General features: G+C 34.2%; 4 protein-coding genes across 5 annotated transcripts; 1 reads left to right on the forward strand and 3 right to left on the reverse strand.

The window, feature by feature from the left end:
• Positions 1 to 5,045: 5,045 nt before the first annotated feature.
• LOC111788547 (F-box/kelch-repeat protein SKIP11-like) lies at positions 5,046 to 19,830 on the reverse strand. Of its 2 annotated transcripts, XM_023668903.1 has the most exons (3): positions 19,746 to 19,830; positions 18,706 to 19,424; positions 5,046 to 5,713 (listed from the first exon to the last, which is right to left on the reverse strand). In XM_023668903.1, exons 2-3 carry the CDS (start codon positions 19,418 to 19,420, stop codon positions 5,259 to 5,261), a joined length of 1,170 nt encoding a protein of 389 aa, XP_023524671.1. In that variant the 5' UTR covers positions 19,421 to 19,424; positions 19,746 to 19,830; the 3' UTR covers positions 5,046 to 5,258. The 2 variants fall into 2 exon arrangements, with proteins under 2 accessions (XP_023524671.1, XP_023524670.1); XM_023668902.1 differs by lacking the exon at positions 5,046 to 5,713 and having other exon boundaries at positions 18,038 to 19,424.
• Positions 19,831 to 22,918: 3,088 nt separating this feature from the next.
• LOC111788548 lies at positions 22,919 to 26,602 on the forward strand. The gene is made up of 6 exons (XM_023668904.1): positions 22,919 to 23,130; positions 23,228 to 23,298; positions 25,430 to 25,478; positions 25,592 to 25,698; positions 25,969 to 26,051; positions 26,164 to 26,602. Exons 1-6 carry the CDS (start codon positions 23,082 to 23,084, stop codon positions 26,390 to 26,392), a joined length of 588 nt encoding a protein of 195 aa, XP_023524672.1. The 5' UTR covers positions 22,919 to 23,081; the 3' UTR covers positions 26,393 to 26,602.
• A 34,429-nt stretch (positions 26,603 to 61,031) lies between these two features.
• Positions 61,032 to 66,019, reverse strand: LOC111788438 (zingipain-2-like). Its single transcript, XM_023668773.1, has 4 exons — positions 65,828 to 66,019; positions 65,551 to 65,682; positions 65,226 to 65,415; positions 61,032 to 61,234 (listed from the first exon to the last, which is right to left on the reverse strand). The coding sequence occupies exons 1-4, from the start codon at positions 66,017 to 66,019 to the stop codon at positions 61,032 to 61,034; spliced, it is 717 nt and encodes a 238-aa protein (XP_023524541.1).
• Positions 66,020 to 68,063: 2,044 nt separating this feature from the next.
• Positions 68,064 to 68,888, reverse strand: LOC111789436. The gene is made up of 4 exons (XM_023670210.1): positions 68,831 to 68,888; positions 68,559 to 68,713; positions 68,345 to 68,476; positions 68,064 to 68,266 (listed from the first exon to the last, which is right to left on the reverse strand). Exons 2-4 carry the CDS (start codon positions 68,679 to 68,681, stop codon positions 68,075 to 68,077), a joined length of 447 nt encoding a protein of 148 aa, XP_023525978.1. The 5' UTR covers positions 68,682 to 68,713; positions 68,831 to 68,888; the 3' UTR covers positions 68,064 to 68,074.
• Positions 68,889 to 69,741: the final 853 nt, after the last annotated feature.

The raw sequence follows: 69,741 nt of genomic DNA on the forward strand, positions 1-69,741 counted from the left end.
GATTTGCCATGGATACGAGAGGTTCATACTTAGTAATGTTTAATGTTCGAATGGATGTTGGAGGTATCCACCTATTTCTTAAACTTTATTGCTCAAATGCTTACATCTGCAACTTATTCTTTGCATTTGGGCTTTTTGTGGCAACTCAGCCCAACACAAGTATGGACATTAGAGCAAATGTCCAAACCAAACTCCAAAAATCCCCAACCAGGAATCTCTCTCGCTCACCGCCGCCATCTCCGCCGTCGTCCTCACCACTCTCATCATTGGCGGCGGAAAATCATCTCATGCAACGTCACTCGTTACCCTAATTCCTGCTTCACCTCAATAATTTCTCTCAACTCCTCTCCCGAACTAATTTCCCTCAACGAACTCTCGAATCTGCCCCGATCGCTAAAATCCCAAATCGCCAACGGCGACGGTGGAGCGGCTTTGAAGGACTGCGTGAGACAAATCGTAGAGCGATATTCAAACATGGATGAGTAGTGAGATGACGGAGCGGAAAGTTGTTTGGACGGACTTGAGGAGATGGATTCGACGTTGTTTCGAGAGGTCAAGACTGTTGGATGAAAGTCCACGTAAACTAATTTAGGGAATGATCATGAATTTATAAGGAAGGAATACTCTCTCCAATGGGATGAGGTCTTATGGAAAACCAAAAGAAAATCATGAGAGCTTATGTTCAAAGTGTACAATATCATATCATTGTGGAAAGTCGTGTTCATCTAACAAAGATTAGGATGACAAGGTCTATTAGATACGCAAGCAAAAGTTCGGCCATAATAACTAATATCCACGTCATTGTTGCAAAATTTGATATTGCCACTTCACTAAATCAATTTTAAATTTGATTTAGAAGGTTTTTTTCTTTTTTTTTTCAATAAAAAATTTGTTTTTTCCTGTTCTTACTCAGAAATACCATTAGAGATTAAGCCATTTATTGGTAGTACATAAAGTTGATGTTAATAATTAATTTAAGTATAATTAGCTAATCGATTTAAAATTAGATTACAAAAACAAATATAAAAGATCACGGACAAACCTAATAGATCACGTAAGTCAAAGACTAAATAAAGTAAAAAGTCTAATACAGGAAGAAATCCGAGCCACCAAATAGGTGAGAAAAGAGAAACTTCAGATGAAGCACGAGTTCTCTATCGCCCATAGCTAGAAGACAAGATCGACCTTACGGGTGTGTCTCCGATTCGTGAGATCTTAGTTTAGCTCAATTCAGTCCTCTTTTGACCTAATTCAAATAGAAGTCAACAAAAAATCAATATATATCCTATAAATACTATTTTTTAATGTCTACTCTCCTAATAAAAAAAAAAAAAAAAAACACGTAGTAACAATTCAACACCTGTCGTTTATCACCTATATGCTCACTTTCGTTGGGGACAAATCAACGCACCTTCTTCCCTCATGTCGTTTCACTCCCAATCCAAATCAACAACTATTATTGGGCTCCTCACAATACGATCGCGGGTTAATAATTGTATTGTATACACTAAACGGTTCGACCCACCAAACAATCTAGCCATTGCATTCTTTCCATCTTCGTTAATGCATACTCAATTCATAAGAGCTCATGTCATCTGAAAAAGATAGAGTGTTATAAATATGTTTAGTATAGTTTATGTATAAACATAGTTTGTTCACTAGCTTTGACAACCTCGTTTGGATGTTGCATATCATCTCGTGTTTTTTGAAACTATCTTCAAGAGTACAAGGTTTAACATTTTCAGCTTCGTTCTTCTTTTTTAATTGTAGGCTTTCGCCCACGTTCATTAGGGTTCTTGTCAAGATTCGAAATGATCTATTATTAGTTTTTATTATTATCATTGACCTTTGTATTTCATGATGTTGATTTTGTTTTCATATGTTATATGACGACACTAAAATTAAATTGTCAATGCCTATTTAGTACTATATATTTGTACGTAATGGTCCATTGCCTATTGTAATTAGACATGTGGGAGTATTAGTGTTGGATCGGTATGGTAACCATAGAGAGGGGTGAATAGGGTTTTAACTATTTATACGTGATTAATTTTTTTAATTATGAAACTTTTTACAAACGAGTAGAATTACTATAACAAAATAATAATAATCAACTAGAACAAGTCACAATAATAATTTTGAAATTAAATAGGAAAGAACTAGAAAATATAACACCGGAGTTTTACCGTGGTTCGGTCAAACTTGACCTACTCCCCTCCTCAAGCGCCTCTTGGGAATTTGAATAAATAACTTTTTCGACTCTTTCCACAGATCAGAGCCAAGTCACTACACCACTCTTCTTACGAGTTCAAGAGTAAACTCAATATTTTCCATGACGCAGAATCAAACTGGTATTTGAATTTGGTACTAACATACCACAACTCTCTCAAAGAGAAGATTTACAATTTAGATCACTCAACTATTTCCTCACATTACAATAAAAAATCAATAAGATGACTAAAAATAAAATTGGAAGCTCGAAGAGAGGAACCATGGAGGTTTTAGAAAATTGAAAATGAAGAATTATGAAAGTTGTGTGTGAAAAAATGTGGAGGAAGTAATGAGTTTAAATAGGGAAGAAAAGTGGCAAAAGGTAAGAATTAATATTGACCCTCGAATTGTGTTGGAAGAAAAATGGAAGGAGGAGATTAAGAGTAAATAATAAAAAAGTTTTGTAAATTTATTATTATTATTTTTTAAATATAATAATACAATAATAATTAAAATTATACGAGTAACCACCCAAATTTTAAAATATAATAATGTAATATAGTAATAATAAAAATCGATGTGAGCATATTAGATTCAAATTTATATTAAGTATAAATAATTTTATTTAAGAATATAATAATAAAAAAAACTCCATCATTTGTTACCCTCCCAAAATTATAAATGTCATACTTTAATTTATCCATCGTTTTGATTTAGCTGCTACATCATCATATTGGATATGTTCTCTCGACTGTAATTTTTTCGTTTTAGCTCTGATTTGAGTGATTGAAAAGTCGTTGAAATCGTTATTCCCAACTTTATACTGTGTACAGTTCAAATACTGAAAATGGTTAATAATTAAGAATAGATTTGTTATCATCACAACATCAATTAATTAATTAATTAATATGAGATTGAGAGCCAAAAAGCCAACCATTAGAAGTCATGAAATCGAAACACACACTTATAAAAAAAAAATATTTTCATTCATATAAGATATTAATTTCTAAGTAAAAAAAAAAAAAAAAAATTAAAAAAAGTATATATTTTTTTTCCTGTAATAATTGAAAATTGGAAAATATGTGAAGAAAAAAAGATAATGAAAAGAAATAACAGAAACGCACCCTGTGGTTGGGGCACCATCTTAACGGGGGAGAGAGGGCCCACTCATTGTATGCAAAGCCAATAATTGTGCTTCCCTCCCATTTGCGTAATTTTAAGGCTACCCTACCCACAAACTGAACTCAACGGACTGCCCACGTGTCACCTTACTATTTTAATAAAAATATATTATATTATTTTGAGTTAAATATTTAAGCCTTAGCCTTATATTTTACTCTACTTTGGTCCATGAGCCCTATCTAGGGTCGTTTCGGCTATATGGGTTCACTAATACTACATACAGACGATTAGTATGCAATTCTTGATCGTGAACTGACCTGGACTATTGATGGTTTACTTAGTATAAAGGAATGTGATGTCACCCAGTTAAGAGGTCTGTCGCACATTAGAGGATACTACTGAGGGAGATTAGATTGTGCTTAATAGAGAACGCTTAGTAGTAAACAGTATGGAATCTATTAAGAACTTAGATGGATGAAGGAGGTTAGTAACCAACTTGACTAAACTATTCATCGACCACCACCTAAAATGCACGATCTCCGATGAGAGGTTGAGATTTGTGTGATTCAAGTGCTCACCATGGATCGAAGGTCATCTCCTCATCTAATCTTCCTCATCATATCATTGCACTATTATTTTTATATTAGGGTGCTTCATGCATATGTGTGATCGTTACAATTATGAACTATTATTACGAGTATAATCATGATTTATCTTTACACATATGTTAGGATGTCACAGTTCACACACTTGATCTAGATGAAAAACAAAAGATGTAAGATGTAAGAAAAATATATATGGAGACACTGCGATGAAAAACTCCAGGTCGACTAGGGTTTATTTATAGTTATAGACAAGATACTTCATCTTAAAAAGCTAAATAGATGAATAGACAAGATTCTATCTTAGAAACTAGATAAGATTCTATCAGAATATAGTTGTGCTACACATAATCAAATTAAACTGTTAAGTTCCTTATGCATTTAAACTTAATCAAATTAAACTATTGTTCTCTTTAGAGTTTCCCTTGACGGAAAAGAACGCTTTGATCTCCTCCCCAACTGTTGTTAGATCTCACAATTCATCCTCCTTTAGGGCCCAACGTCCTTGCTAATTCTCGTTCCCTTCTCCAATCGATGTGAGACCCTCCAATCTATCCTCCATCGGAGTCCAGCGTCCTTGGTCCACCCCCTTCGAGGCTCAATCTTCTTGCTGACACATCATCCGGTGTCTGGCTAATAGCCCAAGTCCACCGCTAGCAGATATTGTTATTTTTAGGCTTTCCCTTTCGAGCTTCCGCTCAAGGTTTTCAAAATGCAGCTGTTACAGAGAGGTTTCTACACCCTTATAAAGAATGTTTCGTTCTCCGACATGGGATTGAATTTGTAAGTTAATATGTGAGGTAAGGTGGTAGGATAATGTATAACAATTCATTGGAAGGCCATTTAACAAATGGGTGTATAATAAAACCTGTAGCCAATATTCGTACTTGAATTTTCTCTCTCCTATTCTTTGGGTTCATTTGATCGAGTGTGTGGGTTGTTGAGCGATCCTAACAATAGGTATGAGAGGGAAATAGGTATGAGAGGGAACAAGTAACTTGTTGGAATCCTTTTCCATTTTAAGGAGTAGTTTGGTTGCATGATTGAGGGAGCAGGAAGTGGTAGCATTTTAGCGTTTTGAAAGAGAAGAGGCAGGTATACAAACTTAGAGATTTGAACTTGCACCAGCACTTAATTTTATTGATTTGACTATGAGGTAAAGCATGTGTACATTTGAGAACATCCCAAACTGTGATGGAAAAAGGGTAGAGAAAATGGTATGAGATTAGAGAAAGATTATACCTTCTCTAATTCAACCCCTATTCAATCTGTGTATACATCAGCGCAAGTTCCCAAACCATGAGGAGGCAGGAGGCAGGAGGCTCAGCATCCCATGACTGCACAGTTGTACACAAAATGGCCTAATTGTCTTGTGGCAAGCACTTTCCATTTCAGCTCACCTCCTTCACCTGGGGTCCAAGAGTATATCTCAACGTAACGTCCACCATAAGCCCTCGCCCCACCCAGAACCAGTATTCGATCACCGCAAGCTCTAAACGCCACCCCCCAACCATCTGTTGAGACCACACGCTCCGGCAATTGGCCTAATACCACCCACGAGTTTGTTGCCTTATCATATCTCCTAACCTCGCAACGTGTATAATCTGCAGAATACAAAACATTGTTTACAACTGCAATCAAAGGAGGTGCTTCAACTGCAGCATTTCGCACCTCTTCCTCCTTTCGTCTCGGGTACATGTTCGGTATCTCACGCCATGTCTGAGTCTTCATATCGTATTCTTCGCCACAAGTAAGAGCGGTGTAACCTGGCCCCATTCCTCCAATCACATAGAACTTTCCATCAACAAACACTAATTATAAAGCTCAGCTGATCTCAGCAGTTTTCCATCAGCGTTGCAACCACCAGCTAGTATTGCAATTCCTCCAACACTGGCTGAACCAAACAAAAACCTGGGTGTGTTCAGCTGCATCCCAGATGACCATTTGTTATCCAAAAGACTATATCTATATATAATTTGGGAAAGTGTTTCCATTCCAAAAACAAGAAGTTCAGTACCAACACCTAACGATTCCTTATCCGACGACATAAAACATTCGTTCGACGTCATTACAGGCAGACGCATCCAATGGTTAGACCTCGGATCAAATGCATCCCATTCAACAAGGCTGCAAGAGAAGTAAACCCAATGTTCAATGATTCCCATCTGCCTCCTTATTTTATAAATTTCTCCACTCGAAATTACAGACCGAAACCCCCGATTTATCGACGCAATTCTTCCATATTCTGATCTCGAGCACCGGAGAAGACATGTTATTGACATATCCCGACCAAGTTTGTAGATCAACAAGCTTGTATCCTCCCTGTCCTGCTGCTCCTCCTCCACTAACCTCTCTTCCTTCTTTCCATCATCCACCAACACCTTGCATTAGGATGGGATCTAATTTTGAAAAAAGAATAATTAATTATTTTAATGGGATGTTCATATGATTCCGTGATCCATCCTGAAATTTTGGTGTAAATGTTGTTATTATTTTGTCTTTAAATGTTGAATTTTGTGAAGTGAGTAGCAAATGTTGTGTGCCCAAATGGAATGGAGAGCCTAAATAAATAGCTAATAGCCAAATGGGTGTGGTGTGTGATTGGAAACCCATTTAATTTTTTTCTTTTTCTTTTTCTTCCTTTTTTTTTTTTTTTCTCTCTATGGACAGCATTTAATATACTTTTTAAAATTTTAAACTGTAATAAATTTGATCGTATTTACCATTTTCATAAGAAATTAAAGAATGTTTTATACATTCAAAATGGATATAGGTAAAATTATCAATTCTGCCCTCCAAGTGTAAAAGTCCAAAGGCCAAAGGCCGAAAAGGGTCGTGATAATTGAAACATAATTTTGTTAGGTTATAGAGTCGGTCTATTACTCAATAATTGTACGTAGTTATATATGACAAATGTAAATGGTTATATAGTTTATATCTAGTAAAATTATATATGATAAATAGTTGTATATGGTAGATGATTACATAGTAAACTGAACTATATATATATATATACTTTAGGTTGTGTTATGAAAATGTACTTTTCTACCTTCTTTGTATTCTCTTGTATATATTTGAAGTCATTAATATAAACCTTCTATTGCATTTTCTCTTTACAGTTCTTTGTGTTCATTTAGATTGTCTGTGTGGTGATGTTGTGCGGTCCTAACAACTAGTATCAGAGCTAGGCGAGAATTGCTACAATCTGAGGATGGAAAACAAAAAAATTGGAATTAGGAAGTTTGATAGATTAGATTTTGGTTTCTGGAAGAGGCAGATTGAAGATTACCTATACCATAAAGATCTTAATGTACCCATGTCTAGGGTGAAATCGAATATTATGACCATGAAACAGTGGAAGCTTAAAGGATTGGCAAACTCTAAGGGTGATCCAGTTGTTGACGTTGTTTAGAAACATGACGTTCAATATTATCAAGAAGAAAATAAAGTCGANAAAAAAAAAAAAAAAAAAAAAAAAAAAAAAAAATTCAAACATACCAAACATAGGGTGTTGCTATTGTAGAGAAAAAAAAAATATATTTTTGGATAGATTGTAGAAGAGGGAGCAAAATCACAAATGGAGGATGATAATAATTCTATAAACTCAAGCAGAACACATTAGGGATACTTTAATCCTCAGGGTCGACAGCCCGGTTGAATCCTAGATTTGAATTTATATGCCTCTTTTTCGTTCGTCTCCAAATAAGATGTTTCAAAATTTCAAATCTGAAAATTTGGAGAGGGCGTCTCTTGCTGACAACAAAGTCTTGGAGATTGAAGGAAAGAGGATGTGATAAGATAAGGAATCACTACAAGGGGAGTAATATTCGGATTACCTTGTTGATCGAATATCTCAAGACATGAACATTGTTTGAGATTCGAATCACTCCACAAGCAAGATCGATCATGTCTAGCTTAAATGATTCTTGTTGATCAAATATCTCAAGACAAGAACACTTAATTGAGATTCGAATCACTCCACAAGCAAGATTGATCATGTCGAGCTTGAATGATTCTACATGCAACCTAAACTACATAGAATTGCAAAGAAACTTAGCCGTTGGCTAAAGAAGAGCACAAATGCTCCTTTTACTCCATTTTCCAAGTCTACTTACAAATACATTCTAAGAGTTGTAACATTCATCCTTTAGGGCCATAATGAGCCATTATGTAAATATAATAAGTAAATAAAAAGTCTTACAATACAATAACTCTAAATTACTCAAATTGTAACCCACCCAAAATTTATAACAATCAAACTTCATTCTTCTTCGATGTGGCATGAATTGAAACATCTTTTGATAATTATGACAACATTTTCTTCGGATCTTCATTGAAATATATTGTATGATTGATGTCTTTTGGTTCATATCATGATGGCTCCATAAAAACTTCTACATGAAATTAGTGGATATTAAAGGATGTCAGATATATTCTTGATCTCGAGAAGAACCTAATTTTTATTGGTGAGTTGGATAGCATACGATATGCAACAAATTTTGGGAAGAGTTTGTGGAAGATTGTGAAAAGTGTTATGATGATAGCACGTGGCACAAAATCTTGAACCTTTTACACGGTATATAAACAAGGTTATTGTTCTGAGAGTTCCAATTCAAGTCTATGATACAATAGAGTTGGACATATAAGCGTCAAAAGGAACGAAGATTTTGGTTGTGAAAGGAGTTTTAGAAGGCCTAAAATAAGTTGATATGGGTTTTTGTGAGAGTTGATTTATGGGCAAACAGAAATGCCTTAGTTTCACAAAGGCTGCCAGAGAACCGAAGAAAATGTGGTTGAAAATGGTTCCTACAAACGTTTGAGGACCATCTCAAGCTCCAAACTTGGTGGATCAAAGTTTTACATCCCCTTCATCGATGATTTCAGCAGGTAGGTATGGATTTATTTCCGGAAACACAAGTCAGATGTGTTTGGTGTTACTAAAAAGATAAACAAAACATTGAATGAGCGGGCAAGGAGTATGAGTATTCATTATGGATTGCTAAATAATTATGGGCTGATGTTGTAAATACACCCACAATAGAGGACCGTCAGTATCTTTGAAGTTCAAGTTGCGAGAAGAAGTATGAACTGAAAAATAATTCAAGTACTCTGACTTGAGGTATAAAAAGAGAAGTATTTAATATATTAAATTTTGTGTATGGAATAAAATATTATCTTTACATTACTATGTCACTCTAAATGTGTCTAACTTGTACAGTGTCACAATCGTATTAAGAAGAGAGTTGATTGTGACCCATATATATAGTGAGTCACAAGACAACATGCAAGTGGTGTCTATTTAGCCACGTGAAGACTAATACAAGTAGTATCATAATGAGACCGAGGACGACGATACGTCATTCAAGGCACCAAGAAGAGTATGCATGAAAGTCAAGTTAATACATAAACAAGATTAAAGGCAAAAGTGATATCAAGAGTGTCAAAGACATGCTCAAAGAGGACAGGGTAGAGCTCCTGGTCATAACTTCAAAAGTTGGAGCTCTAACTTGAGTTTTAACACGTAGTTCTCAAGTTAAGCTCTATAGCATTCATGGGTCATATGACCTAAGTGAACTACCCATGTCATATGCATGTGTCACAGTGTGAGCAACTCTTGTAAGATGAACGTGTTGGGACTCTTCATTTCGGAATGTGCCAATATTACACCTCGTACCTTGAGTTAGAGGTTGGTATATGAGGTTGCTCTCCAATATGGTATGTAAAAATAATTTGACATGGATACGAGAGGGTTCATACGATGTTCGAATGGATGTCCGAGGTATCCAGCTATTTCTTAAACTTTATTGCTCGAATGCTTACATCTGCAACTTATTCTTTGCATTTGGGCTTTTTGTGGCAACTCAGCCCAACACAAGTATGGACATTAGAGCAAATGTCCAAACCAAACTCCAAAAATCCCCAACCAGAAATCTCTCTCGCTCACCGCCGCCATCTCCGCCGTCGTTCTCACCACTCTCATCATTGGCGGCGGAAAATCATCTAATGCAGCCGACATAATCAAGAGTGTCTGCAATGTTAGAAAACACTCATACAACTAAGAGAGGCAATAAACCAACTTTTTTTATTCAATTGGTTACAGAATACATATATAGACATAATAGCCACCTTAACCGCTAGTAACCACCCTTAACCGCTAGTAACCACCCATAACCGCTAGTAACCACCCTTAACCGCTAGTAACCACCTTTAACCGCTAGTAACCACCCTACTAACTACCCTTAACTGACATACATTGAAATACAAACAGTAAATAAGATTAATTACGGTTAATACAAGATTAAATAAACTAACAAATCATCCCCTTAATCTTCGTATTTCGATCTTCACATTCTTACATTCTTCAAACCAATTCTTTCAGTAAACGTCCTAACCATATTCCTTGACAAGCAGCTGATGTCGCCACAATATACTCCGCTTCATAGGATGAAAGCTGCCGCCATTATCTCCGCCTTCCTTCTTCTCTGTCTTCTTTTCAATGGGCAACTGCTTTTCATCGACAGTTTTAATTACCTGTTCTACTTGTCCGGCCAATGGCTTTTCCTCAACAGGTTTAATTACCTGTGCCACTTCAATTGCACTGCCGGAAACAATGGCCTCCTTCTCCTTCTCCTTCTCCGCTTTCGTTTCTCCGGTGACCTGTTTTTCAATAGCACCGCCATTGTTTCCGTCCTCCTTCTCCTTCTTCTCGCCGTCACAGTCCTTCTCTTTTATCTCCTTTACTTTCGCTACCTCCGTTGCCACATTCTGGACCTCCGTCACAACGCCATCGCTCTTCTCCTCGGATTCAAACTTCACACCGCCAACGATTTTCTCGCCATCGCTCTTCTTCTCTTCTCGCTTCTCTGTTTTTTCCTCCGATTCAATCTTCACAGAGCCATCGATTTTCTCCTCATCGATCATCTTCTCTGTTTTTTTTACAGACGCAGACTTCACATCTCCACGTCCTTTTATCTCTACAAGTGATCCATCTCCGAACTTCACCGTGTCGGTCACTGACTCGTTCAATTCCGAGAACCAACTTCGACAACCAGTCATGTGATTGCTGGCTCCCGTATCTAGGAACCAAATGTTGTTTACCTTCTCAATTTCTTCCGGGACAACCTTCTCTTCATAAAGAGCCATCTCCGTCAACTCTGGTGAACCGAGAGTTCGGACTTCACAAACTTGTGCTGTAAGTAAGGCTGGCTCATCCTCATCACTTTGCGTCTCAGCCAAGTGCGCCTGATCCTCCCATTTCTTCGATCTACAGTCGGATGCATAATGGCCAATCTTTTGGCAATTATAACACTTCACCTTCCGACATTCTGAGGCATAGTGGCCTAGGCCTTGACAATTGTAGCATCTTACCTTGCTCTTGTCAACCTTCTTCTCTTGATGAAACGAGTCGTTTCCACGACCATGGCCTCTCCCTTTCCAGCGACCACTGCGACCTCGCCCTCGGCTATGGCCTCCATTGTCGCTACGTTCTTTTGCTTTCCATTCTCCTTGAGTCAATAAGACGTGCTCAGCATTCTCTTTGTTGCCACCGATCCGTTCCTCGTATGCTTTAAGACGACCGATGACTTCCTCCATGGTCATCACCTTTAAATCGGCAAATTGCTCTATTGCCGATGCGATATGAAGAAACTTAGGAGGTACTGAGCGGAGGAATTTTTTCACCAAGTATGCCTCTTCAAACTTGTCTCCAAAAGTACGTATTTTATTAACAACTTCTGTCAATCTTGCTGCATAATCATCAATAGTCTCGGACTCCTTCATATTCATAATTTCAAACTCAATCTTCAGAGTTTGGATCTTTGCCTCCTTTACACGTTCAGCACCGAGATGAATAGTTTTTAGTGTCTGCCATGCTTCCTTTGCTGTCTCTTTCTCTGCTAACAAAAACAACATCTCCTCAGGGATTGCTTGATAGATAGCTGCTAAGGCCATTTGATCCTTCCTTTCATCAAGACTATCCAGAGGCTCAGTTGATTCGATTGCGTCCCACACCCCTTGAGCACGCAAATAGACCTTCATCTTCATAGCCCATGCTGCGTAGTTGGTTCTCGATAACGTCGGGTATTGGAGTGTTACCAGACCTTCCCTTGTTGCAGACTTCGACGACTCTCCTCTCTCTCCAGTGTTGTTATTATTTCTCGGCATGATCTTTGGCATGTAACCAAGCTCTGATACCAAATGTTAGAAAACACTCATACAACTAAGAGAGGCAATAAACCAACTTTTTTTTTTTCAATTGGTTACAGAATACATATATATAGACAGAATAGCCACCTTAACCGCTAGTAACCACCCTTAACCGCTAGTAACCACCCATAACCGCTAGTAACCACCCTTAACCGCTAGTAACCACCTTTAACCGCTAGTAACCACCCTACTAACTACCCTTAACTGACATACATTGAAATACAAACAGTAAATAAGATTAATTACGGTTAATACAAGATTAAATAAACTAACATGCAACGTCACTCGTTACCCTAATTCCTGCTTCACCTCAATAATTTCTCTCAACTCCTCTCCCCAACTAATATCCCTCAACGAACTCTCGAATCTGCCCCGATCGCTAAAATCCCAAACCGCCAACGGCGACGGTGGAGCGGCTTTGAAGGACTGCGTGAGACAAATCGTTGAGCGATATTCAGACATGGATGTTTAGTGAGATGACGGAGCAGGAAAGTTGTTTGGATGGACTTGAGGAGATGGATTCGACGTTGTTTCCAGAGGTCAAGACTGTTGGATGAAAGTACACGTAAACTAATTTAGGGAATGATCATGAGTTTATAACGAAAGAATACTGAGAATGTTTGATTAATCCACCACACCTTTAGGTGTGAAAGTTATCTTATTTATAATTAAATAAATTACAAAGATATGAAAATAGTAATAAATGGGAAGATACTCCGGATAATAAGGCAAATATTAGATATCAAATATAATATCTTTACCTTATAATAAAATATCAAATATAATATATATGGTAAACTCTAATTTATTACTAAATATCTTTAACAAATACTCTCTCCAATGGGATGAGGTCGTATGGAAAACCAAAAGAAAATCATGAGAGCTTATGTTCAAAGTGTACAATATCATATCATTGTGGAGAGTCGTGTTCATCTAACAAAGATTAGGATGACAAGATCTATTGGATACGCGAGCAAAAGTTCGGCCATAGTAAATAAAATCCACATCATTGTTGCGAAATTTGATATTGCCACTTCACTAAATCAATTTTAAATTTGATTTAGAAGGTTTTTTTTTTTTTTTTTTTTTCAATAAAAAATTTGTTTTTTCTTGTTCTTACTTAGAAATTTGGGTCTGGTTCAAAAAGATAAGTATAATTAGCTAATCGATTTAAAATTAGATTACAAGAACAAATATAAAAGATCACGGACAAACCTAATAGATCACGTAAGTCAAAGACTAAATAAAGTAAAAAGTCTAATACAGGAAGAAATCCGAGCCACCAAATAGGTGAGAAAAGAGAAACTTCAGATGAAGCACGAGTTCTCTATCGCCCATAGCTTGAAGACAAGATCGACCTTAGGGGTGTGTCTCTGACCCTGAGATCTTAGTTTAGCTCAATTCAGTCCTCTTTTGACCTAATTCAAATAGAAGTCAACAAAAAATCAATATATATCCTATAAATACTATTTTTTAATTTCTACTCTCCTAACAAATTGACTCTATTTTATGCATAAAGTAAGCTAAAATAATTTATGTTGTTTGCTATTTTATAATGCATTTAAATTCTATTTCTAACAAAAACACGTAGTAAAAAAACTTTATTTTAAAAAAAGACAATTTCGTGTTTAAAATTTTATCCAAATTTCAAATATTAAATTACGAGCTAGAAATTTTAGGTGAGAAGAAATCTTTAACCATTTCTAAGTCAACTCCCATTGACTCGAGCTGCTCCCATAGCCTCTCACTTAGATCGTCTATTTCCCTCTCTAATTTTTTTATACAATCACACGTCTCCTCCAAAATCTCTGCTATTGGTACCTGCATACATCATAAATTGATAGATTAACAACTCTGTAAAATAAGAAAGTATTTGTACATACAAAATTTATATACCTTGGAGTCGTCGAACTTATGGTTGAGCTGAGGGAGCAAAGTTCGCAATTTCAAGACAAGATTTTTAATCTGGTGGTCGCGAAATTTGGAGGAAGCCATAAATGAATGAAGGAAGGAAGTTGAAACAATGATGATGAATGGTTTTTTTTTGGTGAAGAGGGCGGCAAGAGGAGTGAGCTTAAAAAGGCAAGAGTTGCAATCAGGGCTGGCCCACTTACTTACACATAAACAGTGTAAAGGCCCACAAATAAAGCCCATCTACATACGACAATTCAACACCTGTCGTTTATCACCTATATGCTCACTTACGTTGGGGACAAATCAACGCACCTTCTTCCCTCATGTCGTTTCACTCCCAATCCAAATCAACAACTATTATTGGGCTCCTCACAATACGATCGCGGGTTAATAATTGTATTGTATACACTAAACGGTTCGACCCACCAAACAATTTAGCCATTACATTCTTTCCATCTTCGTTAATGCATACTCAATTCATAAGAGCTCATGTCATCTGAAAAAGATAGAGTGTTATAAATATGTTTAGTATAGTTTATGTACAAACATAGTTTGTTCACTAGCTTTGACAACCTCGTTTGGATGTTACATATCATCTCGTGTTTTTTGAAACTATCTTCAAGAGTACAAGGTTTAACATTTTCAGCTTCGTTCTTCTTTTTTAATTGTAGGCTTTTGCCGACGTTCATTAGGGTTCTTGTCAAGATTCGAAACCATCTATTATTAGTTTTTATTATTATCATTGACCTTTGTATTTCATGATGTTGATTTTGTTTTCCTGTGTTATATGACGACACGAAAATTAAATTGTCAATGCCAATTTAGTGCTATATAATTGTACGTAATGGTCCATTGCCTATTGTCATTAGACATGTGGGAGTATTAGTGTTGGATCGGAATGGCAACCATAGAGAGCGGTGAATAAGGTTTTAACTATTTATATGTGATTAATTTTTCTAATTATGAAACTTTTTACAAATAAGTAGTATTACTGTGAACAAAACAATTCAAGTCAAAACAATAATCAACTCGAAGAAGTCACAATAAAATTTTTGTAATTAAATAGGAAAGGGTTAGAAAATATAACACCGTAGTTTTAGTCAAACTCGACTTACTCCACTCCTCAAGCGCCTCTTGGGAATTTGAATAAAAGTTCTCAAGCGCCTCTTGGGAATTTGAATAAAGAACTTTCTCGACTCTTTCCACGAATCAAAGCCAAGCCGCTACACCACTCTTCTTACGAAACTCAATCTTTTCCATGACGCAGGATCAAACTGGTATTTGAATTTGGTAGTAACATACCACAACTCTCTCAAAGAGAAGATTTACCATTTGGATCACTCACAACTATTTCCTCACAATACAATAAAAAATCAATAAGATGAATAAAAATAAAATTAGAAGCTTGAAAATGAAGGATTATGAAAGTTGTGTGTGAAAAAATGTGGAGGAAGTAATGAGTTTAAATAGGGAAGAAGAGTGGCCAAACGTAAGAATTAATATTGACCATCGAATTGTATTGAAAGAAAAATGGAAGGGGAGAATAAGAGTAAATAATAAAAAAGTTTTGCAAATTTATTATTATTATTTTTTAAATATAATAATACAATAATAATTAAAATTATACGAGTAACCACCTAAATTTTAAAATATAATAATATAATAATGTAATATAGTAATAATAAAAATCGATGTGAGCATACCGTTAGATTCAAATTTATATTACATATAAATAATTTTATTTAGGAATATAATAATAAAAAAAAACTCACTCTCCTAAAATTATAAATTTCATACTTTAATTTGTCCATCGTTTTGATTTAGCTGCCACATCATCATATCGGATATGTTCTCTCGACTGTAATTTTTTCGTTTTAGCTATGATTTGAGTGATTGAAAAGTTGTTGAAATCGTTATTCCCAACTTTAACTGTGTACGATTCAAATACTGAAAATGGTTAATAACTAAGAATAGATTTGTTATCATCACACCATTAATTAATTAATTAATTAATATGAGATTGAGAACCAAAAAGCCAACAATTAAAAGTCAAGCGACTATACTCCTTCCTCTTGAAATCGAAACACACACTTATAAAAAAAAATATTTTCATTCATATAAGATATTAATTTCTAAGTAAAAAAAANAAAAAAAAAAAAAAAAAATTTGATAAAAGTATATATTTTTTTTCCTGTAATAATTGAAAATTGGAAAATATGAAAATATGTGAAGAAAAAAGATAATGAAAAGAAATAACAGAAACGCACCCTGTGGTTGGGGCACCATCTTAACGGGGGAGAGAGGGCCCACTCATTGTATGCAAAGCCAATAATTGTGCTTCCCTCCCATTTGCGTAATTTTAAGGCTACCCTACCCACAAACTGAACTCAACGGACTGCCCACGTGTCACCTTACTATTTTAATAAAAATATATTATATTATTTTGAGTTAAATATTTAAGCCTTAGCCTTATATTTTACTCTACTTTGGTCCATGAGCCCTATCTAGGGTCGTTTCGGCTATATGGGTTCACTAATACTACATACAGACGATTAGTATGCAATTCTTGATCGTGAACTGACCTGGACTATTGATGGTTTACTTAGTATAAAGGAATGTGATGTCACCCAGTTAAGAGGTCTGTCGCACATTAGAGGATACTACTGAGGGAGATTAGATTGTGCTTAATAGAGAACGCTTAGTAGTAAACAGTATGGAATCTATTAAGAACTTAGATGGATGAAGGAGGTTAGTAACCAACTTGACTAAACTATTCATCGACCACCACCTAAAATGCACGATCTCCGATGAGAGGTTGAGATTTGTGTGATTCAAGTGCTCACCATGGATCGAAGGTCATCTCCTCATCTAATCTTCCTCATCATATCATTGCACTATTATTTTTATATTAGGGTGCTTCATGCATATGTGTGATCGTTACAATTATGAACTATTATTACGAGTATAATCATGATTTATCTTTACACATATGTTAGGATGTCACAGTTCACACACTTGATCTAGATGAAAAACAAAAGATGTAAGATGTAAGAAAAATATATATGGAGACACTGCGATGAAAAACTCCAGGTCGACTAGGGTTTATTTATAGTTATAGACAAGATAATTCATCTTAAAAAGCTAAATAGATGAATAGACAAGATTCTATCTTAGAAACTGAATAAAATTATATCGTAGAAACTAGATAAGATTCTATCAGAATATAGTTGTGCTACACAATCAAATTAAACTGTTAAGTTCCTTAAGCGTTTAAACTTAATCAAATTAAACTATTGTTCTCTTTAGAGTTTCCCTTGACGGAAAAGAACGCTTTGATCTCCTCCCCAATTGTTGTTAGATCTCACAATTCATCCTCCTTTAGGGCCCAACGTCCTTGCTAATTCTCGTTCCCTTCTCCAATCGATGTGGGACCCTCCAATCTATCCTCCATCGGAGTCCAGCGTCCTTGTTGGCACACCGCCTCATGTCCACCCCCTTCGAGGCTCAATCTTCTCGCTGACACATCATCCGGTGTCTGGCTAATAGCCCAATCCACCGCTAGCAGATATTGTTATTTTTAGGCTTTCCCTTCCGCTCAAGGTTTTCAAAATGCAGCTGTTACAGAGAGGTTTCTACACCCTTATAAAGAATGTTTCGTTCTCCGACATGGGATTGAATTTGTAAGTTAATATGTGAGGTAAGGTGGTAGGATAATGTATAACAATTCATTGGAAGGCCATTTAACAAATGGGTGTATTGTAGCCAATATTCGTACTTGAATTTTCTCTCTCCTATTCTTTGTATTCATTTGATCGAGTGTGTGTGGGTTGTTGAGCGATCCTAACAATAGGTATGAGAGGGAACAAGTAACTTGTTGGAATCCTTTTCCATTTTAAGGAGTAGTTTGGTTGCATGTTTGAGGGAGCAGGAAGTGGTAGCATTTTAGCGTTTTGAAAGAGAAGAGGCAGGTATACAAACTTAGAGATTTGAACTTGCACCAGCACTTAATTTTATTGATTTGACTATGAGGTAAAGCATGTGTACATTTGAGAACATCCCAAACTGTGATGGAAAAAGGGTAGAGAAAATGGTATGAGATTAGAGAAAGATTATACCTTCTCTAATTCAACCCCTATTCAATCTGTGTATACATCAGCGCAAGTTCCCAAACCATGAGGAGGCAGGAGGCAGGAGGCTCAGCATCCCATGACTGCACAGTTGTACACAAAATGGCCTAATTGTCTTGTGGCAAGCACTTTCCATTTCAGCTCACCTCCTTCACCTGGGGTCCAAGAGTATATCTCAACGTAACGTCCACCATAAGCCCTCGCCCCACCCAGAACCAGTATTCGATCACCGCAAGCTCTAAACGCCACCCCCCAACCATCTGTTGAGACCACACGCTCCGGCAATTGGCCTAATACCACCCACGAGTTTGTTGCCTTATCATATCTCCTAACCTCGCAACGTGTATAATCTGCAGAATACAAAACATTGTTTACAACTGCAATCAAAGGAGGTGCTTCAACTGCAGCATTTCGCACCTCTTCCTCCTTTCGTCTCGGGTACATGTTCGGTATCTCACGCCATGTCTGAGTCTTCATATCGTATTCTTCGCCACAAGTAAGAGCGGTGTAACCTGGCCCCATTCCTCCAATCACATAGAACTTTCCATCAACAAACACTGCTGAGCACAATTTCCTTGCTTTATTCATTCTAGGAAGATTCACCCACTTTCCTGTATCACAATTATAAAGCTCAGCTGATCTCAGCAGTTTTCCATCAGCGTTGCAACCACCAGCTAGTATTGCAATTCCTCCAACACTGGCTGAACCAAACAAAAACCTGGGTGTGTTCAGCTGCATCCCAGATGACCATTTGTTATCCAAAAGACTATATCTATATATAATTTGGGAAAGTGTTTCCATTCCAAAAACAAGAAGTTCAGTACCAACACCTAACGATTCCTTATCCGACGACATAAAACATTCGTTCGACGTCATTACAGGCAGACGCATCCAATGGTTAGACCTCGGATCAAATGCATCCCATTCAACAAGGCTGCAAGAGAAGTAAACCCAATGTTCAATGATTCCCATCTGCCTCCTTATTTTATAAATTTCTCCACTCGAAATTACAGACCGAAACCCCCGATTTATCGACGCAATTCTTCCATATTCTGATCTCGAGCACCGGAGAAGACATGTTATTGACATATCCCGACCAAGTTTGTAGATCAACAAGCTTGTATCCTCCCTGTCCTGCTGCTCCTCCTCCACTAACCTCTCTTCCTTCTTTCCATCATCCACCAACACCTTGCATGCCCTTTTTGCTGAACGTTCCCAGTAATGCCTCCTGTATGCCATCTCCCTAACATGGAAACTATATTATAAACCCTTTTCCTCCCTCAAACATGTTAACAATTAAAACAGATTCTCCTCCCCTGAATGGTTTCACATGCCAATCACAGTGCCATCTAAATCAAACCTAAGTGCATGCAGGGGACGGGAACAAATCGGGATTGAAATTATATGCATGCCGATCAAAAACAGGACAATGAACAATCAATATACGCATGGACACAGCTTAATTTATCAAAAACAAGAAAAGGGTTCCACACACAACTCCATTTACAAAGCCCCATTACAGCTATAACTAAAGAAGAAGCAATGAAACAGAGGAAGCGCTTACAAATTGAACAAGCTCAGAGGTACCCCACAGAGAACACTACGGCTGCTGCTGCTGCTGCTGCTGCTTGGCTTGTGAAAGTATTGTGTGTGCATTATGGCATTTAAATAGTTAAAGCAAAATTGGATGAGTCTTGAGAAGAAGAGCAAAAAAAAGGGGGGAAATGGGGCCTACAATGCGGTGTATCCGTGTAAGAAAATGGGCGTTTTAAAAACTTGAAGGGCTGTTCTCGCGGCCTCTTCACGCTTTCAACATTTGGGGTCTCTCCCATTATTTACTTTTCAACCTCTTCAAATGGCGGTATTCATTTTTCTCTTCATCTTCTTCCAATTTGCAGCCTCATTTGCTTCCCATACAGACAAAATATAACTGAATTCATTACACTATTTTAACTTCTTCTTTTTTCTTTTTTTTTTTTTACATTTCTATATTATTTTTATTTCATTCTTTCTTCATACGTTTCCTAACTCAGATTCCATCTTCTAAAAAGCTTATTAACTCATTCAATGAACTTTACATTTTTCATTACTTCTTCTTTTTCTTCTTCTCTCTTCAAAAGTCCCTCCGCCATTCTTGACACGTATATATATACATATATATTATCCCTCTTACTTAAATATCAAAATTCATTTTATTTTAACCTAAAATGTATACAACAAAACTAAATATCCTTACTTCATTCTATATTCACCAATTCTATCTATGTTGTTGTTGCCCTTTAATATTCTACCAAACCCGACATGCAAAATCTTAGATACATTTTGTTTGTTTTCGGTAACGCTTTTATTTATTACTTGCTTTGATAATGTCGTTAATTGATTACATAATGATGAGTTACTAGTGTATTTTGTCGTCGTTCATATTATGACTCTTTACGTACTTTGTTGTCCTTTAGCACGAGAAAATTACCATTCTACCCTTTATTTATACACGTATTCGGTTTTTTCTCGTTGCTAATTTGTAACTAATGAATAATAAAAGCTATGGTGATGCTTTATTTATTACTTGGTTTGATGACGTTCGATAATGTCGTTAATTGATTACATAATGATGAGTTACATATGATTCACCTTGCATATTATGACACGTAATGCATTTTGTCGTCGTTCATATTATGACTCTTTACGTACTTTGTCGTCCTTTAACGCGAGAAAATTACCATTCTACCCTTTATTTATACACGTATTCGGTTTTTTCTCGTTGCTAATTTGTAAGTAATGAATAATAAAAGCTATGGTGATGCTTTATTTATTACTTGGTTTGATGACGTTCGATAATGTCGTTAATTGATTACATAATGATGAGTTACATATGATTCACCTTGCATATTATGACACGTAATGCATTTTGTCGTCGTTCATATTATGACTCTTTACGTACTTTGTCGTCCTTTAACGCGAGAAAATTACCATTCTACCCTTTATTTATACACGTATTCGGTTTTTTCTCGTTGCTAATTTGTAAGTAATGAATAATAAAAGCTATGGTGATGCTTTATTTATTACTTGGTTTGATGACGTTCGATAATGTCGCTAATTGATTACGTAATGATGAGTTACGTATGATTCACTTGGTATATTATGACACGTAATGCATTTTGTCGTCGTTTATATTATGAGTCGTTACGTACTTTTTCGTCATTTAATACAAGAAAATTACGATTATACCCTTGATTTATATATGTATTTGGTTCTTTGTCGTTGATAATTTGTAAGTAATGAATAATAAAAGCTATGGTGATGCTTTATTTATTACTTGGTTTGATGATATTGGATAATGTTGCTAATTGATTACATAATGATGAGTTACGTATGATTCACCTTGTATATTATGACACGTAATGTATTTTGTCGTTGTTCATATTATGACTCGTTACATACTTTGTCGTCCTTTAACACAAGACAATTACTATTCTACCCTTGATTTATATATGTATTCGGTTTGACTAGTTGCTAATTTGTAAGTAATGAATAATAAAAGTATGGCGATACTTTATTTATTACTTGTTTTGATAACGTTCGACAATGTCGTTAATTGATTATAGAATGATGAGCTACGTATGATTCACTTGACACGTAATGTATTTTGTCGTTGTTCGTTACGTACTTTGTCGTCCTTTAACAAGAGTCAATTACCATTCTACCCTTGATTTATATATCTATTCGGTTTTTTCTAGTTGATAATTTGTAACCAATGAATAAAGTATAATAAAGTATAATTGATTCGAATATAATGTTAATAATAAGTATTTTAATTTATTTAAAAAATGCAGAGTGTTTGTTACATTATTTAAATATTTTTTACATTAATGTAAAAAATATCATCAAATATTGATATTTTAAATCTTCAATTAAAAGGTAAGGTGGCAAGTAATTGCTGATTGGTGAATGATTGGATGGCAAAAGAACGTGAAGTTTATTGTGTTTTCTTCTTCTTTATGATTATAATATTTTTGTATGAATGCCCTAAAAAAAAAAAGTAAAAAAAGTAAAAAAGTAAAAAAGTAACTTTTTTTTTTCTAATTTACCTGATTTTTCAATTGAATGATTTCTAACATTTTGCTGGCGTCATCATTCAGCATTTTGCTGGCGTCAATAAATATTTTTAAAAAATATTTTACTCTCATGCTCCGTTATTCCGACTTTTATTCCTACTCTCTATTTTCTCGCCTTATTAAACATTTTTTTTAAAAATATTTTCACATTATATATAAAAAAAAAAATTAAATGGAAAGGGAAATTTCTTTTATCTAAAAAAAAAATCCTAATCTATACAAAATTTAAAATTCAAAGCGGTCATTGTAGCTCGGGTTCCTCTATAAACTAAGTTTTTCTCGAGTCAACAAGAGGATAGAGTTATCTACTTACCCTGGTATGAGAATAAGTGAATTTCATCTCGTGAAATAAATTAATTATTATTATTTTTTTTGTCAAATCTAAAAAATTATAGACGAATTTAATCAAATATAAAGGTCATTCTCATTTATGCAAATTAAAAAATAAGTAATCATACGCGGGATATTAATTTTCTTAATTAATAAATTAATAAGAATGAAAGGGTAAGAGTAAATTCATGGGCTATGGCCCATACCTAAAAAGCCCAATAATTTTGGGGCACAGAGCGTTGAGCCCAAATTCTAATTACCCTTCTCGAAGATTCATAGCTTAATTGCTTCTCCCACACGAACGCAAGAAAATTTTGCCTTCTGCTTCTTGGTTTCGCTGCTCAATCTCTCTCAGAATCAGAGAGGCGTAGAGGGAGGGAGCCTGCTAAAGGGTTTTCCTCTGGATTTTCTAGTTCCAAGGAAAGAGATTGAGATTGAGATTGAGATTCATAGCAATGGCTGGAAAGGAAGTTCGGGAATACACCAATCTCTCCGACCCAAAAGGTACCCACATGAAATTATTATACTTGACTTATGATCCTTGTTCTTATTTTTGTTTTTCTGTGTGTCTGCCTTTTCCCATTGCGGTTTGCAATTACAGACAAGAAGTGGGGTAAAGGGAAGGATAAGATAGACGATGAAGATATCACGTTTCAACGAATGGTTGCGAAGGTTAGCGCAATTTTGCCTCAACCACCCTCTTTCGCTTAGTTCTTGAATAATTAAGTTCTCTTTTCTGTCTTTCTATTTTCATCGTATAATCTTTAATCAGTTTCTTCGAGTCATCATTTTGCCGAATTGGACTGATCAATATTAAGGTAAAACTGGAGAATTTCGTCAGAGTTTGTTCTGTTAATCTGACTCTCACTAGTTATAATTGGACATTGAATCGATTACATACTATTTTAACCCTTCTGTTATACGAAAAAAAACTAAGGTATTTTGTTGTTTTAAATAGAAAAAGGGAGGAAATTGACTCTTCAACTTGAAGATAGTCATTAGTGTAGGTGCCATTCTCATTCTTCCGAATATTCTTAAAATCAATCAAAAGGAGACACAGCACAATGAACTGTTCTATTGAATAAATTATGATATGCAAATGAGAGCATCAGGAACTTCAGTTGAGACTAAGAGCATGTCACAGAACATGATGACAAGTTCCTCGTTTCTTTTTCTTCCAAACCAAAACTTGTTAATGCTATTTGATTTTTGAAAATTAAGCTTATAAACATTACTTTCTCTTATGAGTTTCTTTGTATTCTTATCTACCCTTTATAGATGTTTTCAAAATCCAAGCCAATATTTGAAAATGGTAAAAGGGTAGTTTTTACATGTTTGTTTTTGCTTTTGAAATTTGGCTAAAAGTTCAAATCTTTTCATAGGAAAGAAGCACAATTTTCCAAAACCAAAAGCTAAATGGTTATCAAATGGGGTTGTAGTACTTTACTTGTGACTTACACATGTATTGACTAAATGTCACTCTCCTTTCTTCTGTAAGTTTGTTAGTTAATTACTGGTAGATGGGATACAGCATGCGGATTATGATGCCTAGTTTCGTACATCTTCTTTGGATGCTTTGGACCCTTGATTACTTATAATTTTATAAATCTTATAGAACTCTCTGCTTTCAAGTTTTTAACTTAGGTCTTCAAGAAAAAAAATGTCATGTTGTCTTGGAGCTAGCCTTTGGTCAACTAAGCCTCTCCGAGGATTAATAGGGTGGGTCATGAACATAATGCTAGAAGGCTCCAACCCTCCAGTTGTTGAAAAGAAAAATGAAAGAAAAAAAAGAGAAAAAGAAGAGGAAGAACAACACCATGTTTGTAGTGTAGCAATACTGTTATCAATTTCAACTGACAAGGGTTCTATTACTTAAGATACGAGCAACCTGTGGGATCATAAGTGATGGTGGCTCATTCCTTTCCTGAGTTCGCTGGCTTAAGATTTTTTTTTATTTAATTTTTGTTGCCACATTCTGTTGTCATATTCTACTTCATAACTTCCTTAGAAAGAGATGGATTTTGATCGGGAGATAGGCTCTTTTGGATAGAGTTTTCATGCTTCTCTGAGTAGCCAATGTTTCTTAATCTTGGAATGTATTAAGACTAAATTCTCACAAATAGAACATTTAACGGTTGACATTGTGTTGTAGAATAAATATATCCTTGTGTTGTAGAATAAAAACATAATTTCATGGAGCTGGATTTTGATCGGCAGATGTTGCTCGGTTGACATTGTGTTGTAGAGCCAGCTTGACATGTAATGAAGCTTTAAGTTTTCATTTGCTCGATCCAGCATGTTTGTCCTACTGTATTGATTATCCTTTTTGCATCTAAAAAGGCCAAATTCCAAATCTGTCATATATGTATGGACATGTGTAATACTGGTTATCTCAAGAGTGATCTCAAGGTTGGTTTACTGATGTAGTTCCCCAGGTGATTGCTTCCCTTATCATTACAGAGATGTATCTGCAAGATTGATATTTTTGTTAATACACCTAGCTTTTAAGACCAAAAGGTGTCGTATATGAATTATATGTTTTGGAGTTCGGCTTGTAGCGCCCTTATTTGGTATAGATTTTATTCCAAGCTACCCATTTGTTAATCCTGTAGGCTGAAACTGTGAAATTATATTGGCTTATTGTGCTCTTTATCCATTTCTTGCGTTTAATCTTTTCTTTTGATGAATTTGAGTGCGTAATTGGTTGGTTTTGATTTCTGTTAGGACTGGGGATTCTCGGGGATTTGCGTTTGTTCGANGGCAGGGATCTTGGCTTTTGTTACCGGGTGGATGATACAAGCAGATGCAAGAGGTTGCAGGAGAACGTGGTGGTTACCTTCATGGACGTGGCGGTAACCTTCTCTTCCTCTTTCAATCTGTGTGTGTTTTTTTGTAAGCGTATCCCCTAACAATTTTTAATATTAGTTTTGGATTCTTGATATTGACTTGAGTTTGGAGTTTGCAGCCTTGGACAGTGATGATTTGCTCTATCTCAAGGAGCAGATGGAAGCTGAGGAGGATGCAGAGCGCCTCCTCAGACGCACGGAGAAACGAGCCTTTGCAGCATTTAAGATATCCTTTTCATAATAAAACTCAGTAGTTATTCAAATTAAAAGATAAAGTAAATGCCGCATGAACCCTTTGATGCTTGTTTATAGTTATATCTCAAAGGTGCCAATCTGCGGAAGGTTGTACCGTCAGTGAATTCAGAACACTGCTGTTTAGGCCATAAAGGAGGAGAGGTCTTTCTCTCCACTTTCTCTCTTACCAAATAGTTAAATGCGTGGTTTCAAGCATATGGTAGTAGTAAAGAGTGTCATTTTTCCCTTAACAAATAATTACAAAGCTGCTAGTTTAGCTGATTCTGCACCTGCATCTGTTCCCTTGGCTCTTCGTGTGGAGCCAAAGCCAAAGAGTGGAATTAGGTCTCTCTGTCTCTATGCCACTTAACTCATTGCGCTTGAATTTTTCCAAGGTAGCTGGCTGGTTACCTGTGTACATCACCCATATGTGTGATCAATAGTTTGTTAAATGCAGGCAGCAGGATCTCCTGAAAAGGGTAGTTGAAGTGAAACCGAAAAGGCCCAGAGTTTCAAGTCCAGCAGAGTTAGCAAATCCGAAGCATGAGAGTGAGAATGAAAAGGTGAAAGAGAAGAAGGCCTTATCATCAAAAACAGACAAAAGTGAAGGCGAGAAAGAAGCTGAAAATCCAGTGAAGAGTTTACTAGGTTTGGCATATGCTAGTTCTGATGAAGAGGACGAATGAATGACTGACTGACTGAATGAATGAATGTATGCTTAGTAGGGTTCCATGTAAGATATAGTTGAGAGTGTTTTGTCATGATATGTATAACTTTAGAAGTTTTGAGAGGATCATCGCCCGTTCTAAATTTTTGAAGACTGTAATTAACTGTCTGAGTTGAGCTGGCTGGGTTGAGTCAATCAAATTAGTTATATGCTCCATTGAAGAAGTTCAGATGGGTTTCACTTGCTAACCGTTACTCCCTTTCATATCCTAGTTCTACAATTTCAATCCTAGTTGTACAACCATCTAACTTAGTTTAAAATACTTGAATTGGCCAAACCATGGCCATATTGACCTTAAGTGCTTCTTGTAACGTCAAAAATGGTTATGGGAGGGTCCAAAGTGGTAGGAAAGCATCTGAAATAATAGAACAGGGTCCAAATTGGACAGACCGAGTCAACTCTGGCAGGGGTCATGGGTCGGATCGAGGCGTAGGTTGTGGTTCAGTTACTGGTCCGGCTGAAGGACGCGTGGACCAGTGACCTTATATTTGCAAAGAGATGAACTGATACTATCAAGCGAGAGACCGATGTACTCTTTTCAGTTTCCTTTCTTTTTAGCAGGTTTTGATGTGCCCACCTTTCCCAACATCCTTTCCCAACATCTATGTTATTGCTCTGATTGTACTTGTTTTTGAGTAATATCTATAGACTTCGAAAGTGTGGGGAGAAATATCAGTAATTACAGCATAAAAAATGTAGATATATTTTTACTTACTCTCATAAGCTTTTTAACCCCTTATTAAAGGTTTTTATTATGACTAGGATACAAACTTTTGAGTAAAATTTAGGATACAAATTTTGAGTAAAATGGTGAAAACTAACCAGCAAGCTGCCATTTTTAATTAAAAATAATTTGTTTACATTCACGTAAAATATGTAAGAACCCTTGATTCAATATTCTAATGAAGACAAAAACGATCATTATATTTATTATATGTTGTGACGGTCGCTATTTCTAATGGGTGTCCGGCATCAACAGCTCCCAGATAATGCTCGCTTGACAAGAAAGGGGCTCCAAGAACTGTGTGAACCTACGGGTGAGTCCATATTCGCACATGTGCATCGTGGGTAGAATAGTAAATACACACTAAAGGAATATAATCGTCTAAGGAATATAACCATCTAAGGAATATAGACTTATATAATAGGTCTCACCCATAATTGTAAGTGTGGTATCTTATCCAAGATTAATGAGTATTTTTTAAAATATTCCATCCATACATTTGAAAGCAACCCCCCACAAGATTACAACAAATTCACGCAGTGAGTAGAGCCGCAATAAAAAAATCCCACAAACAAACCACAACACAAGCCAAGATTCAAAGACCACTTCTCACCATCCCATCCCTCTAGAAAAACCCAAGTGAGAAAACATTCAGAAGAAGAAAACGAAACAAAAAAGCATGTCGGTCAAACATTTCATTTCAAAGAATCAAGAAAACGAATGAAAAAAAGTTAATCAACGGCCCATGGAGGCAGAGAATCAAAAGGGTAATCAGAGTTGGTGTGTTTATGGATAATATCTTATTCATTTATTTAAAAATAATTAACTATTAATTCATATTTTTAAACACATCAGGGCTAGATTTAGACGAGTCCTACAAGTTGTACACGGTCGGACAAAGGAGACAGAACGTCGGATTTTCGAACCCTCTTAGATCCTGGAGTGTGAGGCCTTTACGAACCAAACGAAATACCGAAAACGGAATTAGGGGGAGAAGGAGACTCAGAAACGGAGAAAAAAAGAGGGAAAAAGGACGTAGAAACGACGTTACCGAGGTGAGAGAGAAGTCGCCGGAAAAACGCGTGCAACCGGGTGAAGAAGACGAAGTCCGACCCGAGGTCCGGACTCCCGCGACCCTAACCGAGTCCAACCACCGCAAGCCCAGTCCAACACCCGACCAGAAAGCCCAGTTACCGCCTAACCCATCAGCCACGACCCGAGAGCAAAAACCCAACTGACCCGAGACCTGCAAGCCCAGTCCAACACCCGACGCTTACAGCCCAACCCACCTACACGTTTTCCTTCAGTCCAGGCCGGCCCATCAATCGCGGTCAACCCAGACCCGCGATTGCAACCGAAAACCCGCGTGCGACCCGACAACCCGCGCCTCGACCTGAGACCGCTGCACACGCGTCCCCCTCTGGTTGTGCCACGTGGCATGTCTGCAGCGTGACACCCCTCGGCTCCGGCGGCTTAATCGGCTCGGCGACGGCTTATTCGGCTCGGAAAACCTGTTTCCGACTCGTTTGTCACCATTCCGACCCTCCCGGACTTAGTTTCGACCCATTTTGAGGTAAAATAGATCATTTTAAGGTCGTATTTCACATATTCAANCCTTTTGAGGTAAAATAGATCATTTTAAGGTCGTATTTCACAAATTCAAGTTAGAAATTAATTATGTTTGTGAAATACTAACGAAGGTGTCGAATGATCCAATAGGAACCAACCACCAACGGAAACGTAGGACGTTTACGAGGAGTTAGGAGCTTACGTTTATATTTTAGGGAGTATTTTGGCTAAGGCCTACCAAGTAAGTGGCTCGCCCGTTGTAGGTTACGCGTTATTTGTTGTATGTTGGCAGGGCCCGTAGATTCGCACGTGTCATTAAATTGTATACTAGACTGCTGTGCTTAAGTACGTAATCTTGTGAACGTGAAGGTATGTTGTTTAGTCTGATGTGATATGTAGTACTTATGACGTCTATGATGTTCTAGAATGATTATGGCATGATTGTGTAACGACCCTACATTTCCACATACTCAGAGTCGCTACTAACGTCTCATGCTCATCTATAATGCGGAAATATAACTCTTACATGAACATAATTTATAACGTAAACTTCAAAAAAAAAACTTTTAAAACAACTTATTCTCTTGAAAACACAGCCATGGTCTTACGTGTTTAAATATGAAATACTGAAACAAAACAAAAACAAATATAAAATAATTTAAAACAATGAGATGCAAAACAATCTATTCTAACTTAACACTAGAAATTTAAATATGAATCTACCTTATGCACGTGCCACAGTTTCTGCTCGCGATGCCGCCGTCCTCCGTACAAGTGTGCCTTGCCTTTATCTGAAAAAATGATGTGGCACACGGCCTGAGTATTTCAAAGAATATGGTGCGCCCTATGCTTATGAACATACAATATGCATGAGGTCCCTCTAAATCCATCATAATGTCTCTTCTGACACAACCCTCTAGTCTCATCTCTTTGTTACTCTAGGTAACACATACTCGTGGATATTTATATTAATATCATTTTCACGCTCTTAGGGTTGTGTCCTATGTCGATCTAACGACATGATGCAATATGGCACTCATCATCATATAGCATGCTCAATATGGAAAACATCATCATATTAAGATAAACGTCACGCAATCATCATACTCATCATATTGCCACAAAGTGCATCAAACATATCAAGTACGTCATTCATCAAAATATATATATATATACTGCGCACATCATCAAGTATCGTAACCCACACATCATCATAACTCATACATCATCATAACTCATAAGCCGCATCGTACGACATAGTTCATACATCATCATAACTCATACAATTTTTAGTCAGTCCTATAGTAAGACCACTTAGCTTATACGGTTGTCACCAATTTATCTCTAATGAAAGTTCGATTTTTCCCCTTTGTATCCAAGCCAACCTATAAGAATCCATGGTCCTATAGTAAGACCACTTAGCTTATACGGTTGTCACCAATTTATCTCTAATGAAAGTTCGATTTTTCCCCTTTGTATCCAAGCCAACCTATAAGAATCCATAGTCCTATAGTAAGACCACTTAGCTTATACGGTTGTCACCAATTTATCTCTAATGAAAGTTCGATTTTTCCCCTTTGTATCCAAGCCAACCTATAAGAATCCATGGTCCTATAGTAAGACCACTTAGCTTATACAGTTGTCACCAATTTATCTCTAATGAAAGTTCGATTTTTCCCCTTTGTATCCAAGCCAACCTATAAGAATCCATGGCATCAATTTCTCGTTCAATTCTCTGACTCTTACAATTGTTCATGTGCTAAATTTTATGCCAGCATTCAAGACTTTGCATGGATTAAGTCTTGGAACGTTATAACATACATCTAAATATATATACACATGTTATATATATATTCTATTTATATTAAGATTTCATTTTCTATTTTTTATTTCGAGTGATTCCTCTCTTGTCTTTCGATATTTTTTTCTGTACTCTGCTTTTTCTCTCCATTTTTGTTCAAGACATATTGTTTAATCGATTCTTACTTAATCAGGTCAATTACCATAGATTCTTGCTCCCAACTCTTCTCTTTTATTTTTATTTTTCTCTTCCTCAGTATTTTTTCTCTCTTTGTTTATTTATTTTTTTCTTTTCCCTCCATTTCTATTTTTCTCTCTTACTTCTTTCTTTACTGGTATATGTATTTTCTCCTTTACTTTCGGGCTCTCTTTATTTATTTTTTTTTCTTTTACCTGCATTTCTACTCTTTCTCTCTTACTTTTTTTTATTTTGTTTATGGTATTTGACCTCCTATCTATATATATATAGATATATTTGTCTTTTCTTTTGATTTTGTTAACCGTATTTATCGTATTNTTGTTTAATCGATTCTTACTTAATCAGGTCAATTACCATAGATTCTTGCTCCCAACTCTTCTCTTTTATTTTTATTTTTCTCTTCCTCAGTATTTTTTCTCTCTTTGTTTATTTATTTTTTTCTTTTCCCTCCATTTCTATTTTTCTCTCTTACTTCTTTACTGCTGTATGTATTTTTTTTCTCTTTATTTATTTATTTTTTTCTTTTCCCTCCATTTCTATTTTTCTCTCTTACTTCTTTCTTTACTGGTATATGTATTTTCTCCTTTACTTTCGGGCTCTCTTTATTTATTTTTTTTTCTTTTACCTGCATTTCTACTCTTTCTCTCTTACTTTTTTTTATTTTGTTTATGGTATTTGACCTCCTATCTATATATATATAGATATATTTGTCTTTTCTTTTGATTTTGTTAACCGTATTTATCGTATTTGGCCTTATATATATATATTTTGTCTTTTCTTTTGATTTTGTTAACAATATTCTGCCTCTCTACGGTCTTTTGATTTTTTTTTGTGTATTCTAATTAATTTTTTCTTTCCAGATCTTTCTTGTATGTATATTTTTACTCTATCTTCCCTTCATAAACTGTATGTATATTTTTACTCTATCTTCCCTTAATAAGTTGTAGGTATATTTTTACTCTATCTTCCCTTCATAAGCAGTATGTATATTTTTACTCTATCTATTTTAGGTATATTTTTACTCTATCTTCCCTTCATAAGCTGTATGTATATTTTTACTCTATCTATTTTTACTCTATCTTCCCTTCATAAGCTGTATGTATATTTTTACTCTATCTTCCCTTCATAAGTTGTATGTATATTTTTACTCTACCTTCACTTCATAAGCTGTATGTTTATTTTTACTCTACCTTTATAAGCTTTCTAATCCTCTTGAATGTATGTATATTTTTACTCTACCTTCTAATCCTTAAGTTTGTTAGTCCTCTTGAATCTGCTTATTCTAACCTCCCTTATCATCACATCAAACCTGGCTAGAGTACAAACTTTGAGTTAGTAAAAATCTTGAAAGCTAATCAAGAAGCTGTCACGGGTATCTTGTATTACATCACTTTTGATGCCAAACAAATTGGAACAGAGTTTCCAATCACAACTTTCGAAGCTAAGGTTTTACTCGGGATTGGTTATATTATAGAGGTATATTTATGCAGACTAAAACGCTCTAGTTGAGCTTGAGCGTGTTGTTACACTTATTTTAGTACATGTTCTTATAGACACTTCTCACTTCTCGTTCTGTTCTTTAGACACTTCTCACTTCTTCTCGTTCTGTTCTTATAGACACTTCTCACTTCTTCTTGTTCTGTGTGCGTCGATGTTTCTTGATATAAGAAACAAAGAGAAAATTTGGGTTTGGAATCTTAAACACACATATGAACCATCTAAATAATTATATAGTGAACTAGAATTAAATTTATAATAATTTATTTATTTCAAATCAGTTTATGTTACTTGATTTCTTTTTCAGTGAAGAAAAAACTAAAAACTTAGAAACTTGTATAATTGTATAATTAACTAAAAATTTGAAGAGGAGAGAAACTTGTATAATTTTATAATTGAAGAGTTAGATAAAAATATTTATTTAATTAATTTCGTTTGTTCCATTTTTCTTCTAATTTTTATATATTTTATGCTTAAGTTAATAAAGCTTGAAACATGAGAGTAGAAATAATGTAATGAATATTTGAACATCTTGTTGAAATATGGAGATAATCAAATAAAGCAAAGGAGAAAGCCTAAATGCTAAATGCAACCAGCAAATCGTTAGATGAACATGACTCTCCATAACCGTATGATATTATCCATTTTGAGTATAAGCTCTCATTACACTTCACGCTAATGGAGAGAATATTCCCATGATCATTCCCTAAATTAGCCGACTTTCATCATCCAACACAGATCATATACAAACAAAAACACAGAACTCCAATTAACAAATTCATTCATCCACCCACGATCTCTTCTCACCCTTTGCTTTTGATTGTAAAATAGCCAAACAAATTCTCTTCCCATCCTTTGCTTTTGATGGTAAAATAGTCAAACAAATTGAACTAATCAAGATATGAGTAGGCAAACTTAACCCTAACCCCTCAAACTAAAATTTATTTTAAGGAAATAATGAGTTAAATTATTATAAATAGATTTTTTAATTTTAAAATGTTTCCTTTTTCTTCTCTCTTTGTTATTAAAAAAAATGTTAGAATTTATACAAACATTTAAAGATACAAACCTTAGATTTTTTAATTTTAAAATGTTTCCTTTTTCTTCTCTCTTTGTTCTTAAAAAAAATGTTGAATTTATACAAACATTTAAAGGTACAAACCTTGGTTGCCTTAGCGGGTGTTCTTCCTTTTGTTAATATTATAAGTATACCAGGCCGACAAGCTGCCAAGCCAAGCCGCGCGATTTGACGGAGCTGAGCCGATGAAGCCGAGAAGTCGAGCCAACAAAGCGAAGGACGTGTGAGCTGACAAGCTAAAGATACAATTGAAGGTCTTCTGGGCGCGAATTCTGTATCCACTAGTCTTGGGCCGAAACGTAAACACGGTCCGCGATCTTCTTCTAGAATGTGGGATAGAACCGTGGCCAAAACAGAGGGCTGTTGGGTTGGTTGTGCGTGTTCGCAGGTATACAAAGAAACCCGACCCGAAATTAGTCACTTTATCTTCCTTACCCGAGAAACTACGAAAAGCCCTAATCGCGAACTCCCTTTTATGTTTACCAACGAAACCAAACGCCCTCACGTCGGAATCCATTGCGATTTGTCGCCCCACGTCAATACAACACCTACACGATACTTCTCTGTTCCTATGACTTGAAGTTCCTCACGGTAATCTCCAAACTCTGCGAACTCAAACCCACACAATCTTCCCAAAACGCCTCTCGGTTTGGGATTTTACAGAGCACACAAGCACAAAACGCCTCTCGTGGGTGCTGGCCGCTCATCTCTACTTCTCCGCGCCTACGCTTTCAATTAATTTCTTCCCCAATACCGTTTACAATCGATAGCAATTTCTTATGCATCTTTCATTCATCAGGTTACTTAAACTGTGCACAAACACTTGATATTTTTGTCGATATCTGTACTCGCATATTTTTGTCGATATCTGTAATTGTAATTGTAATTGCTAGCTGACATTTTTGTCTAGACTTTGACCTTTTTTTTTCATGTGCTCCCCCTATTCGTTCATGATAGTACANGCTAGCTGACATTTTTGTCTATTGACTTTGACATTTTTTTTTTTCATGTGCTCCCCCTATTCGTTCATGATAGTACAGACCCATACACTAACTACTAGACAGAGAAACGATTATTATGTTTGACATAGTGCTGCCGTGATGGTCGGTACTCCTAATGGGTGTCCGGCATCAACAACTCCCAGAGTATGCTCGCCCGACCAGAAAGGGGTTCAAGAAGTGTGCGAACCGACTGGTGGGTCCATACTCGCACGTATGGACCGTGTGTAGTAAATTAATTACACATCCAAGTTGCCCATTAGGATAGTCACGGTAGTAAAACAAACTGTTATGATAGGTCTCATGCATGCATTTTTATGTTCTTACATCCGATAGGGGTCGCTTACTAAGTATTTTTAAAATACTCAAGTCATGTGCTTAGGATAGATTCCCGTTTAATTTTTGTAGACTATAAGTTAGAGTATAGGTTGCTTGCATTTCCATTTAGTAGCAGATAGGTTAGTATAGGGCATTTCATTTTATATTGTTTTTAATCTTATTTCTTTGTATTAGTTTTATTCAAAAAACATTATATAAAGTATGCAAGTTTAAGATCGATGTTATTATAAAGAATAAATAGAGTTACTTCTACATTAAATGTTCATGATATGTGTACCGTGACTTTAAGTTAAATATAAAATTGAGGATCGTTATAGTTGTAATCTTGGGAAGGACCCTAAAAGTGATGTTGGTGGTCATGGACATGAGTGACTTTGATGTCGTCCTAGGAATGAATTGGCTACTAACAACCATGTCTACATAGATTGTCAGACAAGAAAAGTTACCTTGAAATACAACAAAAAATGGAATAATACAAGGTCCTCCCTAGCACCTTAGCTTCGAAAGTTATTGTTGGAAATTCTGTTCCAATTTATTTGACATCAAAAGTGATGTAATACAAAAGACCCTGAACCCCGTTCTAAAATTGCAAATTGAGATGATTGGATTTGCACTAATAGAAACCATAAATTTGATAGACAATAAAAGGATATTATAAATCTTTTTTATTTATTTTTAGGTAGTGAACCGAGTTCTTCCATTCATTCTATTTATTTTTAGGTAGTGAACAGAGTTTTTCCATTCATTCTATCCTATTCACTAGTATTTATCACTGATATGAAAAAAAATTTGTACTTTCTTTTGTCCCGGTCCATGGTCTGAACGAGTCGCACATACACCCTAGTACATGTTCCTCGATGCTGAGGGCATCCTCAAAGGGCGGGCGATTTGGTGATATTTCTGATTGGCTGTCTTGTGTTTCTAATAAGTTGTTTAATAGTTGGCATGTTGAATTGTATACATAATGAGTTGGTTTAGATCAATCCTAACCGGATGATTATGAATTACTTCTATATTCGATATTAATAATTAATAGGATTAATAGTAATAGAAAATATTATACTATCCCTCGTTTCCACGTTTGGTAGCCTTTACAACTTTCACAAACTCATAGTTTGTACTGAAGGTTTAATAAGGGGTTAGAAAGGTTATTGATGGAAAAAAGAATACGTGTAGAGAAGAAAATGTGAAGTAAAACATACATACATTTTTGATGTTGTACTCACTAATAGCTTTCTGCGCGCAGTCTCGAAAATATGGTTCCGGATAGAAATTTCTCCCATACAGGTACAATGAAACCAATTTCAAAATTGTCCTAAAAGGAAGGTACATCAAAACCCTGTGGGGCATATGATCTATATTACAAAATAATATTAGGGGAATATAAGTAAAGGAAAATTAGGGAAGAGAATTGAAAAGAATAGTACGTCGTAAGCTACGGCTTGATTGTATCGGTTCTCTTCAAGAGTCAAGTCGTCATCTGAGTCATAAGGATCAATTGGTTGGTTTGCTTGAACAGGAGGTGACATTTGAAGATTAACGAACTAATTGAATCGAGTTCAAAATCTAATACAAAAATCCAATGAAATAATGAATCAAAATTAACCTGAGAATCAAAAGAAAATCAAAGAAGGGAAAGAGTCGAAGATTACGGCCGCACAAGGAGGATCTTTCGCTCCATTACAATGGCATTCGTATGACAAGTTAGGACACAAACTAAACTCTTAACACTAAAATTTATTTATAAACCTTTCATTTGAATATCTACCATTTTTTATTTTATTTTATTATATTTTCTTTTTTGATTGGTTTTATTTAATTTAATTATGATTTGGAATTATTAGTCAATAATTTCTTAATCTAAATTAATTCCTAATTCTAAATCTATTATATTTTATTAAAAGATTCCATTATTTAGAATATTTAGAAAAAGAAATTGAATACAGATTGAACATAAATTACATACCTTAATAAATTACATACCTTAATAAAATTAATAAAGTTATTTACATTTACATAAATTGGATAGAAGAATTCAAAATTTCAAAATTAATATTAATATGGTTTAATTTATTTTAAAAATGATACTTTTATATTAATCAATCAAAAATTATTTATAGAAAAAATTTCTTAATTCTCTATTTTTCTTGAAAAAATAAAAAATAAAAAATTATTAAAAATTAAAATCATTAAAAAAAATGGCATGTCCTACTATCATAAATTAAATATCATTCCTAAGATTCCTAAGATTTCTTTGTTGTATAAAAATTCAATCCCTCCTACAACTATAGCCCACCAACAACCTAAATAAAAATAATAGGATTATAATACAGTAACAAAATATTAACCCTTTATACTTACAAGCTCTTTAACGTCGGAGTACTTCATAAATTAGGATTATAATATTATATTATATTAAAAAATATTAACTCTACAACCTCTTTGATATCGAACAGAAGTACTCCATGATCTCTCCCATCAAAATGTATTCTAAATATAAACATAAATGATATTTTTATTAATTTAGAAAAAAAAAATTTATAAAAGATTTAATAAGATTTCTCCCTTTAGAAAAAAAAAAGAATGTTTAATACTTTTGTTGGTTTAGGGTTGGACCGCCCCTTCTCCGTCACATGTTTNAATTTATAAAAGATTTAATAAGATTTCTCCCTTTAGAAAAAAAAAGAATGTTTAATACTTTTGTTGGTTTAGGGTTGGACCGCCCCTTCTCCGTCACATGTTTTAACCGACTAAAAAATGAAAACAAAAACAAATAAATATATAGCACAATAAAAGATAAAAATCCAATAAATTGTAATATCTATAATAAATACCGATAGAATAAAATATAAAAATCTAATAAATTGTAAAATTGGTAAAATGTCTTGTACGATATTAATTAATTAACTGAATGAGTGAAAGTGGAACTGAAATTGTTCTATGTATACAAGAATGGTCGTATAAAGAGGGATCGGGAAGATTACCCGATAGAAGTTGTGCGTTCACAAGAATGGCAGTCGTAGAAGGAAGGATCCGAAAGATTACTAATAATCAAGTTTTGCGTTAACAAGAAGAATGGCAAGAATAGTGGTACAAGAAGAGATCCGGAAGATTACTTGATAAATTAAATATCATTTTACAACATATAATAAATTAATAAATAACAAAAAAAAAAAAAAAAAATTTGCATTCTCCCTGGCCCATATATGGATAATGTATGGATAATCATCTCCTCCTACCATCTTCTTTGGTTCATTTGATTGTATTCTCTGGTTGATGAGTTTTTTTTCTTTCTTTTCTATATAACTCATTCAAAAGTTTTGTTGATATTGGTAACATCTGCAAAAATCTTGTTTACTTAAGCATAACGCAATCAATCAATTAGTTGTTGTGAAGTGAAACATCCTCTAGTAAAACTGTATCAACCATTTGCAAAGTTTATGAGATAAAAAAAAAATGACAATCACGCATATATTTGGAAGAAAAAATAATCACGATTACGAACTTACTTCATGGGAAGATAATCTCTCTATCTCATTCTTCTTACTTTTTTATTTCTTGTATCGACAATTTTGGACTAATTTTTGCAAAAGCTAGCCTTCTCCACATGAGTTTTTTATTATCCAATATTTTTATCAATTAGTCCTCCTCTCCCAATTCAACCACTAACACATTTTCTACCACATTTAAACAACCTAAAAGTTAGTTAAGATTACAAGACACAATTAAATAAATTAGTTTAATATAATAAAAAGTATTCCTAATTTAAAATTTTCATCTCGTGATCATTTTCAGAATTTATAAATTGGTTTGTATCTCTCCTGCTATGAGATTCAATCACTAAATTCAAAGTCATCTTGGTCTAAAAGAATTATTTTTATTTTCGACATGTCCTACCATTATAAATTAAATATCATTTTAATAAATAAAATAAAAAATGTAATAAAAAAAACACATAAACTAAAATATTTTACCTTTGTTATTTCTTTCGGTTCTAGCTTCTGCTATGAATAATGAGCTTCACATACTATTCTCCCATTATTTATAATCGAACCCTTTACTGCTATAACATCTTGTACATTTCAGTCCAGTTTAACCCAATCAGCTAGTTGTTGGGTGAACCTGAAATAAACCTTTATCCTCATTCCTAAATCTTTTGTTATATAAAAATTCAATCGCTCCTACAACTATGGTCCACCAACAACCTAAATAAAAATAATAGGATTATAATATTATAATTCAGTAACAAAATATTAACCCTTTATACTTACAAGCCTTGGATGTCGGAGTACTCCTTAAATTAGGTTTATAATATTATATTATATTAAAAAAATATTAACTCTACAACCTCTTTGATGAACAGTAGTACATGACCACTCCTGTCAAAATGTATTCTAAATATAAACATAAATGATATTTTTATTAATTTAGAAAAAAAATGAAAGGTTTTTTTGTGAGAGATTTAATGTGTTTTTTTATAAAAGATTTAATACGATTTCTCCGATTTAGAAAAAAAGAAAAAAAAAATGTTTTTATTAAAAATTTAGTACATTAGATTCATTTTCAAGACTTCAACCGGCTAAAAGAACTAAAGCAAAAACAAATAAATAGAAAGCAGAATAAAAGATAAAAATCCAATAAATTGTAATATCTATAATAAATAAAAAATCTAATAAATTGTAAAATTGGTAAAATCTCATATTGTCTTGTACGATATTAATTAATTAACAGAGTGAAAGTAGAATTGAAACTGTTCTATGTATACTAGAATGGTCGTATAAAGAGGGATCGGGAAAATTACCCGATATAAGTTGTGCGTTCATAAGAATGACAATCGTAGAAGAGTCGTAGAAAGAGGGATCCGGAAGATTACCTAATAAATTAACAAAAAGAATGGCAAGAATATGCAAGAATGGTCGTAAAAATGGCAATAGACTTGTATCAGGACAGGACTGGCCCTAAACTCATTTAAACAACAGTAAAACATTTTTTAAGATCATAAAAACAACTAAATAAATTAATTTAACTATTATTTGAAAATTTTAGTTTAAAATTATAAAATAGAATATTTTTGTAATATGTGATAGGTATTAAAAGTATTAAACTCAAAGTATCACTTATATCCTTCCAAAATTAATTTTCATTTACAAAATATAATAAATTAATAAATAACAAAAAAAAATATATATATATTTTGCATTCTCTTCCCGCGCAGGTATGGATTATCAGCTCCTCTTATCATCTTCTTTTCGTTCATTTGATTGCATTCTCTCCTTGATGAGTTTTTTCTTCTTTTCTATAATTCATTCAAAAGTTTTTGTTGATATTGCAGAGGTAACATCCTCAAAAATCTTGTTTACTTAAACTTAATGCAATCAATCAATTAGTTGTTATGATGAGTGAAACATCCTCTAGTAAACTGTGCCAACCATTTGCAAAGTTTATGAGATTAAAAAAAAAAAAAAAAAATTGACAATCNTCTAATAAATTGTAAAATTGGTAAAATCTCATATTGTCTTGTACGATATTAATTAATTAACAGAGTGAAAGTAGAATTGAAACTGTTCTATGTATACTAGAATGGTCGTATAAAGAGGGATCGGGAAAATTACCCGATATAAGTTGTGCGTTCATAAGAATGACAATCGTAGAAGAGTCGTAGAAAGAGGGATCCGGAAGATTACCTAATAAATTAACAAAAAGAATGGCAAGAATATGCAAGAATGGTCGTAAAAATGGCAATAGACTTGTATCAGGACAGGACTGGCCCTAAACTCATTTAAACAACAGTAAAACATTTTTTAAGATCATAAAAACAACTAAATAAATTAATTTAACTATTATTTGAAAATTTTAGTTTAAAATTATAAAATAGAATATTTTTGTAATATGTGATAGGTATTAAAAGTATTAAACTCAAAGTATCACTTATATCCTTCCAAAATTAATTTTCATTTACAAAATATAATAAATTAATAAATAACAAAAAAAAATATATATATATTTTGCATTCTCTTCCCGCGCAGGTATGGATTATCAGCTCCTCTTATCATCTTCTTTTCGTTCATTTGATTGCATTCTCTCCTTGATGAGTTTTTTCTTCTTTTCTATAATTCATTCAAAAGTTTTTGTTGATATTGCAGAGGTAACATCCTCAAAAATCTTGTTTACTTAAACTTAATGCAATCAATCAATTAGTTGTTATGATGAGTGAAACATCCTCTAGTAAACTGTGCCAACCATTTGCAAAGTTTATGAGATTAAAAAAAAAAAAAAAAAATTGACAATCACGCATAGATTTGGAAGAAAAAAATAATCAGATTATGAACTTACTTCATGCGGTAAGATAATCTCTCTATCGGAAGTACACTTGTTTTCGTATCTAAATGTTTGGACTAATTTTTGCAAAAGTTAGCCTTCCACATGAGTTTTTTATTATCCAATATTTTTATCAGTTAGTCCTCCTCTCCAAATCTAACCACTAACATTTCATGTGAACGAGAAGAGCCTTAATACATTTTCTACAACATTTAAACAACATAAAAGAATAAATTAGTTTAATATAATAAAAAATATTCCTAATTTAAAATTTAAAATTTTCATAATTTTAGTGATAATTTTCATAATTTATAAATTGGTTTATATCTTTTGTAGCTCCTGCTATCATATGGTTTCAATCACTAAATTCATGTCATCACTACCGTAGTCTAAAAAAATTTATTTTCATTTTCGGTCTGTCCTACCCTCATAAATTAAATATCATTTTAATAAATAAAATAAAAAATGTAAAAAAAAAAAAAAAACACATAAACTAAAATAGTTGCTATGAGCTTCACAGACTATTCTCCCATTATTTATAATCGAACCGTTTGGTGCTATAACATCTTGTACATTTTAGTCCAGTTTAACCCAATCAACTAGTTGTTGGGTGAACCTCAAATAAACCTTCATCCTCATTCCTAAATCTTCTGTTATATAAAAATTCAATCGCTCCTACAACTATGGCCCACCAACAACCTAAATAAAAATAATAGGATTATAATATTATAATACAGTAACAAAATATTAACCCTTTATGCTTCCAAGCTTTTCGAAGTCGGAGTACTCCATAAATTACTATTATAATATTATATTATATCAAAAAAATATAAACTCTACAACTTCTTTTAGGTCGAACAGAGTAAGTACTCCATGATCCCTCCAGTCAAACTGTATTCTAAATATAAACATAAATGATATTTTTATTAATTTATAAAAAAAATGAAAGGTTTTTATGGGAGATTTAATGTGTTTCCCAACCTTCCGAAAGAAAAAAAAAGTTTTTATAAAAAGATTTAATACAATTTCTCCAATTTAGAAAAAAAGGAATGCTTTTATTAAAAATTTAATATTTTGTGTTTGTCTGTCCATTAGACTTAATTTTCAAGACTTCCAAACTTTATAATCAACTAAAAGAACGAAAACAAAAACAAATAAATATAAAGCAGAATAAAATATAAAAATCTGATAAATTGTAAAATCGGTAAAAGAGACCTCATATTGTCTTGTACGATATTAATTAATTAACAAAACGAGTGAAAGTGGAATTGAAACTGTTCTATGTATACAAGAATGGTCGTATAAAGAGGGATCGAGAAGATTACCCGATAGAAGTGGTGCGTCACAAGAATGGCAGTGGTAGAAGAGTCATAGAATGAGTGATTATGAAGATTACCTAATAATCAAGTTTTGGGTTAACAAGAAGAATGACAAAAATAGCAGTAGAACAAGGGATCCGGAAGATTACCTAATAAGTTCTACGTTAACATGCAAGAATGGTCGTAAAAATGGCAATAGACTTCTATCGGGCCAGAACTGGCACTAAACACATTTAAACAACATTAAAACATTTTTGAAGATCATAAAAACAACCAAATAAATTAATTTAACTATTATTTGAAAATTTTCGTTTAAAATTATAAAATAGAAAATTTTTATAATATGTGATACTTACTCGAACTTATGGTATTAGAAGTATTAAACTCAAAGTATTTATACTTATATCCTTTCAAAATTAATTTTGATCTTGTGCACCGTAATAAATTAAATATCATTTTACAACATATAATAAATTAATAAATAACAACCACAAATGAAATATTTTTCATTCTCCCCAACCAGCCTATGTATGGATAATCAACTCCTCCTACCATTTCTTTTTAGTTCATTGTATTGCATTCTTCTGTAAGTTTTTCTTTTTCTTTTTTATAACTCATCAAAAGTTTTGTTGATATTGCAAAGGAAACGTCCTCGAAAATCTTATTTACTTAAACTTAACGCAATCAATTAATTGTTGTTGTGATGAGTGAAACAAATTTTCATTTTGATTTCTAAATTTTATGTTATATAACAATTCAACCGGCTACTGCAGTAGAAATTGACCATAACAATCTAATTGAACAAAAAAAACAGTTAAAATAATATTATAATACAACAAAATTAGCAATTATTTGAAAATTTTTGTTTAAATTATAAAATAGAATATTTAGCAATTATGGTATTAGAAGTATTGAATTCAAAGTATCTATATTGTCTATCTTTTAAAATTAATTTTCATCTGTGCACCAACTACACTAATAAATTAAATGAAATTTTACAAAATATAATAAATTAATAAATAGCATACACAGCATAAAATCACACACAAACAAATTAAAACATTTTGCATTTAGGGGAATAGTCATAGGTTTAAAATCTAAGAATACACTCTCCATTGACATGAGGCCTTTTGGGAAGCCCAAAGCAAAGTCATAGAGCAAAAAAAGGATGGGTTTATAATCTAAGAATACACTCTCCATTTGCATGAGCTCTTCTGGGGAAGCCCAACTCAAAGTCATGAGAGCAAAAAAAGGAGTCAAGCCTCCTCGAAGCTAGTAAAAAATGACTAAGACTTTAGAGGAGTCGAGCCTCGATTAAGGGCCACTAAAACTTGATTAAGGGGAGGCGTACTTTGTTCGAGGGGAGGTGTTGGATGAAAGTGTCCCACGTTGGTTAATTTAGGGGATAGGGGAGGTGTTGGTGTTGGATGATTCTACATTCCAGATTAAAGTGTCCCACATTGGTTAATTTAGGGGATAGGGGAGGTGTTAGATAATTCTACATTCCAGAATACATGACTAAATCCGATGAGATAGAATTGAAATGTGTAAGTTCGGTCCTTAACAAGAAGGAAAAAAAAAAGGAAAGAATTGCCATGGCCATATAACAATTCCAAATGGAAAGAATTGCCATATAGGGGCAGAAGACCAAAGAATGAAGAAAGGCCGGAAGATTACCTTAATACTTTTATTTCTAATATAGGCACAAGAATGAAGCACAAGAATGGGGCAGCAGACCAAAGAATAGCTGTCAAGAAATAAAAAGAAGAATGGGGCAGCAGACCAAAGAATAGCTGTCAAGAAATAAAAAAGTCCTTAACAAGAAGTAAAAAATGTAAAGAATGGACATATAACAGTCAATAATCATCACAAGAATGGGGCAGCAATTACTTTTATTTCTGATATAGGCACAAGAAAAAATGTAAAGAATGGCCATATAACAGTCAAGAATCATCAAAAGCACAAGAATGGGGCAGCAATTACTTTTATTTCTGATATAGGCACAAGAATGGCTGTCAAGAATGGCTCAAGCGGCAAAAATGGCCGAAAGATTAGTGAATTCTGCATTAACAAACTGTGAAGTGGCTGTAGAAATTAATAGGAGACCAACTTTTATTTCTGAGTTCTGTTTCGTTCTTATTTTTCTTCCTTGATATTTGAGTTGACTCTAATATAGAGCCTTCACAATCATCCTTTTTATATATATATAATAATAATAATTATTATTATTATTAACTTTGTATTAATATGCTTAAATTTTAAAAATAAAAAAAAAAACTTCTCACTCTTAATATCCAATCAAAAACATTTGGATCTCTTCCATCATCACTAACTTTCTTATATGTTTAGTTCTTTTCCCTTGAGGGTCCTTTCCTTCTTTTTTTTGTTAAATTGTTTTTGTTTTGAAAAAATGAGAGATTTTTTAGGTTTTGGATTTAGTAAAATTTTGAGTCCAAATCTGTGAAGGAAAAATAGGCCTAAGACCATGTGCCAACCCTCCAAGTTAGTCAGCCTGAGACAATTTGATAAAGATATCTGTACCTCCTTTAGATTTTCATTTAGTTGATCGCCTTAGAAATAAGTTATAATAGTCTAAAAAATTGCCTAAATAATATAGGTTGAAAAAACAGTCTAATGGGTTGGATATGGTTCTTTTGAGTTATTTTCTATTATTTATTTTAGTTTGGTAACATTTTGTTCTTTATAGATTTTCTTTAGTATTTTGGAGTTATAGATATTCTATTTTACTATGCATCAGCAACTTGTCTATTTTATTCTTCACACTAAGACAAGGGTGGAGTAATGGAAGTTTGTCCCTCTCCGCTTGTCTTAGATTAAGAAAATTATATAACACTAAATTTTTCATGTTATCCACTTGATTATACTATAACATGTTAAAATTGAAAGTTTTCTTTTTCTTAACCTAAACGTAATAGGTTACCTTCAATTTGGTTCTATTACAAGAAAATATTATGCATTATCAATTTATTTTCTACTCTTTAAAATAATAATGTTAACTTTCTACTTATTCAAGTGAAAATATGTACCTTTCCAATACTTCCACGACACAGAAAACCAGTCTCTACTTATTCAGATGAAAACATACATTCTAGCCGACTTAGTTATTTATTTTTTTTCTATTACCATACCTTATGCTTCTACTATACTCTTAGATGTAACTTTGATTTGCAGACTGAATATGCTGCCTAGTTTTTGAATGTCATGAGGCGATATATGGATTTTCTTTTTATATAAGTGTTCGGTAGATTAGATCTAATAGACCTTTTATGCCTGAATCTTTATATCTTTTTGTATCCATTATTTGTTGGAGTGGATGTTGTTGTAAGTTTCTAAAAATTTAATTTGGAAGGGTTTAAATGTATCATGGAGGGACTTGAAGGGGGAAATGTCAAAATAAGGAGACTTTAAATTAAAGTAATTTTTGGAGTAGTTATAACAGTGAAGATACTTGAATTCTTATGGTTGTTGTTGATAACCTTTGTTTTTACTTTTTATTTTCTATGCATCTTAGAAAGGGTTAAAAGGGGTAGAAAGAAGTAGTAGATTGTATTGGTTTGTGAATTGTTGATCTCATTTATGAATTTTTTGATATTTTCAACTATGTGTATTGGAAATATATTTTAGATTTATTTCGTTATCTAGTTATCTCGTTATTATTGATTTTTTACTTAGTTATTTAACTAATAATGTACGTTTGATGTAGGTGTGTGACTAAAGATGAGGTCATGATAGAGAACTTTCACTACAAAGTTTGGATGGGATAGCAGCTCCGAGACGTTTAACATCATTGCAAATAGTAGATAATAATTTATCTTGTATGGTTGGAATAACTTCTTTATTTCAAGAAATCATTGAATAGTACTATTGTAATGAAATTTCAATTACGAAGGAAAGTCAAGACATTTAATGTATTACTAGTATTTCTTCTGTATTTATTTAGTTAATATCATTCTTAAAATACAATAAAAAAATAAATGCTATTAAAAGGTTATTACACTAATTATAATGATTATAAATGAATAAATACTATATTATAGTATTATAAAAATGTTACTATAAACTAACGATAACACAATATTTTAGTTATATTAAATATATTATAGCTTCAATAAAACGTTATAATATATTTTCATAGCAACGTATATAAGCTATAATTTAAATTATATTATAGCATTTATTATAGCTATTAAAAAGCGCTATAAAAAGTCCCAGACTTTTAACAACATGGGCTGTCACAACGTACGAAAAACGCTATAAAAAGTCTACGATAGCGTTTTTCGTAAGCTATCGTATCCATTATTCTTGTAGTGAGATTTAGATTTGCGTACATAGAGAGTAAATCACTCGTCCAACAGGTGACCGTGGCATCGCCACTTTTTCACTGACAACCGCCTAAATGAATTGAGAATTTTCGGATCTTGATTCCTATAACCGCCGTTGCCCAACAACAATCTCAATGAAAAAAAAATTATAATATTATAATATATTGAAAAGTATTAAATTGATCTCAAACAGGAGTGCTCCAGGATCTCTCTAATAAACTAGGCACGGCCCAACACGTGACTTAGTTGCACGAGAAGGAGATCCAAGGTCCGCGCCTTAACCCGTAACGCTACTCGCGATGCGTCACCTCTCGAAAGTTACATGTGTCGTGCATGCTGCTGACTCCTTCGACTCAAACGACGTTAACAATTTGGCTCGACTTCTACGACAACTCGATGGCTCAGCGACTCAATGGACTCGACTTATGTAGCTTAAGAGAGCACGAACTCTACCTTTTAGAAACCCTAGCTTGCAAGACCAACCATGCAAAAGTTCTTCCTATTCTACAAGTTCTTGGTTGTTATGACTCGAACACAAGACCAAAGCTTTTGGGATCCTCTTGAAACAGAATTCCAAAGAGATTAGAGTAGAAAAATTTCAAAGAGATTAGGGTAGAAGAGTTTGGAGAATTCTCTCCGGATGTAATTTCATTTTAGAGACATTCATATCTATCTTTTGACTCAACTTGGAGGTCCTATTTACAGACATTATCAGAGAATTTTTTACAAATAATATATTTGCATACCTAATATATTAGGATATAATATCTTATACAAATCATTTTTAAATATTATAACATAATCTAATTCAAATTTTAAATATATTTTTATTTAATATATCCAATACATTAATTAATTTAATATTTAACTAATTTGAATCTCATTCAAATACTATAAACATATATTTTTTTTCTTTTTAATATACATAATATATTAAATATTAATTTAAACCCTTCAAATTAATATATTTTTCTCTATTTATATTTAACATATCTAATATATTAAATATTAATTTAAACCCTCAAAATTAATATATTTTTCTCTATTTATACGCAACATATCTAATATATTAAATATTAATTTGAACATTTCAACTTAAATATATTTTATCTATTTATTTAATATATAATATATTAAATATTAATTTGAAACTTTCACATTTTTCTTTCAATTAAATTCAACATTTTATGAGTTACCAATAGACCTTATGAATCTATATAAGCTTCCATGATATAAATTAATTAATTAAACTTTTTAATTAATCATTTTTTATTCATTAACTATGAGCCACTCCACTATAGACTTAGAGTTGCACTCTTATGCCGACAAGCTATGTCCATTGATATAATCATTACAAGCAAGTCGATTCTTTACAAGTTGTTCATAATTTCAGCTGGGTCAAAAGTTCGCTTTACCTCTATAATTACATCTTTCACCTTAAGTACCACTGATTTTCTAATGAACAATTTGTTTATCATCCAATCATAAACCAAGTCTCTCTCAGGCTAATGAGAGAGTGGACCCCATTGTTCAAGTCCCGAAGTCAGTATTTAAGAGAACAACTCATCTACTCTCCTTATATGGAAATGAGTGAATTTCATCTCATGATATTATGTTCACAACTCCCTATTTGGTCAAATCCCAAAAATGGTAAGCATATTTAATAGGCTAAAAGAGGTATTCTCACTTGTGTAAATTAAAGGACAAGCTCTCACAGGCATGAGTTCATAACTCACTCAGGATTAAGATCGAGTCGCATATGATTATCATGTGAAATATTAATCTTCTCAATTAACGGATTTATAGAGAGTGATTAAATATTTCTTGGTCTAGTCTTATACAGACTCGTTGTATAGGATATACATCCACTTACATGTCTCCACATAAACGATTTAGATCAAATCATTTGTAACGATTACAAAATAGGCCGTATCAACAGTGTTACCAGGATAAGACACCCAACCTTATCCATATACCATAGACTCTTTATGTTATTACTCGAACATGATTCTCTTGTATGTTAACCACATACTGATCAAGATTACATTAATAATAATGTAATCTTGGATTTTCATACAATGGATAATGTAATTAAATTATAAATAAAATAATAAGAATTATTGTTAGAAACTAAATAATTAATTAGGAGGCTTTAGGGCATAAATCCCAACAATTCCATATCAAGATGATGTGCATGTATTGAATGTCATGATACATTATAACGATGATTTGTTTTTCTAATGACACAACCCTAATTAAGTTAATGATGATGAGCGTATGAAGACCAACACCTATATGTTGCTTAGATTAATATATGAACAGTGTATAGGGTTGTGTCACAAAGATGATTTAAAGATGAAAATAATAAGAACCTCATGCATTTTGAGTGTATATATACATGGGATACTTCCCCATTTATGATTATGAGTACGGACGCGTACGCTATGATGATTATCATCATGCCTCGCATGACACTCAGGGGTCTGCAGACCTCCCGTCGTTACGGGCAACTAGCTCGACTATGTGGGTCCAGGGGGGTGTGAACCACCTGGGGATCCACAGTCACACATGTGGGTCGTGTGTAAGGAAGTACTACACATCCAATTTTGTCCGGACTAGAGGCCACCCCTATGATGGTAGATCATGAGTTGCATGTGCTTGCATTCCCTGACCCCAGGTCACTTACTAGGTATTTTTTTTTTTAAATACTCAAGCCGTGTGCTACTTCTATATTAGGTAAAGGCAAGACATTTATGTACGGCAGACGATGACATCACAATTCGAGACCATGGTACATGCATAGGGAGTTGTACTTATTTTCTTAAAATTAGGGTGTTTAATTTTAACTTTATTTATTCATTTACTATTTCGATGTGTCATTTAAAATATGTTTTCGAACATGTAAGTCCATGTCAGTATTTTAAGACGAAATTCATGTTTTACGATAAAGTTTTAAATGTTTAATTCCGCATACGAGTGTAGATGATATTGACGGTAGAAGTTCTAGATAAGTAGAAATCCAAGTTGTTACATTAAATGTTTTTCAATAATTATCTATAAATTTTAGATACATTATTTTTTAATAATTATTTATAAATTTATCCTATTATAAAATAAATGAATATTTTATTAGCATAAAATAAAATAAAAAAAAGGAGACATACCCACATTCTGCACATATTTCATTGAACAAATAAACGAGAATAAAATAGAAAAACTAGAAGTAAATGGTTTAACATCCATACTTACAATTTTTTTTTTTCTAAAATAAATTTTAGGGTTTACTTTTCTCTTCTATTTAATTGGAGATGCATATTGTCAAGATCGGGAGTGAGTTTGTTTATTGTCGCTCTCTCCTTCGCTTTAATTGATTTTATTCATATTTCATTAGGATCTACAAATATTCAACTTTTATTTTTACATTTTATTCGAATTGATAGGGATTGGTCGAAGAATGCAAATTTGTGCCTTTATCAACTCTCGTTTCTACATTTTCTTTTCGTTCTTTTAACTCTTTGCATTATTCATCCATTTTCAAATGACACCTCCAACTGATCCCAATAATTAAGTTTATCTCGATGATTCAAATGGATACTACGAAGATGGTGTGCTTGAGATGAATTGTGAAGAGATGAGCCGATATTATCAAGCCTTACGAGAGACCGACGTACTCTTTTCAGCTTCCTTTCCTTTTATTCTCGTTGCAATGAATTCTATCATCATTTTTAATATCATATGCCACACAAGGTTTTGATGTGCCCACTTTCCGAACACCTATGCTATTTCTCTCATTATACCTATTTCTGAGCAATATCTACTCGAACCAAGACTTCGAGAGTGTGTGGAGAAAGCTATTAATCAGTACAACATTGAAAATGTAGTATATTTTTATTCTACCTTCATAAGCTTTCTAAGCCCTATTAAACGTCTTCTTATTATGACTAGGTACAAACTTTGAGTTTGTGAAAAATTCCTTCATAAGCTTCCTAACCTCTTATTAAAGATTTCTTATTATGACTAGGGTACAAATTTTGAGTTTGTGAAAATTGTGAAGGCTAACCTGTAAGCCTGTATCTTGTTTTACATCACTTTCGAAGTGGGGATTAGTTATATTATAGAAGTATATTTATGCAGATCAAAACTCTCTAATTGAGCATGTTACACTTATTTTAGTACATGTTCTTACATTTATGGACACTTATTTTAGATCAAAACGCTCTAACCCATAAGTTGTATCTTGTTTTTCATGAACATTCAATTTGTTTAAATCTAACTTCAAAAAGGCATTGATCAAGTCGAAAGGACTTTCAGTAAACTCACCTTCCTCATGTGAAAGCAGTCATCGATATGTCCCTCTCTTTGATCCTCGTAGGAGGTATCCTAACCTTGTCGAATTTCCATCTCATTTGGCCAACACAGAACTTTCTTCATAGTGAGACACCCTGTCACGTAGCTCGCTTGAGTACTAATACTCATCTTGGCTAAGTAACGGCTCTTCTAGAAGTAAAAGATCCTTGCACAAGTCCTCTGCATTCACCTAGGCCGAATTCTGTAGCATCTTATGGTTGATCTAATCACGTTTCCTCTCTTTCGAACACGTGAACCTCTCAGGTTCCTGTACAGGATCCTAGGGAACTTTAAGACATATCATGTCTCTACTGGCCTTACCTGTTTCGAAGTCGTCACCATCTCACTACTCCTCAGGTGGTTTCAGAATCACATTGTCTGGAAGTTCTACTTCTGTCTGAGCATGCTTCACAAGTATGACGTCACATTCATATATGAAACTAGAGCTCTACTCTTTGTTATTCCAAATAACCTAAAAAAGAGTTGGTTCTCACTATCACCCATATGGACTTTCTCCCTCAAGACCGCGAAGGCATGGCCATAACTTGACCTCTTTTTCCTGCTATTCTCAACCCCGAGGTTCACTGGACTACCTTGACAGTTCCACGTCCTTCACTTTGTGAGCATGCATGTCCTTACTATAGGATAGATTAGAACGTCTATGATCCTGATAACCACATGTTGCTATTGGACTTGGTCCTCTCCACCAAAGTCCAAAGCGACTTGTCATCTATTAGATGATCCATCAAAAGGAATATCTTACCCCCCATATCTTATTAGTGGCATAGAGCGCACATCATGCTTTTGAAAGTCCATAACTGGAACTTAGCTCGTGAAGACTCCAACCAAACCTCAAGGTTAGTAAATCGTATCTCTCAACATTCAACTTAACCAAACTCACTTGTGATAATGGTTGACTTGAGGGGTGCTTAATTCCTATAGTGGCCGCCCTTGTAACAATATTGTCTAAGTCTACTATGTGGTTTGCACCAAGGGGTGGTCTATACTGTCTAGGCCTACTACGTGGTCTTCACGGAGTCATGCTTGACATCTAGAATTATAGTCGCAGGAGGCTGGGTTATAAGTATATCATCTCGTACTGGACCTTAGAAAGTCTTATGTACATCTCTATGGGTTGGACATCACGCACTTTGCAAAGTAACCTCTCTATCTTCGTAAGGACAGCAAGCTATAATGTGACCCCAATTTTTTTTATTTAAAATTGGATATTTTTTAGAAAATAATAAAATATAAGGTTGGGTTGTGAAATTTTTTGGGTTGGTCCAAAAAATTCCATCAACCCAACCTAACCCATGTACACCCCTACCTCTTGTGAATTTGCATGTGAGTGACGATAAACCATGCTGGAAGGACTCATGTTGGTCTGTGGCGATAAATTTTCACTCTTAATGTAATAGCCCAAAAATAAATAAACAAATAAACAAATAAAAAGTTAAAATAATAATAATTAATTAAAATTAAAATTTAAAAAAAAATTTAAAAAAAAAATTCCCCCACCTCTCTCCACTAACCTCTCATCCCTTCCCACAATTATCTCTCCTCTATCCTTCTTACCCCAACTGCGAAAAAAGAGAAACAGAAAACCTGCACAAGAAAAAGAAAAAAACAGAAAGCAACAATGGTCAGATCTGAGAAGAAGTACAATTACTATTGCAGATTTAGAGATTTTTGTTAGTTATTACTGTAAAATCCTATCTCAGATTTCCTTTTTCCTTTATATTTTATAGTTATGGTGATAAAAAATTAATTTAGGATCAAATCTTCTTTCCTATCTTTGACAGTATGTAATAATCAGATCCATATACAATTATTAGATTTTTGTTAGCATTTTAATGATACAAAATAAGGTTACAAGTTAGATTCAATAAAATTCTAGGTGGCAAATCTATAAACTAAAAGATCCTAGTCTGTACTTAAAATTGGTCAGTAATATCAGTTTACACAATTGAAAAACCTATTTACAGAATGAAAAAGATTAGAGAGAGAGGGAGGGAGATTGAGGAAAGATTTGTTAAATAGTATTTAACAATAAAAGGAAATATCCTACGGGAGTGAGCTCCTTTCAATTTTAAAACCTATTTGCCGAATGAAAAAGATTAGGGAGAGAGGAAGGGAGAGTAAGGAAAGATTTGTTAAACAGTATTTAACAATAATAGGAAATATCAAACGTCAGTGAACTCCTCTCAATTTTGTGTAACAGAAAACATTCAAAATTTTCATCAGAGGGCAGTGAGCTTCTTTAAATTTTGTCCAACAGAAAAGATCAGAATTTTAAGATGACCAATGTAAATTAGAGTAATAATTTTATAGAGATAAAACTTGAAACTGATGTCATGAGCTCATATAGGTTGACTCGGATGTCAAAGGACGGAATCGAACTTTCATTAAAGATATATTTGTGACAACGACTTAAGCTATCCAAGTAAGTGACCTTACTATCGGCATGGTTATATTTGATGTTGACACGTGCCCTGTGGTTCTGCACGTGTCATATATATTGATATGTGTGAATTGTCTGTGGATCGATATGCTTCCTATACGTTATGTTAATATATGTGGTTTGTATGATAATAATTATGGTACGATGTGTTCAAGGATATGTTTGAGATAGGATACGAGAAGGATGCACAAAACAAAATGTAACGATAGAAGTAAGTTACGTTCATGAAACGTTAAGGTCAGGTTACATACCGGAGTGCTGTGGATAGGATAGATTGATGAAAGAATACGATTAGGCTATGGGTAGAAAGGGATAGGTTTGTGATAGATTGATAGAACGATAGTGTTATGGTAAGTTAGAGAACGATAGAAGGGTTTATGTTACGACCTGTTGATGATATGGTACATTGTNAAACGTCAGTGAACTCCTCTCAATTTTGTGTAACAGAAAACATTCAAAATTTTCATCAGAGGGCAGTGAGCTTCTTTAAATTTTGTCCAACAGAAAAGATCAGAATTTTAAGATGACCAATGTAAATTAGAGTAATAATTTTATAGAGATAAAACTTGAAACTGATGTCATGAGCTCATATAGGTTGACTCGGATGTCAAAGGACGGAATCGAACTTTCATTAAAGATATATTTGTGACAACGACTTAAGCTATCCAAGTAAGTGACCTTACTATCGGCATGGTTATATTTGATGTTGACACGTGCCCTGTGGTTCTGCACGTGTCATATATATTGATATGTGTGAATTGTCTGTGGATCGATATGCTTCCTATACGTTATGTTAATATATGTGGTTTGTATGATAATAATTATGGTACGATGTGTTCAAGGATATGTTTGAGATAGGATACGAGAAGGATGCACAAAACAAAATGTAACGATAGAAGTAAGTTACGTTCATGAAACGTTAAGGTCAGGTTACATACCGGAGTGCTGTGGATAGGATAGATTGATGAAAGAATACGATTAGGCTATGGGTAGAAAGGGATAGGTTTGTGATAGATTGATAGAACGATAGTGTTATGGTAAGTTAGAGAACGATAGAAGGGTTTATGTTACGACCTGTTGATGATATGGTACATTGTATGCTAGATTATTGTGCTTAAGTACGAAATCATGTGAACGTGAATGTATGTTATGCATGCTGCTTAGTTGATGTGATATGAATGCATGTGACAATGTGTTGCCCTTGTACGATTATGACTTGTTATATGAGTATTGGAATGTAACTGAATGAATTGTATGACATGAAATACGGTAAATTGCATGATACATAACCCCGCTAGGAATATGTATGATATGTAACGAAATGAGAATGAGAATGACATGTAAGCATGAAAACGTGACAAGGGGTATGTTCATTAAATGATGATTGTAGGACTAGTGGGACCTCATGCATATTGTGTGATCATGCATTTGGGGGATACCCCTATCCCATCACGAGGGTACGGACACGTACATCCAAATGGCAGGACAACGATCATTATGCTCCGCATAGCGCTGCCATGACGGTTTTAGTTTTAACGGGTCCTGGTGGGCCCCCAGAGCATGCCCACCGGCTAGGGACAGTGGCCCAGCGGTGTGCGAACTAGCTGGTGAGTCCATACTCGCACGTATGGGCTGCGTGTAGAGTATATGGTACACGTCCACGATTACCTGTTAGGATTACACCGTTGGGAAAACGAAACGAAACGAAAGATAGGTCCCATCATTTCATTGCATGTGATTGTTGCATTTAACCCCAATAGTGGGGTCATTTACTGAGTATTTCTTTAAATACTCAAGCCATGTGCTACTACATTTTTCAGGTTAAGGCAAGGCATTCCTGTACGGCTGACGACGGCATCGCAACTCGAGATCATGGCACATGCATAGGATAGTGACATTTATTTCTTAGACTTAGGATAGAATAGGACGTTTTAAACTTAAACGCTTGTTTATTTTATTTCGAGTCTTTTGTTGTGTCGTTTTAAAAATGTTTTCGAAACACGTAAGTCCATGGCTGTGTTTTTAGTTAAAGGTTATGTCTTATGGAATTTAAATGAAGTCTTCCGCATTCAATGTTTATGGTATGTATACAGTAGCGACCTTAAATTAAGTAGAAAATTTCGGGTCGTTACACTTAAAAAGTGAGAAGTAATGTGACCATGTTGTAAGGGATGCTAGAAAACGTCGGGGCCACCAGATACCAAATTCGGATTTTGAATCCTGGACATGGGTCATTACAAATTGTATTAGAGCAATACCTCTCCCTGTAAGATGTAGTTTGGGGAAGAACCAAGGCGAAAGCGGTATGTGACACTCGAGTAAAAAAAGGTACATGAATGAATCGAGATCATATCTAAGTGAGAGCGATCCTAAGAATAGGATGACTAAGAGAAGCTTAAAGGAAATGAAAATTACTACTTATACCAACAAGGTGCACATTTTTTTCGGTGGCTTAATCATAGGTACTCCATAGTTGAGCATTATTTATTTGGAACACTTGGACAAAATATGTTGGTACCAGTCTTATTTTTTAAGAGTGTTATTGAAACTTTTATAAATTTAAGATTCTTTCTTGGTACGAAATTAAAATTTTATTAGTTTAGGCATAAAAGATATAAAAATTAGAGAAAGATGGAACAAACGAAATTAATTAAATAAATATTTATATCTAACTGTCGTCAAAAGGAAGTGAGTGTTTCTCCAATCTTTTTAAGTTTTCAAATGGGAGTGAGTGTTTCTCCAATCTTTAAGTTTTTAGTATTTTATTCATTAATAAGAAAGGAGATAAGTAACATTAATTTTGAAACCACATTCTCAATTTATTATATATAAATTAACTATTTATGAATAAATAAAAGATTCATTTAATATAAATAAATTATTATATCAACCTCTAAAAATTTATATAAATAATAAAATATCATTTATTTAAGTCACTATATATAAATAATAAAATATCATTTTTTTTAAGTCACTATATAATGATTTAGAGTGTTCATATGCGGTCTGCAACTTTGCTAAAGATTCCAAACCCAAATTTTCTCTTTGCTCCTTACCTTTGAAAAAGGTCGACACACACAAAAGCAGAGAAAAAGGACAAAAAAAAAAAATAAATAAATAATAGTGACGGCCAATGACCAACATAGATATTGAACAACATTAAAGAGCAAAAATGTGTCTATAAAGATGAGAACATGTACTAAAATAAGTGTAACAACAGGCTCAACTAGAGTTTTAGTCTGCATAAATATACCTCTATAATATAACCAATCACAAGTAAAACCTTAGCTTTGAAAGTTTGTTGGAAACTCTGTTCCCAAGTAACCTTCGACTACCCTAATAAATTAAATGTCATTTTACAAAATATAATAAAGAAATAAATAGTCAGTCGGAACAAACAAAAAACACACAAACAAACTAAAATATTTTGTCTCCTATTCTGTCATGTATGGATATTGAGTTTCTCCTACTATTTCTTCTCGGTCGTCATTTGATTGCATTCTCTTATTCTAATTATGTATGGATAATGAGCTTCTCCTATTATTCCTTCATAGGATCCAGTTAAAAGTTTTATTATATTACAAAGGTAACATCTTGACAATCTGCCGCTTCTATTAAAAGTATTTTCATCGGCCGCTTCTATTAAAAGTATTTTCATCGGTCGCTTCTATATCATAGAGTCTGTAAGCTTTTGACTCTTCACTAGCTCCCAGCAAAACATAACTCAAACTCTTATCATCTAGCTTAGTTCTTCGAGCTGCCTCCTCTTTTTGTCTCTGAATCAACTCGAGCTCACAATATTATTCTTCTTCCTTCCGCTGCAGCTCCAGAACTAATCGTCGCTAAGCTTTTTCTACCCTTCTCCTATTCTCTTCTAGCATCTTATGTAGCTCTTCACTCTCTTTCCGTGCTTGTTACCTTCCTCTATTCGCCTCTGTATTTCTAATTTAGTCTCTTCAGAGTTTACCTTTTTCAACATTCTTCTGAATTAGTTCTTCCATCCTCCTAGCTGCATCTTCTTCTAACGTCTTCAACTCTGCTTCACACCTTTTCTTCTCTTCTTCCTCTTTCTTAAGTTTCTTTCTGCGTTGGCGGCTGAGGAAACTTGAACGGCTGCTTCTCCTAGAACGAGTAGTGGAATGATAGGGGGAAGGACTTGAGTCCCTTTTGCTTCTCCGATTATGGCGATAGGAATTGGAGCGATGAGGGTACGACAAAGATCTTGAACCACTTCTCCCCGTAAGTTTCAATTGAGTTTGAACGGCTGCTACAGACTGAGATATAGCATGCAATACGAACATTCGATTCAAAGACATCTTTGTCTCCATGATTAAGCGTCTCTCAGGATGAAACACCTTGCATGTTCCATTTTGAGATAAAATGCTAAGCCCCTTTGCTTGCAATTTCCCATTACTCAGCATATTGTTCTTCAGCTCTAGTACATAGAACACTCCTATATTATCAGTATGATTCCATTCACTTGCAGCCGTACATTACCTTTTCTCGTTACCTCCATGTTTGAGTTGTTGCCCAGCTTCACTGAATCTCTAAAACTTCTATCAAAATCTAAAAAATATTTCTTCTTCCCATACATATGATTGCTACATCCCGAGTCAAGGAACCACATATCTTCTCTGTTGGCCTTATTCATATTCATGTAAGCCATCAACAACATCTTCTCTGTTGGCCTTATTCATATTCACGTAAGCCATCAGCAACATCTTCTCTGTTGGCCTTATTCATATTCACGTAAGCCATCAACATCTTCTCTGTTGGCCTTATTCATATTCATGTAAGCCATCAACAACATCTTCTCTGTTGGCCTTATTCATATTCACGTAAGCCATCAGCAACATCTTCTCTGTTGGCCTTATTCATATTCACGTAAGCCATCAACATCTTCTCTGTTGGCCTTATTCATATTCATGTAAGCCATCAACAACATCTTCTCTGTTGGCCTTATTCATATTCACGTAAGCCATCAGCAACATCTTCTCTGTTGGCCTTATTCATATTCACGTAAGCCATCACTCTGTTCTTGGGTCTCTGCATAGTTTGTCTCATTTTCCTTGCTTTGACATTCCCATTGAAAATGTCCTAGCTTGTGACAGTTATAGCACTCCATTGTGGCCTTGTTGAAGGTTTGTCTGTCTCGTCTGGTATTGCTTTGACATTCCCATTCAAAATGTCCTAGCTTGTGACCGTTATAGCACTCCACTGCGGCCTTGTTGAAGATTTGTCTGCCTCGTCCCCTTCCTCTGCCTCTAAAGCTTCCACGACCTTTACTCCTTCCTCCAGCAGACTGCACAAATGGACTCTCCGTCGACATACTTTTATTATGACACACATAGAAGCACGTAGAAGACTGCTGCTTCTAGTCTTAACTAGTTTAGGGCATGACTCTGATACCGAATGTTTGGAACAGAAAAAAAAAATTATTATCATCAAATATATGACAAAAATCGTCTTTTTACATCTCATAGATCATCACCATTTTTTCTTTAAAAAAAAAACATAACGATACTCTGGAAGATTATAGGTATTTTTCAAACGTGGTACTAACGGTTTTGTTCATATACTAATAGTAAGTTTAGGTTTTGTCCATATATTAATGGTAAATATTTAAAACTTTAGTTTTAAAAAAATTAATAAAATTTTTGGAATTTATAATTTTTTTTTTTTTGGTTGGTATTAAAATAAACGAATTCATCCGGATTCGTTGGCTTGTTACCTGCTATATATTTATCAAATGTTGCGACATCCAGAGCCATTTCCATCTATTTTCTCCTATTTTTCTCGCTCTGTTTATCGATTTCGCTCATGGAAGCCGTTCATCTTCCTTACGAAATTCACCCCATTCTCCAGTCGCTGCTGTCAAGGATCGGAGCCCTAAGTTCCAGGACCTATCGGAGCCGAACATCCATATTGTTACCTCAAGCAGACTTTCGAGCGTATTCTACCATTCTGGTACTCCATTGCATTTCTGTCTTCTGTTTTTATTTTCCTTTAAATCTCGTCTTAACTTACATTTCAAGAAGTTTTGCCATAAATGTCGATTTCTCCATGCTCGTAATGTTGTCTCCAAGGCAAACATTGCTGCTGCTAATTCAAGGTCATGGGTAAGGTAATTTCGTCCGTACTCCTTGAATTGCCTAAAAGCCTAAGCTATTGTCTTACCCTTCTGCATAAGCACTCATTCTAAGCCCTTATCCGAGGCGTCTCTATACAAGGTTGTCTGGCCCATCCCGCATCTAATGCTTTTTTTTCTTTTTAATAATCAAATTGCAAGATATTTTTGCTATATATAATATGCCCTATTTTATCTAAATAGAATTATACGTTCTTTCTTATTATTTTTGTACATTCCATTTCATTTAGCTTAAATAAAAGTTTGGTTAGTTTGGAACAAGAAAAAGAAAAAGAAAAACAGTGATTAGCCTCCTTGGTTTTGTGTAACACTCCAAAAACAAAGGAAAGCCACCTTTGCAAGCCTTAAAGGATCCAAGGAAAGAAATTATGAGGACTAAGCAAGGAAGGGGTCTTAGTAAGTCATCTCTAAACCCTAAGAAGTAATGTTAAGGACTCAAGACCTTTGGTGAAGGATTGGGAATGAAAGCGTAAGCCAAAAGGACATAAAAATCATTTTACCAAATATGAAGGATCTTCCCAAATTTTTGGTTCCTTATCTAGAAGGAATTTCAAGATGCTCAAGAAGAGAAGAATGATCAAACATGAGACGAAGGATTTTTAGAAAAATTATGGATTTTTCAGGAAAATAATATTAAAATATTCGAAAAGTGGAAAATTACCATAATACCCCTGGAAGAACGAATAAATTACGAAAATGCCACTCTGATCAGAATCAGAGCGTCTAACGTGGCAATCTAAGCAAAATCTCTCGAAACTCAAATATCAGCCGTTGGATCTTCCCCAAAGTTGGATATGATCTAGAAGATGGACAGATCATAACATCCAACGGCTAGAATTCAAACCAAAGTCGGTGAGTCTCTGATCGGAGTAGATATTTCCGACGAATTTTCCAAAAAATCCAACCAACAATTCACGACGATTCTGGAGCTCCCAATGTCAGTTTAAGTTTCCCCTATAAATTCTGAGGTTGGGCCAGTCGTTGGCAATAAGTGTTTAGATTTTGAGTCTCCTACTCGGGTTTCTTCCAAATTCGAGAGCAATTCTCCACCATTTCCTTTCAAACTTGTTCCTATAGCTTCTAAACAAGATTACCCACAAGTTCTATGGAGGAATGGAGTGCTGAAACATCGTAGAACAAGATACCCAAGAGATCGAAAATTGGGGGTGTCGGGTAACTTGCAGACCGAGAGTGGTTCCTCAAAATTAAGATCCCACACTCAAAGTCGTTCCTCCAAACCAATTACTTTATCTTGAGGAAAGAATAAGGAAGAGGTTTCTTGAAGAAATCGAGCCTCGAAAACCCCTAGAATCGGCTACCCAATAAGAAATTCTCTGTTTTTACTCCGGCGAGAAATCATATTTTGGAAGCAAATATCTTAGGCTAAAATCCATGAAAAGGTACGAAGTCAATTCCTAGCTCTTCCTTGTAACACAATATTTAAGTTTCATGAAGAAATTAGGAGGAGAAACAGCGTGATCGGAGCTGGGGAGGGCGAGTTTCAGACAGCGGCGCTATAGCCGGCCGCGTCTTCTTCCCGACTGGAGGAAGAAGACGATGACGTGGCCGGTTCAGTTGAACCGGCCATGTCAACCCAAAACTCGACCTTTCCTCGGTTTTTCTCAATTCTAACCCCCTTTCAGACCGATTCTCATGAAAACCTTTATAGTTCCAGAAAGTAGACACAATAAGGCGTCTGTGAAAGGAAAGTTGAAGTAATTCGGGTACCGGAAGCTCAAGAAAAGAGGTCCCGAACGTCGACAACGAGGTAAGCAGTCACCTTGGATTTTTTTGTTAAGAAATACTTGTAGGAATCGCTTGGATTTCCATATGAACCCTAAAAAAAGTATGAAATTAGGATAAATGAAAGAAAAACCCTAGGAACCTTAAGTTAAGATCTTGAACCGAACAAATTGCTCGTGATTTAGGTAACGTTAAAATAACCCACTAGATGAACTTCGCTGCCTATGAAATTTTAATGCTGAGCATATTATAGCATCTTGAGGTTATATAAGAATTTTGGTGGTTTTTGGTTAAGGATAAGTAGATAAACCACGAAACGGTGCAAAATGACCATAATGCCCCTAAGGAAGACTACCTACGGTTCATGACCTAGATGACCTCTAAATGTTATGAAACTATATAGTAGATCTTATTTTATGATGTTTGATGATATGGAGAAGTTTGAAAGTCATTGGAATATGTTAAGTAACAAAACCAAGAATTAGGGATGAAATGACTAAAATGCCCTTAGGACTACTTATGAGATTTCAAGGTCTATACGTGCTTAAAATGATTTGCTACTTCTTATAAGGTCGATTATGAAGGACATGAAGATAAGTTTGAGGTTTCAAGTTGATTGGAGTAAGTTTGGAACCTAAACCAAGTTAGGATCCAAGAAACACCTAAAGGAAACACCACAAGACCTTAGACTCTTCTAGAACCCTTTAAAGAACTTCCTAGAAATCTATGACCTTCTAGAAAAACTAAGATGGGTTCATATGGTTACAAATACGAGTTACAACTTATGCCTCAAGAAATTAAGGACCTTAGAAACTTACAAAATTAAGAACCAAGAACAACAACACACCAGCTTTACAACTACCCAAGTAAGAAGAATGCTAGGTACCACTCAAGGACGAGGGACCAAGGTCCCCAAACTCAGAAACAGAAACTCAAGAATACTAGGTAATACTCTAGTCATGTCTAAAGTGACCCATGACCTCCCACAAAGCAGTGCCCAAGAATTCCTCTTCTAGGTGGGATGCCCTGCATCATGTTTCCTTTGCAGGATGTCATGCCTCAAGATTTCCTCACCTACAAGGGATGCCCTGTAGACTTGCAGGATGCCATGTTTAAGTATGCACCGAGCAAGTGACCTTTACGGGCTATTAAGGGGAGTCTAAAGTCATGGAGGAACAAGAAGAGAGTACGTTACCTTAGCCACGAATCAAGAACCTCCTAAGACCTCCCACGGTACAGCATGCTCATGACTTAGACTATGCTGCTTGGAACGCATGAAGCCTTGAGCGTAGGTTAAGCAGACTGTATTATAGGGCAAGCCCTTGATGCAGTATTAAGACTACATCGCTTGGAACGTAAGAGGCCTTGGATGTAGGTTTTCAGACTATGCCGCTTGGAACGCATGAAGCCTTGGGCATAGGTTAAGGAGACTATATTATAGGGCAAGCCCTTGATGCAATATTAAGACTATATCGCTTGGAACGTAAGAAGCCTTGGATGTAGGTTTTCAGACTATGCCGCTTGGAACGCATGAAGCCTTGAGCATAGGTTAAGCAGACCGTATCTGTAACGCCCCTAATTTTCTTTAACCTAATTAGTGACGTCACCCATGCATACATATCTCATTAGGCGGAAGCTCATCATAAATAACCTTGAAAGAGTCTTTCATAAATATTCATGAATCCAAAACAAAACCTAAACTCCAAAAATAAACCTTCAATACTGAATTGAAAATAAATCCAAATAAAACAATACTCAATGCTATAACTTAAAACAGTCCAATAAACGTAAACTCCTAGAAATATCCCATCTCTAACTCCCATGGTGGCCTCAGCTCCGCCGTCAACCGTACATTGGCGCCTTGCCTTTACTTGAAAAATGTAGGTAGCACGTGGCTTGAGTATTTTATGAAATACTTAGTACGTCACCCCACTGTTGGGGTTAGGAATGCAAACACATGCAACATATGAGCGGGACCTAACTTTTCATAAACTTTTCATAGCCTTGGGCGCTTTTCTATTCCGGGTAGGGTTGGATGTGTGGTACTCCTTCACACATGGCCCATGTACGTGNCTAAAAATATCCCGTCTCCAACTTCCATGGTGGCCTCAGCTCCGCCGTCAACCGTACATTGGCGCCTTGCCTTTACCTGAAAAATGTAGGTAGCACGTGGCTTGAGTATTTTATGAAATACTCAGTAAGTCACCCCACTGTTGGGGTTAGGAATGCAAACACATGCAACATATGAGCGGGACCTAACTTTTCATAAACTTTTCATAGCCTTGGGCGCTTTTCTATTCCGGGTAGGGTTGGATGTGTGGTACTCCTTCACACATGGCCAATGTACGTGTACATGGACCCACAAGGCGGGCTCATATACGTACCCCCTGGGCCTAGCTTGGTCGGGCATAACGTATTACACGTCGTCGGACACCACAGAACAGAAAAGGGCCCGCATGATATCATGGCGAACATAAATATCGTAATTCATTCTTTTGTATCATAAAGGGGAAGAATCCCGATGCACGTGACATACATATATGCATGAGGTCCCTTAACATATCTAACATGGCATTACATAAGCAGTGCTAACATCTCATTTACGTTTCTTACATCACATGGCATCTCACATGACTTACATTACATGACATATTACATAACATGAAAGTCCATCCCAGTTGCATAACATCTCATGACATGACTCGATAATTCTACTTGTATCTATGGCATCGATCAACATATTCATGACATATAATACTAACATCTCATTCATACTTCACATAACATAACGGTCAACAGTCAACATAATTCATACATCACATAACATACACAATCTACACTCAACACCATCTATACATCACATAATCATATCACATAAATATGGTGCATGCAGGGGCCACAGGGCATGCACCATCATACAACACGTAGTAAGCTAACTCCAACAGTAAGGTCACTTACCTCGATGGTCTTGGTTGAAGTCACTCACAACGAGCTAAGCCCAGCGGTTAAATATGTCCTATGATAACCACATAAAAACTTAGAACCTTTTATAACATACCCTAGCTAAACCTCATGCTATTATCAAAATAAACCCCCGACCTAAGTTGTCTTTAACGTTTAGGGACCATACTGACCTCAGATGCTGAAACTGAGGGCAGAAACGGCTTTAGAGGGGCCAAAAACCTTGAAATCGATATATTATAGTGACCTTGTCGCTAAGCCTAGTTGCCGAGCCGGCTAAGTAAGCCGCCAAGTCGAGCTGAGCCAAGTTAGTATTTCGAGATGGCTCAACCGTGAAATGCAAAAACATCAAAGACAATTGCAATTTTTCTTCTCATTTCAGATTTTCTTTTGACTTTTATCTCTTTTTTCTGCTTTATTATTTTTAAATATGTTACGATCGATGGTATCTTGTGAGATGAACTGCTTATTAAAAATATGTGTGACAAGTTGAACAAACTTTAGAAAAGTATTTTGGGTGATTTTAGTGATTGGAATAAAGGGAAAAGAAGAGACATGTCCTTGCATAAAAACCAAATTATGGGGACTCTTCCCGTCCTCTGTCAACATTTTTTTAAGAATAATATACCATCAGAATCCAACCTACTGCGGTATATTTGTATATCCAACCTACACGTATATTTGTATATATATATATATATATATATATGTCAAATGTGCGTTGAAAACACACATCTAGTACTGAAGTAATGGTCGGTTACAAAAGTAAACACATCTAGTACAGAAGTAATGGTCGGTTACAAAAGTAATTGTCCTTATTCCTACGCGGACAGGACTCCACATCAATCTATAATTGTGTGTACAAAAATATTTTGACCTCCGCTATTCTATTGATTTTGACCTTCAATAATGGGGTAAGATAATCTTTCTATTAAACGCCTCGCGCACCTTGTATTGTATTGACGATGTTTTGACTAATTTTTCCATAACCATGGTCTTTCCACCGTTCTCCCCATGAATTTTTTATTATCCAATATTTTTGCTCGTTGTGCTCCCCAAATCCAACAACCAACACGGCATGTGAAGGAGTATTAATATCTAACAATGTGTTGACATCTTCAGGACCGTAATATATTTCCTACCACATTCAAACAACATACAAAAAAAAGTTAGAAAACATAATTGAATAAATTATTTTAGCAATCATCTTTTTATAAAAAAAAAATATATATATATTCGTAATTTAAAATTTTTATCGGCATACTATACTTACATCTTCAAGACTTTTGAATTCCAACGTAGCTCGTATAACTCCCGTTATCGGATGGTGTAGAAGTACTGAATCCACGTCATCCCTGTCGTGGTATATCCTCTTAAATGAATTAATTTTGATTCTGGGAACCACCTACCATTATAAATTAAATGTTATTTTTCAAAATAAAATAAAAAATATAATTAAAAAAAAACACACACAAACTACAATATTTTACGTCTGTTATTTCTCTCGGTTCTCCTCTCCTGCCCATATATGGATAATGTGCTTCGCATACTATTCCGCCATTGTTTATAATCCAACTGAATGCTTTGTTGGTGCTGTAAGTGTAACATCCTTGAGCATCTTGCACCCTTGGGTGGAGCTGAATGCAATCAACTAGTTGTTGGGACGAACCCTGAAACAAATCTTCATCTTCCTTTCTAAGTTTGATGTTGTATAAAGATTCAATTGCTGCTGTAGCAGCCATTGCCCAACAACAACCTAAATAAAAAAGAAATTAGGATTATAATATACTTAAAAAATATGAACTTTTCATACTTACAACGGATTATAATATACTTAAAAAAATATTAACTTTTCATACTTACAACAATTTCGTTGATTTCGAATGGGAGTAAGTACTCCATGATCTCTCCGATCAAAATTTTCCACCTAAATCACACATAAAAATAATTATATATAATATATATATACCTGTATAATAAAAAATAAAAAAATACAAATAAATGAAACGTAAATAAATAAATAAAAATAAATATTTTCCTACATATATAAAAAAAATCAAACATATCCTCACACTGACTTGCATGTTTTTTAGGAGGGACGAACAGCAGCAGCCGGATGAACGAAGAGACTGCCGCGGCGAACGAAAACGGAGTGCCGCCGCTGAACGAACGAAAACGGAGTCCTGCCGCCGAACGAACGAACGAAAACGGAGTCCCGCGCCGGACGAACGAAAACGGAGTCCCGCCGCCGGACGAACGAAAACGGAGTCCTGCGGAGATAGACTTAGACGGAAAATGGAGTGGGTGCCTGACAGAACCACAATGTAGCACCGATGAACTACGGAGAGACAGAATGGAGAGAGCGCAGACACAATGGAGAGAGTGCAGAGACAACGGATAGAGCGGTGTCTGCCTATTTAAATTTCAAATGTTAGTTTAATTTTCATTTAAAAAAAAAGAAAATTCTTTATAATGGTTTTTTTTTTTTCATATTATTTTTTTTCTTTGATTAATTTCATGCATGTCATTCTCTGGAAGACTATAGGTATTTTTCAAACGTGGTACTAACCGTTTTGTTCATATACTAAGTGAGTAAGTTTAGGTTTTGTTCATATATTAATGGTAAATATTTAAAACTTTTAGTTTTAAAAAAAAATTAATAAATTTTTTGGAATTTATAAAATATTTTTTAAGTTAATTATTTCTAAGCTATTCTATTTTCAATATATTTTATATTAGATGATATTTTAATTAGTTTGTGAATGAAAGAAGAGAAAAAGGAATGTTTTTATGGTTGGTATTAAAATAAACGAATTCATCCAGATTAGTTGGCTCGTTACTGCTATATATTTATCAAATGTATAGAGCTCCTGAAGAAAGACCACCCTTGGTCGTGGTCAAATAAATGTCAAATGTCAAATAAATAAAAGTTTGGTTAGTTTGTAAGAAGAAAAACAGTGATTAGCGCCCTAGGTTTTGTTTGTCCACAGTTAATCAATAATTAATTATCATTCTTTTAAATATTATTCTCTATTAAAATATTGTTTATCATTCGTACATACGCTTTAATTAGGACGAGTTTGTTGAGGTCAATTAAGAAAATTTCTTCCATCAATTCAAATTTCAAGTGGTTGGATTGAAATTATTTCACAATTCAAAAAATTATAAAATTATTTCACCATTCAAAACAAATCACTATTTTCGTGGCTACAGACATAGATGAAGGCGAAGCTAGGACGAGGAGGTGGCTAGAGACATAGTGTTATAATAGAACTATTTAGAAATAAATCAAAAGTTTCTAAATTATATAAATAATAAAATATCCCAAAAAAAAACATTAATAAAAATTTACTATATTGCAAAATAATATTTAGTTAGTTTCTCTAAGAATTTAATAAAAATATTGAGAGTGATCATCTGTTATGAACTTTATTATAAATTTCAAACCTAATATTTTTATAGATTCAAAATCTAATATTTTTATAGATTTCAAACTTAATATTTTTTCTAAGTTTAGTTGGTATAAACTTATGATCTTTAATACACAGAGTCCAAACCTAAATTCTAAACACAAAAGTAATGAACAAACTAATTACAATAAGAGCTCTAATAAAAATCATAACCATGATTCCATAAAAAAACACAAATAAACCAGAAGCAAAACCATAATTCCATATAGAATTATATAAACAACACAAATAAACACTAAAAAGCAAAACCATAATTCCAATTAGAATTAGACAAACAACAAAAAAAGTGTTATATGAGAACATGTATGTAGTAAAATAGAAAGATGTTCAACTAGAGCGCTTTGGTCTACATAAGTATACCTCCATACTATCATCAATCGCATGTAACACCTTAGCTTCGAAAGTTGTTGTTAGAAACTCTATTCCAATTTGCTTGACATCAAAAGTGATGTAATATAAGAGACCCCAGGAAGCTTGGTGTGTAGCCTTCACAATTTTCACAAACTCATAGTTGGTTCCCTGAATAGAAGAAAGTTTAATAAGAGGTTAGGAAGGTTATTGATGGAAGAAAATACAAATGCCAAGTTACATACATACATTTTCAATATTGTACTCACTAATAGCCTTCTGCGCACATTCTCGAAGATGTGGTTTAGATAGTAATTTCTCTGATACAGGTACAATGAGACCAACTTCAGAACTATCCCGTAAAGTGGGTACATCAAAACCCTGTGGCATATGATAATATTACAAAATAATATTGTGAGAATAAAAGTAGGAAACTAGAAAGGAGAATTGAAAAGAATAGTACGTCGGACGCAAGTGCAGCTTCATTGTATCGACTCAGTTCTTCCGGAGTCAATTCGTCGTCATCTGAGTCATAATCTAAGTCATAGGGATTATTTGGTTGGTTTGCTTGGACAGTAGGTGTCATTTGAAGATTAACTATTGAATCGAGTTCAAAATCTAATACAAAAAAAAAAAACAATGAAATAATGAATTGTAATGAAACAACTAACTAATCAAAATCAATCTAAGAATCAAAGAAAATCGGAGAAGAGAAGAGAAATAGGAGAAGATTACCTGCTGAATTAGCAGCACAAGTAGGGATCGGCCAACACGATGGGATCGGCCAACACGATTGGAGCTGCAATGAAACACAAACTAAACCCTAATCCTAATATTTATTTATAAACCTTTCCTTTCCATATTTACACCTTTCCTTTTCCATATTTACCATTATTTACTTTTATTCATTTTATTATATTTTATTTCTTTATTCGTTCTTCATTTAATTTAGTTACCATTATTGGTCAATAATTTCATCTAAATTATTATTTTTTTTCTTCATTTGTCTTTCATTTAATTTAGTTAGGATTATTATTGATCAATAATTTCCCTTATCTAAATTAACTCGTAATCTATATCAATAATTTCCTTATATGCTTATCTAAATTAATTAGTAATTTATTATATTTTAATTAATTAGTAATTTATTATATTTTATTAAAATATTCAATTATTTAGAAAAAGAAATTAGATACGATAAAACGTAAATTACATACCTTAATACCATTCATGAAATAATTTCCTTATATGCTTATCTAAATTAATTAGTAATTTATTATATTTCATTAAAATATTCAATTATTTAGAGAAAGAAATTAAATAAATTACCTACCTTAATACCATTAATTTATTTATCGAGTGTTTTTACCTTTTTGGATGGAAAGAATTCACAATTTTCAAATTTAATATTGTTTAATTTATTTGAGATATATTCTTATATTAATCAATGAAAATAACATGTCTTGTCATTTTCCCAAGTTTCTTTTTTTTTTCTTCTCTAGGTTCTCTTAACTCTCACCTTCTTCTTCTTCTTCTTCTTCTTCTTCTTCTTTTTTTTTTTTTTTTTTTTTTTTTTTTTTTTTTTTTTTTTTTTTTTTTTTTTTTTTTTTTTTTTTTTTTTTTTTTTTTTTTTTTTTTTTTTTTTT

Source organism: Cucurbita pepo, chromosome LG02 (assembly GCF_002806865.2).
Source record: "Cucurbita pepo subsp. pepo cultivar mu-cu-16 chromosome LG02, ASM280686v2, whole genome shotgun sequence".
In the NCBI taxonomy this organism is placed as follows: domain Eukaryota; kingdom Viridiplantae; phylum Streptophyta; class Magnoliopsida; order Cucurbitales; family Cucurbitaceae; genus Cucurbita; species Cucurbita pepo.

Excerpts from the sequence above, each read along its gene's own strand:
- LOC111788438 (XM_023668773.1), bottom strand. The coding sequence starts at position 66,019 with ATGGCTGCTACAGCAGCAATTGAATCTTTATACAACATCAAACTTAGA. Across the intron at positions 65,416-65,550 it reads AATTCAAAAGTCTTGAAGAT|GAAATATATTACGGTCCTGA; the intron begins GTAAGTATAGTA and ends TGAATGTGGTAG. Across the intron at positions 61,235-65,225 it reads CATCGTCAATACAATACAAG|GTTTTCATGAGAATCGGTCT; the intron begins GTGCGCGAGGCG and ends GGAACTATAAAG.
- LOC111789436 (XM_023670210.1), bottom strand. The coding sequence starts at position 68,681 with ATGACACCTACTGTCCAAGCAAACCAACCAAATAATCCCTATGACTTA. Across the intron at positions 68,477-68,558 it reads AAGCTGCACTTGCGTCCGAC|GGTTTTGATGTACCCACTTT; the intron begins GTACTATTCTTT and ends CATATGCCACAG. Across the intron at positions 68,267-68,344 it reads GTGAGTACAATATTGAAAAT|GGAACCAACTATGAGTTTGT; the intron begins GTATGTATGTAA and ends TCTTCTATTCAG.
- LOC111788548 (XM_023668904.1), top strand. The coding sequence starts at position 23,082 with ATGGCTGGAAAGGAAGTTCGGGAATACACCAATCTCTCCGACCCAAAA. Across the intron at positions 23,131-23,227 it reads CAATCTCTCCGACCCAAAAG|ACAAGAAGTGGGGTAAAGGG; the intron begins GTACCCACATGA and ends TTGCAATTACAG. Across the intron at positions 23,299-25,429 it reads TTCAACGAATGGTTGCGAAG|ATGCAAGAGGTTGCAGGAGA; the intron begins GTTAGCGCAATT and ends TGATACAAGCAG.
- LOC111788547 (XM_023668903.1), bottom strand. The coding sequence starts at position 19,420 with ATGGCATACAGGAGGCATTACTGGGAACGTTCAGCAAAAAGGGCATGC. Across the intron at positions 5,714-18,705 it reads AAAGTTCTATGTGATTGGAG|GAATGGGGCCAGGTTACACC; the intron begins GAATGGGGCCAG and ends ATGTGATTGGAG.